This window comes from Hyperoodon ampullatus, assembly GCF_949752795.1.
Source record: "Hyperoodon ampullatus genome assembly, chromosome: 5".
Classification (NCBI taxonomy): domain Eukaryota; kingdom Metazoa; phylum Chordata; class Mammalia; order Artiodactyla; family Ziphiidae; genus Hyperoodon; species Hyperoodon ampullatus.
Window position 1 is genome coordinate 91,647,667 of NC_136918.1, and position 72,089 is coordinate 91,719,755.

Sequence of the window (72,089 nt, forward strand, 5' to 3'; positions counted from 1 at the left end):
CTGAAGCACAGAAGCCTGAAAGTAGAAAAGTCCCAGCATGGAAAAGTCCATTGTTACGAGTGTAAAGCGCCTGTCCAGGGCACAGAAGTTAGCTTGTATCACACTGGCCAGAAGTGTTAAAAATGCAAGAATCTTCATGACAAAAAACAAACCCAAAAGGAAAAAATCATATTCAGAGACGCTAAGAAGAGAGATAATACTCATCATGTACTTCAACAAGCTTGATGATTGATAAACCAAAAAATTGGAACTTAGTGGTGATAAAAATCTCTGGTATACCAGATAAGCACCAGGGTTAGCTCAATAGTTCAGTTCACAGAATTTCAGAATGGAACATCCCCTTATGATGGGTGATTTGCCAGACAATCATAGAAGATGGAGTTCCTGGCCTTGAGAGGTTATTTATAATTCTTTCATTCACCCTTTTAACAACCACTTGTTGATTACTTATGATATGCCAGGCAATGGGACTAGCAATGAATAGGACCCACATGGTCTCTCCCCTCATTGGGCTTACAGTCTAGGAAGGAGTCGCTATTGAACTTGAAGACAGCAACACAAACAGGTACTTTCAATATAATAAAGTAACTCATATGCACCAAACATGACTAAAAATACAGAGTAGGAGGACTTAACTTACACTGGGGTTATCCTGGGCTTTGGTCTACTCTGGGATCCTTTGACGTGGGTCCGCTTATGTAGAAAGGTTCATCTGGCTCTGCACAAAGCACAGGCTTTGCACAGCTAGGCAGGTACAGTCCTGAGCTAGCTCTCAGGAGTATCAGGGACAATGCATGGCACTGCATGGCACACCAACATGGGGCCAAAGAAAAGGTCTAGTTGAATGAAAAATTACAGTAAGGATACAACTGTATCAATATAAATTTTTAGACAATATCATATCAATATGAGCTATGTGGTAGCATGTAGGTTTGGGGAGGAAGATAAAAGTAGACGTATTGTTAAGCTAGAAAGTGAAAGAAAGGGGAGTTGACCATGAATTCAGAAGGGAAGCTTGTGAACATTTTCATTGGCCTTGAAGTCAGACCAACCACCATCCCCTCCCTGAGCTTGTGAGCAAGCTTCACTTTCCTCATCTATAAGGGTGTTGATAATGGTAAAGGGTAGCAATTATTTGGGGGTTGTTAAGTTTATTCATCTACAAAGGGGAAACTATAACATCTTTGACATTACAGAGTGAAAAGAAAAAGTAGGAAAAAGAGGGCAAGGGAGTTAGATGCAAATGAGAGATAAGTATCACACAGAACCATAGGCAATGTGCTCATCATCCCTCTTTCCCTTTGTCATCGCTAAAGTGAAGATCATAATACCCATTCTAAGGCTGTTATGAAGATTAATTTAGGTAATATACCTAATGCGTACTACCTCTGTTCCAAACATTCTATGCACTACTCCCTTGTCTTCCATCCAAGAAAACCCGTCACATAAAGATGAGATCAAAATCCAAATAAAAATGCTTGCAAATGTTACAAGGGAAACACAAATGTGAGGTGGTTAGATACTAGAGAAAGGAGCCCAAGGTTATCCCAGAGAGAAGATCATCAAACCTACGTAGGTTGCTTTGGATTGTCTCTCCTGGAACAGGCCTCCTCCTGCCCCACCATCAAAACCTATCCCAGCTAGATTCCTAAGAGCAGAGGTGGTCACCCAGGTGGCCTCTCCTTTACCTGACTTAAGCCTATTCCATTTTCTGCACAAAGCTACATTAAGCACATAGCCTCAGCAGCTCCCAGGATAAAATAGAGCATCACTGATCTCTACCTCTGAAAGCTGGGGACAGTCCTTCCCAGTCACTCTTCAGCTTTAAGGGGGTTGGTTGATCTCAGGGACAGCAGACAACCTTATTTAGCCAACCAGCTGCTCTGTGATACACAATGTCCCGAAGGCTCAAAGTCTGATGGATGATTCTTTTGTATCCACATAAGCAGCAGTGGGAGGAGAATCCATCAGTCTCTTTGGTAGCCTCAGGGTGTCAAGGCTGCTATTCAAATCATTACTACCATAATTATTAACCATTGTTTTAATAAGATACCTGCCAGGCAATTCTTTTTCTTTCTTTTTCTTTTTCTTTCTTTTTCTTTCTTTCTCTCTCTCTCTCTCTCTTTTTTCTTTAATCATTAAAAACTATCAAATTTCACTGGAGCAACACTTGCCTCAAGTCACATCAAGTTGTTTAAAACCCCTTCTGTCTGCCCAGTTCATCAGGAAGTCATGGAGAAGGGAATACTTAAAATACCTTCTCTGATTTTAAAGAACTGATAACGCTGTGGGGAAGAGGTCTACACAAAAAATAATCATAGGGAAGAGTTACACAGTATATTATACAGTACACTGCTACAGAGGGTCAGAGTGGTAGTTTTGTTTCCTGGGTGTTATTACTACGGGGATGCAATGGAGGAAGTGCCATGGGTAGAGGATTTGGAGGAGTGGAATATTGCGGTGGGAAATTGCTTTGTTTTCCACGGCGTAAGAGAAAAACAACCAAGGGAGCAGACAGGATATGCACGCCATCAGAGTAGTCACCAGAGCATGACTTTTTGACAAGAGTTTTCATCGTTTAGGGTAAATGTTAAAGGTAGTTCTAAAAGGGCTTCTGCTTTAGTAGGAATGATGTGGCCTGTGTGATTCGGTGAGCTATTCAAAGGCCTTGTCCATATTGTGGCTTGGAGCCACACTTTGAACCCGTTTTTCAAGCAAGCTAAACCCAAACTGAGCAGAGGAGTGCACAGGGCGAGATCACTAACCAGGCCCAGTGACTCTGCAGGAAGGGACATCTTGGATACTTCTGCTAACGTTTGTGACCATGCCTGATCGCCCCTAGGGTTCCATAATTATCCACATCTCAAAGTGTTTACCACCGCGAGTGGAACTTGTTTGAGTAATCCCGTTCAAAGGTTGAAAACACTATAGAACAAGGCGAGAAAAAGAGCTGAGAACCCGAGAGCCGCTAGGAAAACAAAAGCAGTTGGGGGCAGGTGAACCGAGGAGGGCGCCGGAGCCCACGACGCGAGCGCGGAAGTTCCCTGCGGACAGGCGCCCGCCACCTGTCTGCCCTCGGCGCGGTGCCCCCGGCTCTCTGCCCGCGGGGGGGAAGCGTAGGGACGCCCCCACGCGGTGTGAGCTCCTGCGGCAGGCGGCGGAGCTTCAGGGGAAACGGGCAGAAGTGAGAGGCGTGGAGGCGTCAAGGTCCAAGCGCGCAGGAGAACGTCGACCCCGGAAGAGGCGAGTGAGCCTGGGCTCGAGAGGGTCCGGGGCTCCGCGGTCCGGCTGAGCAGCGCCTGGGGGCGGTAGTTCCTGAAGCGTGAGGATGGGAGTGAAAGAAGGAGAGGATGAGTGGAGGGAGGACAGTGGGGCCCACGGCGGTGCGGGAGGCAAAAAGGTAACAGCAGACAGGGACAGGGGTAATGAGGTCCCGGTGAGCGTGGGAATACGCGCTCAGCCTCGGGGACACTGACAGGGGGGCGGGGGACTGGGGCGGCAGGGCTTGACGAGGATGCCCGGCGCGCGCCACCGCCGGGGAGCTGGCGGGAGCGGGAACTCGAGGCCGCGAGTCGGAAGGGCGACGCGTCAACAGCAGTCGCGGCGGGGCGGGGGGCGAGGCCGAGCGCGCGTGCGCGGCCCGCACGGGAGGGGGAGCGGGTGTGGGGCGGCGGGAGCGCGCCTGCGCGCGGCCAAGCCGCCTGGGCACCCGGTCCTGACTGTGACGGGAGGCGGCGGTCGGTCCTCTCTAACGGCGGCGGCGCCTGCTCCAGACACCTGCGGCGGCGGCGACCCCGCGGCGGGGGCGGAGATGTGGCCCCTGGTGGTGTTGCTGCTGCTGGGCTCGGCGCGCTGCGGTGAGTGGTCACTCGCTCTTGGCTCTGCGGCTAGTGTCTCGCCGCCCCCGCGGGTGTGTGGGCTGCGCCCCCTCTGGCCCGGCGGCTCCCTGGAGAGGGTGGCCAGGGCGCGGGGCACGCGGGCCCTGCACGCCCGGGGTGCGGACGTGGGAGGGCCCCGCGGGTAATCTGCGCCCCCTTCTTTGCTTCCTTTGCCTCCTCTTCCTCTTCCCCTGGGTGAGAGCGGGGCTCGTCTTACCCTGTTCTCCACCTCCAGATGCACACACTGAGGAAGACTCCAAACCGTGCACCTCGCGCAAAAATTAGCTGTAGAGAGAAAGGGCGCGATCAGAGGAGAGGGGTTGGCAGCTGTTAGGGTCCCCCCTCTTTCGCACCCTCTCTCTCCTCAGTGCTTTAAACGCATTTGGGGTTGAAGGAGGGAGAGTGGGAGGGCCCGAGCCTCATGCGATGCAAGTGCGCATTTTGGCGAAGTCTGAAAGAAGGGGTTTCTCCTGTTTGCCCTCCCACCTGAACATAGGAGTTAAGGGGACGTAAAGGACACAGTTAAGTTTCATTTCCAACCCAGCGTTTAATCAGAAGATTCTTCTGGCTGCTTTTTTTTTTTTTTATTACCCTAGATACAAGCTTCCTGGATGGAAACTCTTTCTCGCTACTCCCACGCCCCACCAACCACTTTAATACAGTCCGAACTGCACGTTCAAGTTTTCCTACTTTTTTTTAGGGGAACCATTTTAAAAGTAATCCAGATTTCGCTTGAAGTATGAAGACAGTAACCTCTAGTCAAAGCATATTTGCGGCAGAGTGAGATTTGGTGTCTTTCGACGCCAAAGGCGTTTTGGCCCCCCCAAGCTTTTGGAATCCATTTCGCTTTTTTAAAACGTGTGCTTCGTCTGTAATAACTGAGGAAGGAATGGGAATTTTCGTGGCTCTACAGTGCCTGTCACACTTCACATCTATAGAGCCTCTTGTGAACTTTTTTGTAAAATTCAGAATTGAGTTGGAGTAACAGTAACAAGCAGTTGTTACATTTTATTCTAGAATGCTAAGTTAATTACATTTTAAACGGGTTATTAGCCTCACTGTGCCATTCATAAAGGCTTGTGACTTCCAAGCTATTTCCAAAATGCCCTTAAGTCCCGGCTTAGCTCTTTCCTCACTCTGAAGCCGCCTGGGATGTTGGAGCTGCTAATAATCAATCTCTGTTATCTGAAGGGTTGATATTAGGTAAGGTAGTGTTTTCTGTTATCATTCTTAACGGCTTATTGCTCATTACTATCATTATAGCTCAAATAATACTGCTTTCAGAAACCTGTTGTATGATCAGAAAGCCTTATATTGAACCCGATTATGAATTTGTAATAAAATATTACCAATTCAGACCGTTGGTCTCAAAGCTAGTTTGAAGCGTAAGAAGTGTAAATAATGTACTGTTTTAAAAACGGGGTCCTATTTTCAAGTAGATTAGAAAGAAGCGCTAGAATGGTACTTTTGGGGATAGAAATGGTTAGGCCTCTTTTAGTAATAGGTATGATCACATATAATTAGCACTCATTTACATACAATAGTAGTGTGCTCAAGTCCCTACAGAGTCTTAGAATTCAGAATTTATGGTATTTCATTGTACTTAGTTAATAATAACCTGAAAAAAAACAAAACAGAGGCATTATGCATTTGAGTTAAGTGTTGAATATAAAACAGGAAGGGATAGTGTTTGTCATAGGATATAATGGATTTTTGTGCAAGTGTGTTTAATATGTAGTTTTAAAAGAACATGTATGAAGAGATGTTAACAGTCTCAGAACACCAGTAGTTATAAACCAAAGTATTTGGGAGACTGAAATTAGATTCTAAAATGAGTAAGGAAGTCATGGGTTTGTACGTTTATTTGTACTCAGGTTTGATTTGCTTGCAGTTTCATTTATAAATGATTGTTAATCAAAGGCTACTTCCAGGTAACCACTGCAGTTTCCATTGATCTTTGTAGTAAAGGAAATTGTCTAAAATGCCCATTCCTTCTAATTACAGGCAAAATACAACATCCTTTATTGGTTTACAAGATGTAGAATGAGTTACTATTCTCCTTTCCTCCCCCCTTCCCCATATGTCCAATTATACATTGCTTAAAAGCACATCAGCAGTTTCAGTGGTATTCACTAACTGGTAAATAAAACACTACTCACATAAGGACAGTGATATGAACTGTCTTATCAGTGGTTGAATGATTTTTCTTTGCTCAAAGTGAGTTTTTAAAATCAAAGGTACACATGGTTAAAAACAACATTTTTATTGTGTAAGTCTAGTAGTCATTTGGCTTGCTTAAACAAAAATGTTTTCTTTTCTCCTAAAGAATATATGACTTTTAACCACAATGTGCCATTTTAAGGAAGTAAATGCCTATTTAAAAGTACTTATTTCCGGGGCTGCCCAGCAGTCTAGAGGCAGTATGCTAAAGCATTACACTAAATGCCTACCATTAGGACATTTGCTCATGCTGTCATCTGTATTTTGGCAGATGTTTTATCTTTGCCACTGAATTGTTAATGGAGATTTGAAAGGCCAGGTTCTAAAGATGAAAAATAGGTGGTTTTCCCAAAATTGATAAACATTCTAAATCCAAAATGCATTATTAAAACTAAGTTTGCATTCCTTGATGTTAATTCAACTCTAGCTGCTATAGGCATTGTTTTCTAATACATTTATGTTCTTTTCGTGATGTAATTTTCATATAACCATTTTACCCATCTTTTAGGTGTTTGCTGTCATACCTTTTTATACAAGAGAAAAATTTCTATATTTTTATATCTTGTGCCTCAGCCTAATATAATGCACTCTTGGGTTGTGATAAAGCAACTTGCACTTTGTGTACTAGTGCTGATATTTCTTCTATGATAAAAGAACAAGAATGATAGTGTAGGATCAATTTTGCTAAACTTATTGTAGTAATAAAGTTAAAAAAAATATAGAGTACCCAGGAAATTTGATTCTGATATACCTAGACTAAGACAATAGAACCTGAATTTTCCCTCTTTGTGGTTACATGGAGTTGCAACAGGAATTAGAAGTTACACCCTGCTCTGAATATTTTATTCCATCTCCATGGAGCAATTGTATAAAGCTCAGAATCTGGTCAATCCCAGGGTTTAATATCTAGATTAGGAGAAAGAGTGCATATTTGAATACATGTCACACTTATAGGTTAAAAAACAAGGCAAGGCATTTGGCAAGTGCAGGGTCTATCAAAATTGCTTTTCCTGTTTCAAGCAAGTATGAGCCCATGTTATGCTCTAAGCATTTTGCAAGGCCCTCTTGGACATACAGACAAATTTCAGACTGTATGCCTCTTAATAACTTAAAGTGTAGTTTATGAAGAGAAGGGATTTTTTGTTTTTATAAGGCAGTAGTACTTAATATATTTTAAGTGCTTGATAAGGCTGTAACTCTGGATGTTACTGACTTTAAACTGCCCCGGGCCTTATAATTCTAGGTTGACCATTTCTGTTCTTATGAGGCCACTTTAAAACCCAGTGGGAGATTAGTTTGAGTCAGAACTAAACAGGTGTGGACACCTCCATTTTACCCCAGACTTTATTTAGTTTCTGTTGAGGAGAGATCTGACTAAATCCTCCTTTTGACCCTCATTCTAACCCAATTCAGTTTGAGACTCCAGTTCTTCATACCAGAGACCAAGCCTGATGGCAAATATTAGTAGGATTCATTTCTCGCAGGTGTCTTTACTCAACGAGCTTTGCTTCATTCACCTTAGTGACTGCTGGGGCTTCTTACGCCAATCCTGAACATCCATTCCAAGCAAATAATTAACTTCCTACTCTACTGCAAAAAATAGTGATGTGTGGTGTGGACTCTCTCAACTTCCCGCCCACCATTACTAAACTTGTCTATAATATCTTAGGCAACGTTCTTCTCATTCTCCTCCTTCACCCAGTGTCACAAGTGTTCCTATTCACTTTCCAAGGAAAGGATCCCCTGTCTACAGCTCTTTCACTTCCACCATCTTGGAGACCTGCCTAATCACCTTAATCCTTAAGCCTTGTACTTTAGATCTTTCCTTCTTCATTGATTCCTTCATCTTAGCTAGCAGACATGCTCAAGTTTCACCCCATATTAAAAACAAACAAGAAGAACAACCCAAAAAACCTTGGCCTTGTCCCGGCCTCCACGCTCTTTCTGTTATTGCCTTCTTTCTCTGCTTTCTTATACTGCCAAGTCCCTAGTCTGCTGACATTGGTAAAGAAGCTAATGGTGAAATTTTAAATCTCTAGAGGCTGTTTTTATTCATCCTGCTTGACATCTGTTTTGTCCATATTAAGACCCTTCCTTGGTGTCTGCAGTGGCATTCTTTGCTGCCTCACCTACTTCTATCACTTCTTTTTCTCACATCCTTGGTTTGTTCCTCTTTAACTATTTGCTCCATAAATATTGGTATTCCCCAACACTTTATTCTCTGGTACCTGCTCTCTTTGCTTTGCAAGGACTCTCTGGGTGATCTTGTTCATGCTCACAGTTTCAATTACTGCCTATATTCTTGTAATTCCCAAGTCTTTGTAGCTCAGACTTTTCTTCTTTAATCCAGATTGATATATCCTGGGATCTACTGGACATCTCCATTTCATTGCATCACAGGTACTTTTAATACTCAGCTTATTAAATATTGAAAGAATATTCACCCCTAAATCTCTTTTCTGTATAGTTAATCCATAATCTAACTAGTTATGCATACTATTGATATTTTAGCCAACAACTTTATTTTTATTTTACTTTATTTTTTAGTTTTTTTAACAACTATATTGGAGTATAATTGCTTTACAATGGTGTGTTAGTTTCTGCTGTATAACACAGTGAATCAGCTGTACATATACATATATCCCCATGTCCCCTCCCTCTTGCGTCTCCCTCTCACCCTCCCTATCACACCCCTCTAGGTGGTCACAAAGCACGGAGCTGATCTCCCAGTGCTATGTGTCTGCTTCCAACCCACTAGCTATCTGTTTTACATTTGGTAGTGTATATATGTCCATGACACTCTCTCACTTCGTCTGAGCTTACCCTTCCCCCTCCCTGTGTCCTCAAGTCCATTCTCTACGTCTGTGTCTTTATTCCTGTCCTGCCCCTAGGTTCTTCAGAACCATTTTTTTTTTTTTAGATTCCATATATATGTGTTAGCATACGGTATTTGTTTTTCCCTTTCTGACTTACTTCACTCTGTATGACAGACTCTAGGTCCATCCACCTCACTACAAATAACTCAATTTCGTTTCTTTTTATGGCTGAGTAATATTCCATTGTATATATGTGCCACATCTTCTTTATCCATTCATCTGTCAGTGGACACTTAGGTTGCTTCCATGTCCTGGCTATTGTAAATAGAGCTGCAATGAACATTGTGGTACATGACTCTTTTTGAATTATGGTTTTCTCAGGGTGTATGCCCAGTAGTGGGATTGCTGGGTCATATGGTAGTTTTTTTAGTTTTTTAAGGAACCTCCATACAGTTCTCCGTAGTGGCTGTATCAATTTACATTCCCACCAACAGTGCAAGAGGGTTCCCTTTTCTCCACACCCTCTCCAGCATTTATTGTTTGTAGATTTTTTGATAAAGGCCATTCTGACTGGTGTGAGGTGATATCTCATTCTAGTTTTGATTTGCATTTCTGTAATGATTAGTGATGTTGAGCATCCATTCATGTGTTTGTTGGCAATCTGTATATCTTCTTTGGAGAAATGTCTATTTAGGTCTTCTGCCCATTTTGGGATTGGGTTGTTTGTTTTTTAGTTAACAACTTTACAATTCTTCTTTCTTCTTCTCCTTTACCTCCCACACCTGACTTATGTCGATTTTCCTTTTTTGTTTTTTTACTGTAATTTTTGGCCTTCTTTTCAGTTGTCATTTGCCTGGATTACTGCAGTGATCTCTTAATGTATCTTCTTTCCCATCTCCTTTCCTGCCGCAATTCGCCCTTCATACTGCTGTATTATTTTTTTTAATGTAAGTAGTCTGAGTGGTTTGCTACTGCTTATGGTTTCAACTCCAAACTCCTCAGAATGACATTCAAGGAAGCCTTTACAATACTTCTTAACCATCTTTTCCAGCCCTTTCCTAGAGCTCACCTGAATAATCATCAGCCTTCGGTTATTCTCTTTCTTCACTCCCCTGTACTCATTATGTACTCTGCCTAGAAAGCTCTTACTTTTCTATGACATTCCTACTATCCTTCCAGACCCAGTTTAAACACCACCTGGTAGGAAAAGCATTCTTAGACATGACAAGTAATTTTAAAGGAACTGTTCCATCCAATCTGCAACTGACTTGATTTAGATTTTTCATTAAAATATGTAGCTTCACGATACTGTAATCAGGTCTATAGAAATAAGAAACAGTGGAGGATTCTTTTGAAATATGGAAGAAGAGTGAATCTTCCCTGATACGATGTTTAGATTTTCCCTTCTTGGAATTCATACTTTAAATTTTTACATTCAGAAGGAATATATTAAGTCCTACTTGCTGGACCCTGGGTTAGATCCATAGGATACCAAATGAAGACATTGTCCTTGCATTACTATCTTTTGATCCTAAAGGAGAGATCAGTAAAGTAAAACAGTAGTTACAAGATTTGATAGTAAGTGCAGTGACAGCACTTGAAGAGGGGGCAGTGGGAGCAATAAGGAGGGATGAATACAGTTGAGTAGTAGCAATGAAGGGGACAGGATTGAACATCTCAACCGTGCTTTCAGGAAGAGCCAAAGTTAGTGAACTGTAGCTGCCATTTATTGAACATTTGCTGTGTATGTGAAAGGCACTGAACTAAGAACTCCATGTTCTTTATCTTATTAAATCTTAACAAAATTTCTATGAGGTGTACACTATCAATATTCACATTTTATAGATGAGGAAACTGAGATACAGAAATTAAGTAACTTGCCCAAGGTTATATATACACTTAGGAAGTGCTAAGTCACCATCCAAGGTCTGACTCCAAAGTTTGTGCTCTTACCTGAACACCCAGTGAAAGGTACAGGCCTCCTTAGGCTGGGGAACAGCTTGTGTGTGGGGGGAAAGGCATGGAGAAGAGAGTGCATTTGCATATCCATGGAATTGCAAGAAGGTCATTATGATTGGAGCTTAGTTTGGAAATGAAGGAGTACAGGAAGTGGAGCTGGACAGGATCTTGAAGGACCTAGTTTGTATTCCATGCTAATACCCTTAGAATTTAGCCTGAAAGTCAGGGGGCGGCAGGTGCTGTTAAAGTATATTAGGCAAAAGAGTGTATATTTGCATTTGGAACAGTTATTTCGGGAACTGTGGAAAATACATGGCTGGGATGGGGAAACATTGAGGCTGAAGGCAAGGAGCTAGTTAAGAGGGTATGGCAATAGTTCAAGGCAGAAATGATGAATGCCTAATTAATTCATACAACAGACATTGGATTTAGGAACTGTTAAATAGGCTGAGCCTAACAAGAACTCTCCATGGCTAAGGAGAGGGCAGAATCCAGCATGATTCGTAGGTTCAGGTCTGGTTGACTGGTAGATAATAGAAAATACTTTAGGGAAGTGAGGATTTGGAATGAAGGTAGGCAGAGGGTAAGTAGATTTTTGGACATGTTGACTCTGAAGTAACTGTAGTGCATCCAAGTGGAAACACATAGCAGCCAGTTGGCTTTCCAAGGTCTGCAGTTAAGGAGAAAGGTGAGGCCTAGTTAAATAAAATGCGTGGGTAGTTAAAACCTGGAGTGAGGGAGAATACTGGGGCGGGGGGTGGGGGTGGGGGGCAGCGTTGGACAGGAAGTCCTTAGGAACCTAATATTTATTGTGAGTCAAGGAGTAGATTTCAATAAAGAAAAATGCTGCAACGAGGTGGAGAAGGCTCTAGGAGGAAATCCAGAGACATAGAAGCCAAGAGACAAGAGCAAGAAAGGAGCTGCCCACTGGCTCAAGAACTGTAGAGAAGTCAAGATAGAGAGTGAACCACGTGCATTCCGTTCTCACAGGGGATGATTGGGGACTTTGGCAAGAGCTGTTGTAGTGAAAAAGGCCAAGATGGAGGCCAGGTGGCAGAGATTTAAGAAGTGAATAAGAGGTGAAGAAATGCATGTAGATTATCTTTCTAGGATGCTAGGAAACAGAGACAAGTACAAGGGACTTATTTTTTTCAGTTGGCTAATATTCAAGCATTTAAAGAAGTTTTTTTAAACCTACTGTAAATGAACTTGAGGGATGTCGGAGGATGATAGACAACGAGGGAAAGTCCTCAAGGAGATTGATGAGTGTGGGGCAGAAATGTAAACTAGCTCTCAGGTGACAGGGTTCATTTCTGAAGAGGAGGAAGTGAGGGGAAGAGAGGTGTGGATAGTTGGGGTAGCAGGAAAATTTATAGGTGGAAGTATTGGAAGCTTCTGGTTTCTTATCTGGAGGACTCAACTTGAAATAGGAAGAGAGGACTCCTTCGGAGAGTATAAGATAAACTCTTGCAAAAGGAGAGTGATTTCAGAGTTGTTACAAAGGAGAGAACTTTTATGTGGAACATGTGAAACGACAAAAGATTGAAGGCCTAAATGGTCAGGGTCTACGGCAATCTTCTGTTGTTCCCTTAGTAGCAACAAACATTTTCTTTTTTAAAAAAAAATAAATTTATTTATTTTATTTTATTTTTGGCTGTGTTGGGTCTTCGCTGCCATGCGCGGGCTTTCTCTAGTTGTGGTGAGCGGGGGCTACTTTTTGTTGCAATGAGCGGGCTTCTCATTGTGGTGGCTTCTCTTGTTGCGGAGCACGGGCTCTAGGCACATAGGCTTCAGTAGTTGTGGCACGCAGGCTCAGTAGTTGTGGCTCAAGGGCCCTAGAGCGCAGGCTCTGTAGTTGTGGCACACGGGCTTAGTTGCTCCGCGGCTTGTGGGATCCTCCCCGACCAGGGCTCAAACCCGTGTCCCCTGCATTGGCAGGCAGATTGTTAACCACTGTGCCACCAGGGAAGACCCAACAAACATTTTCCTTGAAATCCGTAAGACTGATTACTTTCCTGCCCATCCATAGCACTTCATACAGGAAGGACAGCCCTTATGACCTTGGGTTATAAAAAGTATGTATCAGTCCCCCAAGTGAGAATTCTAAGCTTCTTAAAGATAACTCCTACATTTTTTTCCATTAATGTATCCCCACATCCTGTCACAGTATTTCAGATCAGGTAATTTTCAATAAACATTTGCTGAATGTTAGCATTTCTGACCTAGACCTGTGTACTGTGAGTATCATGTATTAAGCCGTTTCTGAAAGTGTATAGCAGCTGTTTTGAGGACTGTGGTATGAGATGGTTTGAGTTGGTGGTCTGTATTCACAGTGGTTGTAAGGTCCAATATTTTTGGCATTTGATATAAGTTAATTTTCTCATTTCATTTGTTAATTTATCTGTAACTCTGGCATGGCTGATGGTTATACTGATCAATTTCTATCTGATTTAGACTGCTGTAGGCATTTCTTGATTATTCAGAACTTACTTATTCATGATAATTATCTATATGATCCTTTATTTGCTCTGTATATTTTAGATCATTTCTTCACTTCGCTGTTTCATCAGAAGGCAGTAGGCAAAATAGAGAAAAACCAAATCAGATAATTTTACTACTTAATAGCTTTTTAACAAATGTTTATAGAGGATGAAGTTGTAGTTAACAGCTGATGGAGCAACATTTTGGACTATATTTATTAATTATTAGTGCAAGGATTATTCAAATTATAGTTTATCCAGGTCAATTTCACTTTGAAGGTTATTGACAGCATTTATTCTACTTAAATTGCTTCAGCTATAAAAATGTTTGCATTAATATTACAACAAATAACAGAGTAATCAGTGCTTTCTGTATTCTTTAGAAAATTCATTTCTAAACATAAGTTATGAAATCGTGGAATGCTTGCTGACTGCTTCTTACTTACATAGAAGCGGTCTTACCACTTCTAAAAAAGATCACTGGGATAATTTAGCTCTTCACTTGTATCTCTTTAATTAAAGGATAATTTTTAGAAGGTAAAATCTTGACTCAAACAAATATAAAATGAACATGTGTCAAAGTTTTTATTTCACATTAATAAGCAAACCAGCAAGACGGTACAACCATCTTGGTTTTAAAAGAGAATTGGAAGAATAGACACATGTACATATGGGAAATCAGGAATGGTGAAATGAATTTGTGAGCAAATGCAAAATTGGTCAATGTCCTCAGCGCAATAAAATGTAATTTTTTTTGGCCATGCTGCAAGGCATGCAGGATCTTAGTTCCCCAACCAGGGACCAAACCCATGCCCCCTGAAGTGGAAGCACTGAGTCTTAAGCACTAGACCTCCAGGGAAGTCCCTAAAATGTAATTGTTTAAATTCCTCTCTTCCACCAGGTGGAAATCAATGGTAGAACAAAGTTTATTTGTATCTCTATGGATATGAATCATTCACATTGCCATCAGTTTTCTACAACTTACAAAATTGTAAAAGCAGCCCAGTCTTAGCAAAAGGCACAGGCCCCTATAGAATCAGATATTCCAAAAGGATCTGTCAGACAGTGCCCAGCACTCTGCTGAAAGGACTCCCAGTAATCTTTTTGTCCATTTCAAAATCGTTGACCATATTTTCTGACACTTTCCTTCCTTTCTAATTCCAACGTCATAGCCACTTTCTTCTCTCCTTGTACACTGTAGTCTCCCCCTAATGCTTATTTCTCAGGGGAAATAATTTACAACTCCAAGGTTTTGAAGAATGCATTTGGAAGTCCAGGTTTTGCCTGGGGCTTCCTGATATTTGGGTGGCTAGAAATATAAAGAACTAGGGAGAGGTGAGCTATGGATGCCCACAGGATTGCTTCAGACTGCAGATTCCCAGAAATGTAACAATTTAGACCTGCCAGTCAGAGAAGGTCTGGAGCATTACATTAAAATGCTGTATAGTGCTTAGTTTTTATAGTATCATCCTACATATTTATAGCACAGTATTGTTTAGAGAGCACTTGCCAATATATTTTCTCCTGTGATACTGACCACAATTCTGTGAAGCAGCCCAGTGTTCGTTTTTTTTTTTTTTTTTTTTTTTCCGGTACGCGGGCCTCTCACTGTTGTGGCCTCTCCCGTTGCGGAGCACAGGCTCCGGACGCGCAGGCTCAGCGGCCATGGCTCACAGGCCCAGCCGCTCCGCGGCATGTGGGATCCTCCCGGACCGGGGCACGAACCTGTGTCCCCTGCATCGGCAGGCGGACTCTCAACCACTGTGCCACCAGGGAAGCCCTTTTTGATCCTCTTACTTACAGAGAGTAAACCAAGGCATAGAGAAGTTAAGTGAATTGCTTAAGGTCGCATACTGAAAAATGACAGAGCTGGGATTTGTTCTCAGGCTTCTTGAACATTGTTCAGTTCATATTCCACTCTGCATCCTAGCATTCAATTCAGTGGGCACTTATTGAATAGTAATTATGTTCCTAGAGTAATAACATCCTATGCCCCAATGAAGGAAAATATCTTAAAGATGAGTGATTAAACTTGAGGTTTTATTTATATTTGTTAGTGCTTTTTTTGAGAGAAACACCAAGGAACTACATAGATGAAAGAGTTGATAAATGGCTGAAGAATGTGGAAGACAACTACAACTTCTCCACATTTTTGCACATTCTAGATGAAAGATGATTCATTTCTCAATCCCTCTTTTATAAGGCAACAACCAGTAGTTTATCCTATTGAAGAGTTGATGGAATATATGCTACTTATTTAGCAGTATCTGCTCTTGGTTTCAACTTACATCTTAGCTTTATTTTGGGTGCTTTATGGTTTCTAGAAGGAAGGGATACCTGTAATATACATTTGGAAGTTGTTCCTTAGTTTCAATGAAATGTGGGAGTGGGAAAATACCATTCAATTGTGTATAATCTTTTATAATACTCGCATACAAAATGTCTGTTGCTGTCTGTATTTTGCAATGGGAAAATAGCCATAGAGAATGTTTTTTTCTCCTTAGCATTCTAAGACTTTCCATCCTAGTGGAAAGATGTGATGTGATTCATGTGATTTACTTTTTATATTTAAGTACAGTAGAGCCTGACACCTTTTTCGGAAATGCAACATAGGGATAGAGATAAACTTCATATCAGTTTAGCAAGTTCTATTTGGAGGAGTATATAGAAGTTAAGGCTGAATATAATATTTGGTTTTATTTTCTGTTTAAAATTTTCTCATAGTAAGGATAGTATTCTTCTACATATATCGGAAGACAGTAATGATTACTTCAAAGCTTCCAAAGCCAGATACTACACCTGCATGTTCTAACACAGTTGCTGAATTTATTCCCAAGATGTGTGAGAATGTATATTTTGTTTTACTGGGAATGAATAAGCAAGAGGTGTACAGTGTTGTCTGTCAGCTGTGTATGTTAATATTAAAATAATTTGTTTCTTTTTTTAACCTTGCCCATCTTCTCTTCTCTATAGCTGCTTGCTTGCTTAAGTGAACAATAGAAGTATTTCTCTTTATCTTAAGGATTTGTAACATACGTAAAATCTCATAGTATAGAATTCTGTAATGAAATGAAACAATTTTATTTCTCTTTTCCAGGTTCAGCTCAGCTAATATTTAATACAACCAAATCTGTAGAATACACCGTTTGCAATCAAACTGTTGTCATCCCATGTTTTGTTAATAACATGGAGGCGAAGAACATTGCTGAATTGTATGTCAAGTGGAAATTTAAAGGAAAAGACATTTTCACCTTTGATGGAGGTCAGCAAAAGTCCAAGCCCAGCAATAACTTTACTAGTACAAAAATCTCACCATCAGAATTACTAAATGGCATTGCCTCTTTGACGATGGATAAATCTGATGCCGTCTTAGGAAACTACACTTGTGAAGTAACAGAATTAAGCAGAGAAGGCGAAACCATCGTAGAACTAAAATACCGTGTTGGTAAGACTTCTATATAAAGTTTCCCTTTTATTTCTCCTGAAGCAACATGATCCTGTTAGAAAGGGGGGTAAAATGGGGCCACCGACTTGTTTGAATCAAAAAGCAGACTATTAATAATAAATGTTGATGGAATGTTTAGCAGCTTTAAGATCATGAGTTTTATCTTATATGCTCTTCTGCTTTTCACAGTAAATCTCCTTTGTTGTTCGTTAGTTTGTACATTGTGTGGTTCTCAAACTTTTTGTCTGAGGGCTGTTATATTGCGGTGAGCAGTCCAGGGGTCATCTACTCTGCATTTCTGTTTGCTGCCCTCAAAAGTACTTTCTTTCATGTGATTAATTTTCAAGGCTTTTTCCAATTATTTTGCCTTTTTTTTAACGTTACACTTTGATCAAGGGTTGACAAGTCCCAGCCATGCTTCCTCTGGAAAGAACAGATTAGGAGGAGAATCAGAATATTAAAAATCAGGTTATCATAGATGATTCCTTGAGGTTTCCTGTGCTTAGCCTTGCTTTGTTATTTTTTTCCTTGGCCAAGATGTGGGAGAGCTAGGGATCCAATTTAATTAATTTATTTATAATTATTTAAATTATAGCACCATTATTCTGCCCTTTCTTCACAAACTTGAGTTGGTGAGTTGCATAAAGCAGTAGTTACCTGAAGTAAATTTAAAGTCTCCTTTCTTTCTATTCTTCGCTGTGCCAGCTGAGTTCTTCAACCACATAGAAGTACATTTCAACCTCCTATTTTGAAAGCTCTATTTAGAATCACTAGACATATTACCGATCTCAGGATTAGATCATACTTTAAGAACCTCTGCTTTTAATGGGATCAGATCAGTTCAATTGGATCCGCTGTTTGCCTCTGTTCTTCTCGCATTTACTGTTACTAAATATCTGTTACCACATTGGGAATGGGGTGCTTAGGTTGATAGAATATTTTGACATTGCTTAGGATTAGGAATCAACAGATCTGAGTTATATCCCCTATTCTGCAACTTAACTGTTCGCCTTTATGGTATGGAGAAGTTACTTTGCCAAGTCAAGTTACCTCATCTCTAAAATGGTGATGAAAATAGATACTTGCTTCTATGTATTCTACAGTCTAATGAGCACCAAATGAGATCCCTTGTGTACAAGTGCTTTGTGAACCAAAGTGCTTTGCAGATGTAAATTGTGTTCTTGGGGTGTTTGTTTTTATGAAGGAAGGTATCAGGTTGCTGAAGCTGGCCTGGGGTGTTGTGAGAGGGAGGGCGGGAGATGGCTTAGAGTAGGCTAGCAGAATCTGGAAGGCTTTTCTGCTCAGAAATCTCTCTTACACTGTAACTTTTATTAATTTGATATTAATTTGGGCTGAAGAGCTTTTTTTCTTTATTTTAGAGTATACCTTTCATCAGGAGTCTAATCTGGAATTGGATAACCTAATATCTAGTTGAAATTTCTGAAGGAATGTACAGCTTCATTGGAATGAAAAAACAAGGCATAGGGACCAGTAATTTTTTAGTGTAGTGTAGGTCACTGAGCAGTCAACTCAAGATATGAGACTTGAAAGGCCAGAAGTTGGAATGAAGATAGATGAGAAAGTAATACCAACATCTGAGATGAAGAGAAAGTTTATAATTTTGTGTGTGATTGTTTCATCTTTCTTTGTTTTCAAAATACCCTATAAAAATATGAACTGTGTTTACTCTGGGACCATTCAAATGAGGAGGTACTGTTTCACTGTAGAGAATGTAGAAAATTCTATCAGAGGTCTCAGACATTTGGCTTTGCATTCATTTTTATTTTTTGAAGTACTTATAGATTCACAGGAAGTTGCAAAGATAGAACAGAGGGGTGCTGGGGGTGCTGGGTACTCTTCACTCAGTTACCCCAATGGTTGGTTACCTCTTATACAGTGATACTAAAATATCAAAACTTGGGGCTTCCCTGGTGGCGCAGTGGTTAAGAGTCCGCCTGCCGATGCAGGGGACACAGGTTCGTGCCCCAGTCCAGCAAGATCCCACATGCCGCGGAGCGGTTAGGCCCATGAGCCATGGCCGCCGAGCCTGCACGTCCAGAGCCTGTGCTCCACAACGGGAGAGGCCACAACAGTGAGAGGCCCGCGTACCGCCAAAAAAAAAAAAAAAAAATTGGAAGTTGACAATGGTACAATGGATGTATATTCTTTGTCATTTTATGATATGTATATTTATGTAACTACCACCACAATCAGCATATAAAACTATTTCATTTGCACAAAGCTCTCCCTCATGCTAACCTGGCAAGCACTAATTTGTTCTCCATGTCTGTACTTTGGTCATGTAATGTAAATGGAATCATATAGTATGTAATCTTTTGAGATTGGCTTTTTACACTCAGCGCAGTACCCTTGAGATCTATCCAAGTTGTGCCTGTATCAATAGTTTGTTCTCTTTCTCTCTCTTTTTTGGCTGAGTAGTATCCCATGGTATGGGTATATCACAGCTTGTTTAACTGTTCACCTATCGTAGGACATTTTGGGTGTTTCCAGTTTTCCAACTCCAGCAAATGGAGTTGCTGTGAACTACCATATAGAGGTTTTTAGGTGCCCATAATCTTCATTCTGCTGAATAAATGCCCAGAAGTACAATTATTCAGCTGTATGCAAGTGTATGCTTAGTTGTTTGTTTGTTTTTTTTAACATCTCTATTGGAGTATAATTGCTTTACAATGGTGTGTTAGTGTCTGCTGTATAACAAAGTGAAGGAAACTGCCAAACTGTTTTGCAGAGTGGTTGTACCATTTTACATTCCCATCAGCAACATATGAGTGATCTAGTTTCTTCACATCCTTGCCAGCATCTACTGTTGTCATGTCATTATTTTGTACCCATTTTTTACTGGAAAAAAAAAACAAACCTCTCTGCACAAAAAGTTAATTGGAGCAGGACTCTTTTTTTTTTTTTTTTTAACATTGAGCCTTCTTTTAATTTATTTATTTTTATTTTTGGCTGTGTTGGGTCTTCGTTTCTGTGGAAGGGCTTTCTCTAGCTGTGGCAAGCGGGGGCCACTCTTCATCGCGGTGCGCGGGCCTCTCAGTGTCGTGGCCTCTCTTGTTGCGGAGCACAGCCTCCAGACACACAGGCTCAGTAGTTGTGGCTCACAGGCCTAGTTGTTCCGCGGCATGGGGGATCTTCCCAGACCAGGGCTCGAACCCGTGTCCCCTGCATTAGCAGGCAGATTCTCAACCACTGCGCCACCAGGGAAGCCCGGAGCAGGGCTCTTATAGTGGAATACAAATGTATTGTGATAATGAGACTTACCCATCATGGGGACTTTGGGATTTAGGCAGTAGAAACCATTTTTACAATGTGGTACTTTTTCACAAATATAGGCATAAGTGAGGAATAGAAATTGCGTAATAGAGAATTCCAGTTAGTAGAATGTGAATTAAGGGTGGCCATTCTTTGTGCCCTTTTTTTGGAGCACAGTATTTTAGAAATACTACCTATGAGATATGTATACCTCTCTATGAGATTTTATATACCTCTGGTGCCTACGTATAGTATAGTAGCATGGATGGAGCACAGGACTTGAATTTAGAAAGCTTTTTCTATACATTACCATTTTCTAGTTTAAGAAAATTTGGATAAAAAACTCAACCGGTCTGGCCCTCTGTTTTTTACCTGTAAGATGGGAATACCATTTCCATCACAGGCTTGTTCAAAATATCTTGCTTACTTAACAAAGATTTATTGAGCACCTACTATGTGTCAGGCACTGTGCTAGGCACTATGGATTCATTGTTGATGAAAACATAATCCCTGCTTTCAAGGAAGTGATAGTACAAAAGAACAGTAAAATAATCTTACATTTATTAGGGCACAGATAGTTTATGTATATGTGCCAGATAGCTTATGTATATTGTGTTCTGAACTCAAGAACTCCAGGAGATAGGTATAGGTCTTACCATTTAAAAGATGAGGAAGCATGAGAGATTTAGGGTAGTTGTTCAAGACCAGAGTCATAGCCAGGATTTTAACCTAGATCTGTCTGTCTTTAAAACCAGTATGTTTATCACCACTGTATATAGTTTCTGTGGAAACACCTTGTAAACAACCAGATTACTAAATGTAAATAATAATAGTTATAAAATGTGTTATTAATATTTATACTTATAGTATTAATGATACAAAAACTTGGAGAGGCTTAAAATTTTACTTTTTTCTGAGTAAGCTATTAGGGTTTTGGTTTTTTTGTTTTTCTGTTTTTTTGTGGTTTTTTTGCGGTACACAGGCCTCTCACTGTTGTGGCCTCTCCCATTGCGGAGCGCAGGCTCCGGACGCGCAGGCTCAGCGGCCATGGCTCACGGGCCCAGCTGCTCTGCGGCATGTGGGATCTTCCCAGACTGGGGCACGAACCCGTGCCCCCTGCATTGGCAGGCGGACTCTCAACCACTGTGCCACCCGGGAAGCCCTAGGGTTTTGTTTTAAAAGGTCTGTTCAAGTTTAGCAAAGTTGCTATTTCCATTACCATCATCATGAGACACGTTATGTTCATAATGTTGACATGAAGGCATTTTGAGATCCTCGTGTTAGTTTTCAAGTGCATGTACAAACAACCACAAATGTAGCAGCTTTAAACAACACCCATTTATTAGCTCACCACTTTGTAGATCACAATTCTGGTCATGGTATGACTGGGTTCTCCAGTCTTACGAGGCTAAAATCAAGGTGTTAGCAGGCTGTGTTCTCATCAGAAGCTCACGGTCTTGTTCCAAGCACACATGGTTTTGGCAGAATTCAATTCCATGTGATTGTAGGACTGAGGTCCCTGTTTCTCTGCTGGATGTCTGATGGTGGCTTCTCTTAGCTCCTAGAGGTTGTTCCCATTCCTTGCCACACAGCCTCTTCCATATTTAAAGCCAGCTAAGGAGAATCCTCCTCTTGTTGAATCCCTCTCAAACATGTCGAATTTCTCTTGCTAAAACGATCCCAAACCCTTTTCAGTTCTTATTTGGTCTGCCCCCTCTCCCTCAAGAATAATCACTCTTTCAAAGTCAACTGATTGGGGGCCTTAATTACATTTAGCAAAATCTCTTTGCCATATGAAACAATATAATCACGGGAATGAAATCCATCATATTCACAGTCCCGTCCCTCCCTCCAGGGGAGGGAATTTAAAAAGGCTGCTTTCAGGGGGCAGGGTGTTTGGGGGCTACCTTAGAATTCTGGCTTTGATTAGATAACTGGGGACTATATCCTAGCCAAGTCAATACATCAAAAAAAAAACTCGTCACAGTCCTGAAGCATCAAGTAAAACTTTGGCTTGAATTTTAGTGTCAGAAATGTTATCGTGATCCTTCTCTGTGGAAACGTGTTCTCTGCGCATGGAGGTGTACCTTGTATATATTTGAAGGAGAGGCGCACTTAATTGATGAGAGTGATTTCTTGGCCCTTTCAGGTCATCCCATGTTGTACACAATGATAAGAGAAATGAGGTCCTGGGTTTTTATAATGTTTAAACTTGGAAGCAAAATTTAAGCACCTATCCACAGACCACATCCTCTTAGTATCATTTCGTTGCCTTTCCACTAGTAGGTTTATTTTCCTGCGAGCCACTCTACCTGACCAGGAATTGGAGAATAATGGGCATAGTTGTCAGATGTAGCTTGGGTGGAATAAGAGTTTGGCTGACTTTGGATCATCTTTCTTAATCCTGGGGTGGAAAAATACCTAATATTGTTCTTAGTCCATTTTAAGCTTAATTTATTTTCTTAGTGCCATAGAAACTCAGAACTGAAAGGGACCTTAGAGAAGTATCTTGTCTCCTTCTCCCCTTGGGAAACAAAGAGTTAGTCATCTGACAGTACTAATTACTCTAACAAATCAGTAGCTTAATGGGCATATACATAGTTTTATATAAAACATTGGGTTTTTCCCTAGCATCTCATTTGATACTCAAAGATCCAATTCAGTGATCCTCAAACGTTTCCCACCTTAACAAATTAGAGAGAGGTAACATGTTCATGTCAGTGAGAGAAGACAAATTACAGCAGGGAGATGCAGCAGTGATTTTAAATTGAGAGACTCGTGGGTCACCCCACCCCTGCCACACACACACACACACACAGTTATCGGGGTAGAAGCTGAAAGGGGAGAGTATGTGGCGTTTGGATAAACTCCAGGTAATTCTGATAAGCTCCAGTTAAGAATCACTTAGACAATAATATTTTTTGTTCTATAATCCCACCCTCTGTCTTTGAAATAGCTCTTATTATTATTTCTGCATAGAGGTATAGAGTCAGCTATTAGTCATCTGGTCTATCTGCCCATGTAATTCCTAAATTACTTCTATCACACCCCAGCTAGTTGGTCATTCAAAAAAAATTTTCTTTCAGGTAAAAATCATGCTTTCCTTTTAATTGACACCGTTTCCTCTCTCGGGTGCTACTTTGGTAATGGTTAGGTCCCCACCTCTCAAGAACATTGCATCTGAACAGGCTGAGACGGAGCCAATGTGAACACAGACCCCAAACCAGGGCTTTTGGAATAACAAGAACAGAAAAAAACAGCCTTTCTCTTCACTTACAAAGGGAGTCACTCAGAGGGTACAAAGCTCTGTTTTCCAAATGTATAAAACCTGGAGCTCAATGCAAACTGGAAACCAAAATATATCAGAAATGAAGCATAGTGCTTCGTCAAATACTCAAGGGCTGATCATCCCGCCTCTTCTACAAGGAATGGCCCCACTCCAGCATTTTTAAAGGAAGATGTTTTGTTTCTATTTCGCTTTCCAACTAGATATAAAATCTACTAAAAGGGGAGGGGTGGGATAGGGAGGGTGGGAGGGAGGGAGACGCAAGAGGGAAGGGATGTGGGAACAGATGTATATGTATGACTGATTCACTTTGTTATAAAGCAGAAACTAATAAAAAAAAATCTACTAAAAGGGATACAAGGAATCACAATAAATCAGCTCGCTCACAGGAGACACTCCCAGATAATGAGTTTTGGTTGCTGAGATTATTCAGCACGTTATTTCAAAGTGGCAAAATTCAGGACAATCTGAGAAGAGAATTCACAAGTGGCAGCTACATTCGCTGATAGGTTATGTGAGACACACATACATACAACCCATTTTTCAGTGTATATGTCAAGGGGCCAAGACCCCTGATCAGCACAGTAAGTTATTTTGTACAGTACAGTGCACAGAACGACAGAGGGAGAGACACTTTCTTGGAGAGGTTCATCCTCTCTGAAGGAGGCTGGAGCGCAGCGCGCCCCGGGCCTTCATGAGCTGGACCCCTCCTCTTTTTTGGTTGTGGTGGCCTCAGAGGCAGCCGTTTCCTCTAACCGATCCGCTGGCTTCTCCTCCTCCTCCTCCTGGGGATGGAGGTCTGGGTACTTCAGCATGCACTCCTGCATGGCCCGGAACTGGTCTACACAGTCCGACCCCTTGACATCCTCTGTGCTGCAGTGGAAGCAGGAAAAGCCCGCCTTGAACTGTTCCCCACACGCCCCGCTGGCCATGCCCCCAAGGCATGGGCAGTTCCAGCTGAGGTCTCCGTGGGGCAGGATCAGTCCGTGCTCCTCGTACGGATCATTGGAGTCGTCGGCCGCCAGCTCCGCGTTGCTTGGAGTTTCATGGTCTTCTTTGTTCACAAATATGATTCGATCCTTCCCTTCCTGCCGGCAGTAGGCCACGGTGCAGCCCGGCGCACCGACCTCCTCCAGCGATTGTGGCATTGGGGGCGGCCTCTCGCTGCGACCTCTCGCTGTGACCTCTCTGCTGCGGGGCGGGCGGCTTGGAGGCCCGCGCGGACCCGCCCCCTCCCGTTCAAATTTTTACGTAAGCGCATGACAGGATGAGACTGTTACTGCCCAGAGGATTTTAGTCTATTATCAGGCAGTTCCAATTCTTCCTGAAGTCAAGCTAAAACTTGCAACCCTGCAATTTCTCACTCACTAGGAGGTATGGTATTTCTCTTCCAAGTTTATTCTCTAAGGTAAAAATACCCAGTTCCTTCAGCCATTGCTCATGGTTTCAGCATCCCTATTCTAGTCACTTTCCTTTGGGACGATTCCCTATTATGCCTTTAAATTTGATGAGTAAAACTGAACTCAGGACTGCATTTGTGGGCTGTGTCCTACCTTCCAGCTACTACCTGCTGGCTGCATTAACTTTCTGGTAGGTCCTGCTTCTCTATAACCCATTCCGTTCAAGGCTGCCAAAGAAGATTTTAAATAAATCAGGTCACTTTTCTTCCGTACTTGAAGGTTTCCAATCACTTTTCATTGCTTATAGAATAAAATCCAAACGTTCTTAACAAGCTGAGAAGATTTTTCGCACCTTAACAAATTAGAGAGAGGTAACAGGTAATTAGAGAGTTCTTAATCCCAGCAATCTCTTTCCATCTTATCTTGTATCATTAAATTCTAGTTACACTGGCCATCATTCAGTTGCTCCAACTTGCTGTTCCTTTGGCATATCTTCTCCCCCGTCCTCACATGGCAGGCCCTTTCCAGTCCAAGGCTCAGAGCCAGTTCCTCTCCCCAAGAGGCCTTACTACCCACAAGAGTATGTTCTTCAGCCCCTCCCCCTCCTCAAGCCGGTAGCCCCACCTGGCTTATTCACTGCTAGATCTCAGGTACCTAGAAGACTACCCTACCCATGGTGGGCTTTTAATAAATGTTTGTGTAATAAGTGAAAAATGAGTGGTCAGACCAGGTCAAACACACTTCTTATTTTCACTGGCAGATTTCTATTAATATATGCTAAGACTGTTGAAGATTGTTCTGTTGTGTAAGGAGGGAGGCCAGTGAAGAAAGAACATTTCGTTGTCAGCCCATCTTTGAACATGAGATCAGATTCTGGCTGTATCTTGAAGGTAGCAACCACAGGATTTAGTGTCAGGCCAGAAGTGAGGTGTGAGAGAAGTCAAGGAGTCAAGGATGACCCCAAGGTTTTTAGCTTGAGCAACTGGAGAAATGGGATCACCACTACTGAAATGGGGAAAACTGAGAGGGTAGGTTTGCTGAAGGAGTAGGGGGAGGAGTTTCAGGAGTCAGTTTGGGACATGAAGATTTAAGATACTTAAGACTCTTAATTCTCTAGGCCTCAGTTTCCTCAATGATAAGGAGGCATGTAATAGTTGTGAGGATTTGAGGAGTTAATGTACACAACTCAAAAAAAATAATAAAGCAAGTAGAGAAAAATAGGTTAAGAATAGTCATTAGGTCATTGAGCTTTTACCAAATCCTCTGGGCATTAGATACAAAAAACTAAAGATGATTCGTGAAGGTTTTTCCTGGTAGGATTTTAGACTGAATTGAAATGGGTTTTCTTTGGTATAGGAAGATGCTCAGTAATTCAGTTGGAAATTAAGATATGAATTCAGAGTATCTGAAAACATCTGTCTCTTGGTAGAGACCTGCAACCATGAGAGCATCCACCCACCACCCCAAAAAGCTGTCTTTCATTCACTCACTATTTTTTGACTGTTGGAACCTTCAGCAACAAACCAGTTGAGTCTCTACTATGTGTAGCACAAGATGCTAGATTATGGAAAGTTAATATCTGTGAGATAGAATTCATAATGTTATATTCTGTGGATTGTTGTGAACATTTACCAGAGCTTAACATTATAAGCTGACACAAGAAATGCATGGCTAGTATTACTGTATGAAAGCCCACAAGTTTTCTTGCATGCTGATACAGAGGCAGAGCAGTGGAAGATTTGAAAATGTGCACAGCACATTCCCTCTTCACAGGCAAACTTTGAAGTGCTTTCAGTGCATTTACTTGGCTTTATTGTTAGAGAAGAAATCTCACAGGTAAAATTATCATCTTAAGAGTTGATAAGATGCAATTAAACTTAATTTTTCAAAAGTTCTCAACAAATCTTTTTGAAGACTTAAAATCACAATTTCCTTTATATAGAACATATCATTTCATATTATTCTCTAGGTAACTTGTAAACCACTTAATACCTAAAGCCCCTCATGTTACTTTATATGTAAACAATCATTTGAAGCCTAATTATTCATAAATACGTCTTCCATTCCAGAGTAAGTCTGAGAAAAGCTAGGGCTTACATCTGTCTCGGTTTTAGTCAGAGTAAGGTGAAGGTACCCAGTTGTACAACTTCCTCACTTTGATACTCTGAGTAAGTCTTTACAGAAAGACTTCATTGTTGGTTTAAGGTAAATTCTTGGCATGTTACACATATAGGTGTTCACTGTAGGAGCACATAATAATAATTGTAGTTAATGTTTGCTGAGCACTTGGTAAGTGCCAAGATTTGTTTTAGGCCCTTTTCATGTATTAACTTCGTTAACAATTACCACAGTCCAGTTATCCCAGTGTAACAATGAGGACACTGAAGAACAGAGAGGTGTTAAGACTTTGTCCAAGATCACAGAGATTGTAAGTTAGGGTTGGGTTTCAAAGCCAGGCGCTGTCGCTACAGAACCTTGTTCTCAGCTCCTGTACCATATTACCTCCTTCCAGAAGTCATAGGTTAGGGAAAATGTGGTGAAAAGCACTTAAAGAACTAGTTTCTTGTTTCATAAGTAAAATTTGCCGTATAAGTTAAATTATATGTATAATTTGTTATTTAATTATTTCAAGACCAAAGTTTTAATTGTTTTTATTTTCCATCTCCACAATAAAATATATTGTTCACTATTCATGGGCAGGAGTTACAGTGATTATAGTAAATGTTAATTGTGATTTTTGTTTTCTCTTTTCCCAGTTTCATGGTTTTCTCCAATTGAAAATATCCTCACTGTTATTTTCCCAATTTTGGCTATACTTCTATTCTGGGGACAGTTTGGTGTTGTGAGTAAGTACTTATTTCTATTTTTCATTTATGTTTTAGTGGTTAAATTGTTATTTCTGGCAGGCAATGCTGGTGAAATATTTTATTTAACCAAATTGTATTAGCAAGCATGATAACATGGTAAATAAGAATATACAGTCAATGTTAATATTCTCCTTGAAGTCTGTATTGTTCCTCATACTTTGCTTCAGTTCGCTTTTAATTCCTAAGAAGGTTTTTTTTTTCCTTAACTTCTTAAGAATGAACATTGGGAATCCTGATAATAACAATACCTTTCACTCAACTGGTTTTAATATTTACAGAGCATTTACACATACATTATTTTCTTTGGTAAAGAGATGGTTACAGCCTACATTGGTGTTGACAAGATAGGATGACGTAGAAGGAGCAATCAAGATGGCGGAGTAGGAAGCCCCTGAGCTTACCTGCTCCCACAGCACACCAAAGTTACAACTAATTACAGAGCAACTGTCTCTGAGAATGACCTAAAGACTAACAGAGAAGGTACTCTACAATTAAAGATATAAAGAAGAAACCACAACAAGATGAGTAGGAGGGGCAGAGGTGTGGTCTTGTCAGGACCCACACTTAAGGGTCCTTAAGTAGGAGGAAATCACAACAATGGAAATCCTCCCTGAGGACTGAGGGGTCAAGCCCCACATTCAGCTCCCCATCCTGGGGGCCCTAAGCCATGAATACAAGTGCCCAAAACATCTGACTTTGAATACCTGTGGGACTTATGTTTGGGAGAGCCAGAGGGCTGTAGGGTACCAAGACTTTGCTCTTAAAGGGTGTGCACAGAAACTTACTTGTTCCAAGTCCCAACACAGAGGCAGCAGTTTGACAGGTGTCTGAGTCAGACCCACTTGCTTATCTTGGAGAGCCTCACTGAGAAACAGGAGGCAGCTGGGATTCCCCCTAGAAGTGAGACGCTGGTGGCAGCCATTTTTTTGATCTCGTTCTACCACTCTGACACCTGCACTGGTGGGCACCATATTGGAATCCTCCCTCTAGCATATTAGCTCTGGGGGCCGGCACAGCCTACCAGCAATCATGCGACTTGTAGCAGTTGCATGCTGACAGGTTGCACAGCCAACAGTGCTGGGGAGCCTATCCTGCCCACCAGTGTGCCCAGAGGAGTTGGCCTCACACACAATAAAAGGGCACAAACAGTCCACATAGGGGATACCCCTGGAGCATCTGGCTCTGGTAGCCATAGGGAAGCTTGCTGCTGGGCCCCATAGGACATCTACATAAGGCCACTTTTCTAAGATTGGGAGATGTAATGGACCTACCTAATACATAGAAATAAACAGAGAATTAGGCAGTATGAGGAGACAGAGGAATATGTTTCAAATGAAAGAACAAGAAAAACTCTGAGAAAAAGAGCTAAATGAAACAGAGACAAACAATCTACCTGATAAAGAGTTTAAGGTAATGATCATAAAGATGCTTACTGAACTCTGGAGAAGAGTGGATGAACACAGAACTTCAACAAAGAGTTAGAAAATAGAAAAAAGAATCCATCAGAACTGAAGAATACAATAACTGAAGTGAAAAATACATTAGAGGGGATCTACAATAGATTAGATGATACAGAAGGACAGATCAGTGATCTAGAATACAGAGTACTAGAAATCACTCAAACTGAACAGAAAAAAAGAAAAAAAGAATTTTTAAAATGAGGATAGTTTGAGGGACTTTTGAGACAACATCAAGCATACAAATGTTCACATTATAGGGGTTCCAGAAGGAGGAGAGAGAGAGAAAGGGGCAGAAAATGTATTTGAAGAAATAACGGCTAAAACTTCCCTAATCTGGGGGATGAAAGAGATATTCAGGTCCAGGAAGCATAGAGAGTCCCAAGAAAGATGAACTCAAAGAGATCCACGCCAAGACATATTATGATTAAAATGACAAAAGTTAAAGATAAGAGAGAGTTTTAAAGGCAGCAAAAGAAAAGCAACACTAGTCACAATCGTGGGAATTCCCATAATGTTATCAGCCAATTTTTCAGCAGGAATTTTACAGGCCAGAAGGGAATGACATGCTGTATTTAAAATGCTGAAAGGAAAAATCACCATCAAAAATTTTCTACCTGGCAAGGTTGTCATTCAGAAAGGAAGGAGAGAGAAAGAATTTCCCAGACAAGCAAAAACTAAGAGTTCATCACCACCTTACAAGCTGGTTCATAAACCAGCCTTACAATAAATGTTAAAGGGTCTCCTTTAAGTGGAGAAGACAAGGTCATAACTGGAGATAAGAAAGTATACGAAAGGAAAACTCTCACTGCTAAGGCAAATATATAATAAAGGCAGTGGATTGTCACTTAAAAAGTGAATGTTAAATGACAAAAGTTGTAAAATCAAGTATAACTACAGTAAGTGTTATTTGTGTATACAAAATAGAAAGATGTAAATATGACATCAAAAACATAAAACATGGTTGGGGGGAGTAAAAACATAGTTTTCAGAATGTGTTTGAACTTAAGTGACTATCAGCTTAAAGCAATCTGCTGTGTATATAGGTTCATGTATATAAACCTCGTGGTAACCACAAACCAAAAACCTATAATAGCTACACAAAAAGTAAAGGGGAAGGAACCAAAACACAAATCTAAAGAAAGTCATCAAACCATGAGGGAAGAAACTAAAAGATGAAAGGAACAGACAAGAACTACAAAAGCAACCAGAAAACAATGAACAAAATGACAATAAAAGTGCATACCTATCAATAACCACTTTCAATGTAAATGGACTAAATGTTCCAATCAAAAGACACAGGATGGCTGAATGGACACAAGAACAAGACCCATCTATATGCTGCCTACAAAAGATTCACTTCAAACCTAAAGATATACATGCACTGAAAGTGAAAGGATGAAAAATATGTTCCTTACAAATGGAAACAAAAAGAAAGCTGAGGTAGCAGTTCTCATATCAAGGAAAATAGACTTTAAAACAAAGACTTTAAGAGAAGACACACACACACACACACACACAAAAAGGTGTTACATAAGGATAAAGGGATCAATCCAAGAAGAGGATATAACATTCATAAGTATTTATGCACTCAACAAAGGAGCACCTAAATATATAAAGCAAGTAGTATAGGAAAATTGACAATAATACAATAGCTGGGGACTTTGATACTCCACTTACATCAGTGGATAGATCATCTACACAGAAAGTTAATAAGAAAATATTGGCCTTAAATGACACATCAGACTTGATGGAATTAATAGACATATATAGAACATTCCATTCAAAACCAACAGAATACACACTCTTTTCAAGTGCATGTGAAATACTCTCCAAGATAGATCACATGCTAAGCCACAAAACCAGTCTCAGTAAATTTAAAAAGATTGAAATCATATCAGGCATATTTTCCTATCACAACAGTATGAAACTAGAAATCAGTTACAAGAAGAAAAATGGAAAAAACACAAACATGTGGAGGCTAAACAACATGCTACTAAACAACCATTGGGTCACTGAAGAAATCAAAGAGGAAATGAAAAAATACCTGGGACAAATGAAAATGGAAACACAATGATCCAAAATCTTTGCATTGCAGCAAAAGCAGTTCTAAGAGGGAAGTTTATGGTGATACAAGCCTACATCAAGAAGTAAGAAAAATCTCAAATAAACAATATAACCTTATACCTAAAGGAACTAGAAAAGAGGAAGCAACAAAGCCCAAAAGTAGTAGAAAGAAGGAAATAGTAAAGAGCAGAGCAAAAATAAATGTAAAAAAAGACTTTAAAAAAACAGTAAAAAAAGATCAGTGAAACTAAGAGCTGGCTTTTTGAAAAGATAAAATTTATGAACCTTTAAGCCAGACTCATCAAGAAAAAAAGAGAAAGGGCCCAAATAAATAGAATAAGAAATGAAAGAGAAGTTACAATTGACACCACAAAAATACAAAGGATCGTAAGAGATTATTACTGACAGTTATACACCAGCAAATTAGACAACCTAGAAGAGATACATAAATTCTTAAAAACACACAATCTTCCAAGACTGAATCAGGAAGAGATAGAAAATCTGAGCAGTCCAATTACTAGAAGTGAAATTGAATTAGTAATCAAAAAACTCTGAACAGACAAAAGTCTGGGAGCAGATAGTTTCACAGGTGAATCTATTAAACATTTAAAGAAGAGTTATTACCTGTCCTTCTCAAGCTATTCCCAAAAAATAGAAGAAGGAATACCCTCAAATTTGTTCTGTGAGGCCAGATTTACCCTGATACTAAAACCAGTCAGACACTAGGAAAAAAAAAAAAATACAGGATAATATCCCTGATGAACATAGATGCAAAAATCCTTGACAAAATACTAGCGAAACGAATTCAGCAGTACATTAAAAGGATCATAGGCCACAATCACGTTGGATTTATCCCAGGAACGCAAGGATGTTTCAATATCCACAAATTAATTTAACATGATATGCCACATCAGCAAGACAAAAGAAAAATATCATTTGATTATCTCAATTGATGCAGAAAGAGCAGTTGACAAAATCCAACATCCATTTATGATAAACACTCAACACAGTGGGTGTACCCAAGATAATAAAGGCCATGTATAACAAACCCACAGCTAACATCATATTCAGTGGAGAAAAACTGAAGGCTTTTCCTCTAAGGTCAGAAACAAGACAGGATGCCCACTCTCACCACTTTTATTCAACATTGTATAGGAAGTCCTAGCCACAGCAGTCAGACAAGAAAAGAGATAAAAGGCATCCAAATTGGAAAGGCAAAAGTAAAACTGTCATATTTACGTATAACATGATGCTACATATAGAAAAGCCTAAAGACTCCATGGAAAAAATGTTAGAATTGGTAAATGAATTCAGTAAGTGGTAACATACAAAATCAATATAAAGAAATCTGTTGTATATCTATGTATTAAGAATGAACTATCAGAAAGAGAAAATAAGAAAGCAATCCCATTTACAATTGCATCAAAAAGAATAAATTTAACCAAGGAGGTGAGAGACCTATACTCTGAAAACTATAAGACACTGATGAAAGAAATTGAAAACAGCACAGACAAATGGAAAGATATTCTGTGCTCATAGATTGAAAGAATTAATATCGTTAAAATGTCCATACTACCCAAAGCAATCTACAGATTTAATGAATCCCTATCAAAATACCAATGGCATTTTTTAAAGAACTGGAACACATAATCTTAAAAATTTCATGGAAACACAGAAGACCCTGTATAAGCAATCTTAAGAAAGAAGAACAAAAAAGAAAGAAAGAAAGAAAGAAGAACAAAGCTGCAGGTTATCACTCTCTTTGATTTCAAACTATACCACAAAGCTTTAGTAATCAAAACTGTATGTTACTGGCACAAAAACAGACACACAGATCAATGGAACAGAATAAAGAGCCCAGAAAGAAACCCACACACTTATGGTCAACTAATTTACAATAAAGGAGCCAAGACTATACAGTGGGGGAAAGACAGTCTCTCTTCAATAAATGGTGTTGGTAAAACTGGACAGGTATGTGGAAAAGAGGGAAACTGGACTACTTTCAGTAGTCTAAACTTTTAAACTTCATTTATTTATTTATTTGGTTGGTCGGTTGGTTGGTCGGTTATTGGCTGTGTTGGGTCTTCGCTGCTGCGTGCGGGCTTTCTCTAGCTGCGGTGAGCAGACGCTACTCTTCGTTGTGGTGTGCAGGCTTCTCATTGCGGTGGCTTCTCTTGTTGTGGAGCATGGGCTCTAGGTGCACAGGCTTCAGTAGTTGTGGCACATGGGCTCAGTAGTTGTGGCTCACGGGCTCTAAAGCGCAGGCTCAGTAGTTGTGGCGCACGGGCTTAGTTGCTCCACAGCATGTGGGATCTTCCCAGACCAGGGCTTAAACCCATGTCCCCTGCATTGGCAGGCAGATTCTTAACCATGGTGCCAGGGAAGTCCCAAAACTTTTAAACTTTTAAAATGTAAGATTTATTTCTCATCTCCCTATAGCACACTGAAATAGTCATTGAAGGCCAGTAAACATTTATATAAGGCAAGGAGTAATTAATGGCTGATTTCATTTATTTATTTTATTCACTAGTGCAACCTTTATAAAATGAAAGCTAGTAAAATATTGTAGTGGATTGACCTATTATATATTTCATGAATTTTACTCAGAAGTTTGTCATATGTATCTAAAGTGATACATAAAAATGGAAGGGAGATGACTGAGTATGTATTCTAAGGATTCTTTTCAATGTATGGCACTCTGGAAATGCTTTGTGATTTCAAATCTGTTCTCAACTTTTGTCTAAAAGGGCAAAAAAGAGGAAGAAAGGGCTAAGGGGGAAAACTGTCAAGATATTTCACAACTCTTACTTTCAAAACAGTGTCTAAAATTCTTGTGGAAATTTTCATAGAATTTCAGTAAGTCTTTTATATCAAGAAAAAGACTGGTATAGCACCAAGACCTCATCCACTGATGTTAGGGAAAGCCTTTAACCCTATTGGTAGACTCAGACCTTAAGGCCTATGTCATATGATTTAAACAGGCAATAGCCTTTTTCTAAGATCATGAAATCATTTCACTGAAGTGTGATTTGTTGCATTTGGATTGATTGAACTGTGCTGATCATGACATTACCATTAGTAACATATTATTTTTAGTGGACTGAACCAGGAGTGTATTCACTATCAGCCATATTCTTACAAAATAAGCTTTACCATTGTTTTTCTGACTTAAAAAAAGTAATACATATCACTTTAGGATACCTTATACAACATAGGAAGTCTAGAGAAAAAAAAATCATCTAGAGTCTCACAGCCTGGAAATAAACTATTGAGGTATTCTAGTGAATTTCTGCTTCCCTTTCTGTCTTTTTTCTTGAAAAAGGAAAAACCATATATGGACTCACATAGCTTACATACTTGTAAATGCAGATTTGCCTCCCGTGTTTTCAGAAATCTTTTTGTAGTTGCCTGTGCTCTACTTTTATGGATGTACTATAATTTACTTAACTCTCATCTCGATGGATATTAAGGATATTTCCAAATTTTCTTGATACTATGAAAGTATCTAGTGTTACATACCTTTAGTACATACTAAAGGTATGTAACACTAGAAATGGCAGAGACGGTATTTTAAGGCTCATGATACATGTTGCCAACATGTTTTCCAGCACCATTGTATCAATTACTACTGCAGGTGAGAATACCTGTCTTTCACCTCACAAGCTTGACATCATTATAATTCTAAAATCTTTGGTAATTCAATGGTTAAAAAAACATCATCTTAATTTTCATTTTTGTGTTAGTAAGGGTAAATGTTCTTTTTTATATTTATTCTATTGGTCATATTTTTTGGGCAGCCATGCCTTGTGGGATCTTAGTTCCCTGACCTGGGATCAAACCCGTGCCCCCTGCAGTGAAAGCACGGAGTCCTAAACACTGGGCCAGCAGGGAACTCCCTTCTATTGATCATATTTTAAGGAATGTGATCATAAACCTAAAAAAATGTTTTAGTGGCAATTTTTTTTGTAAATAATTTTTTAACATCTTTATTGGAGTATTATTGCTTTACAATGGTGTGATACTTTCTACTGTATAACAAACTGAATCAGCTATACCTAAACATATATCCCTTTATCCCCTCCCTCTTGTGTCTCCCTCCCACCCTCCCTATCCCACCCCTCTAGGTGGTCACAAAGCACCCAGCTGATCTCCCTGTGTTATGCGGCTGCTTCCCACTAGCTATCTATTTTACATTTGGTAGTGTATATATGTCCACATAGTGGCAATTTTTTAATTAGGCTCATCTTAGAACAAGTAAATGTAGTGTGTGTGTGTATGTGTGTGTGTGTGTCTGTGTGTGTCTGTGTGTAGGAGGTACCTATATACTTGATTCACCCAGCCTGTGCTCACATTTAAAGGTTGATAATAGTACCTAAATATTTGTAGAGCTCTTGCTTTGTGTGATAGGCACTATGCAAAGTACTCTACATCTGAAATCACATTTACTTCTTTCAGGAACTCTGTGGGGATAGATGCTGTTGTTATCATTCCCACTTTATAGACAAGAGACAGAGGCACAGATTGGCTAGGCAATTTGCCCACCATCACCCAACTGTTTCTTGGTAGTACTGGGATTTGAAACAGTGCTATTTACCAGTACATTATAGTGCCTTCCTGTCTTGAAATTATTTCGAATGTGTTTTTGTTTTCTTTTCCCAAGAAGGGTGAACCTATATCTGGATATACACACTGAGTAAAAGAAACTGTTATTTATAGAGTAGAATGTGGACACACTTTATTTATTCAATAAATGTCTTTTGACAGGGTACCTACTGATTACTAGGCACTGGGTGGTATGCTAGAGATGTAGAAGTGAAACGTAAAGTGCCCCTGGCTTTGTAGCACTGCTCTGTGCCTTCTGTCACATCTTCAGGGTAGACATGAATCTAAATCTACTTCTCCCTTGGTACTCTTTGTAGGAGGCCTCCTGTTTATGGCCTGGGGATTCCACCAACAGGAAAGCCCCCTTTTTCCCCACTTGCTGCTTGGTTTTGCATTTTTTATATCAAGAAAAAGACTTGATATGTCTTTACACGCTCTAAAGTATTAATAGTAACTCAGACCCATGACTTTTTAAATTTCTAGTTCCTTTTAACTTTTTCTGTACTTGACCACAGGGGGTTTCTCTCTGGTTTTTCTAGCTCTGAGTGTCATTCTTTTTGGTGATCCAAGATAAAACCTAAACCTTCTGTCAGCTAAACATCCAGTTATGACAGCAGATTATGCTTTCACTTTGAGGAGAAAGAGTTTCTTTATACCAGAACTGTGTCTCAGGATGTCATCGATCCTACTGAGAAAGAAGCCTTGAGGAGACTTCTAAACTCTGGAAACCAAGCCAAGGGGTCCCAAATGTGGTGAACCTTAGACCACATTTTGAAGACAAAGGTCTCTCACAGGAAAATGTTCCTAAATACCTTTGCCTTTAGCTTTAACTTACAAGCTTTTAAGCAGAATCTTACGCTTAGCAAACAGCTCAGAGAATCCTAGAATCAAACACTGAGCCTTAACCAAAGTAACAATTTTCTTAATAGTATTGCATTTCAGGTATTTTGTTTTTGTTCTGAAAACTGTACCAACTCAGTTTTCCACTATACTGACAATTATGTTCCTGGCTTATTTTCAGGGTTGTCCTTCCTTACTCTTTGACAACATAACAGGTATTTTCTATCACTTAGATGTTTGATGAATGATTTCAATTGCTGCCCATCAAGACCCGTAGTTTTTATAGGATTAAGGTTCAACTTCAAACCAAGAACTGGATAACATCGGGGAAGGGGAAGGGGAAGCTGGGACGAAGTGAGAGAGTGGCATGGACATATATACACTACCAAATATAAGATAGGTAGCTAGTGGGAAGCAGCTGTATAGCACAGGGAGATCAGCTTGGTGCTTTGAGACCACCTAGAGGGGTGGGATAGGGAGGGTGGGAGGGAGACGCAAGAGGGAGGGGATATGGGGATATATGTATACATATAGCTGATTCACTTTGTTATACAGCAGAAACTAACACAACATTGTAAAGCAATTATACTCCAATAAAGATGTTAAAAAGATAACTGGATAACATGTTGAAATTCTTTGAGATAGGAGTATCCTTATTTTTTCTTCTTTAGAACTGTTGTATTATTCAGTGAATCCCTGCTTTACACAGAACTGCGGGGCTATAAACATGACCATATAAGCTGAAACTCTGCAAAACAGTCTAATAATAAATGCCAAAATTTACTATAGTTCCGTGACCTTTAAACTTTTTGTCAAAACATTAAAACCTCTCTTACTGTCAGTGATAAATGTATTAGGAAATGAAAAAAATAGTAAAACTAATGTTTAGTACATGATAAATTAAAACATAAAAAACATCGAGAATTGAAGAATTTTATCAAGAGTAGTTTGAAAAATGCTTGCCTCTTCTTCTCATATAACTGAATACAGAGCAAGCATCTTATCTATGCCTTGGTGAATTGTCATACTCCTTTCTAAGACTGAATCAGCTTCCATCACTTTCAATGTCATGAACTATCCATCGCAAAGAATTCCTTTCATGTGAAGTTTTTCTGCCAGAGTCACGTCCTCTGGGACATCTTCATTCTTTGTTACAGCCGCCTCATTGTCCTCATGTATGCCAATAAGTTCATTTTTACTAAGTTCTTCTGGCTGCATATCTAGACTCTCTTGAATGGCAATAGTGTTGACATTCCACAGTCAGCTATTCTGTAACTCCAGTTACCTTCTATTCGAATTTCGCTTCCAGCATTATCACATCTCGTTTCTTTGCTCCCTCACCTTTATTGCCCAGTTTCCTCTTTTGATTATCCATTGTAAAATGTTGCAGTGGCTTATGACTGGGAGACAGGAGGTAACACAACATATGCTTTGCTGTCTGTGCGTGAATTGAATAACAGATGTGCCGTGACCAGTCACCAGCAGTCTTCGAAAAGGGTAACATGATTGGTCACTGATCATGACGCACATCTGTTATTTATGTAGTGATTTGTGAATTGAAGAGATATCAGAGAAGTTTACACTTTATGCAGTTACTCAGTTAATATATTGTGGTAGCTGAAATTTGAACTCTGTTTTGGGGGGACTTGTGTTATTTAACTAAATGATGGTAACTGAAATCCATGCATGTCAGAACCGGGCAAGGAGAGGACAGCTGTAATTTATTTCAAATTTGTGCATTCTAGGCATCTTTCATTTTGTTTTCTAACTTTCTAGTCCCTGCTCAAGATTATTCCTTCCACAAGGATTTTGGTTACTGCTCAGGGGTCTCTATAGAGATTGGTTAGGGGTCTGTCTCTATAGAAATCATTGTTGGAAAATTCAAGGAAACAAATTCTCCATCACAACAGCCTTGAGATCCCACTAAGTCCTTGAGTGCAATCTTGAGGACTAGCTTAATATTGAACGTGATTAGGCCATGAAAGCACATTTAAAAGAAGTAATGGAACAGAATTTCTTTGTAGATTAGAAAAATCATTCTGACCGAAGTAAAGACATATACTAACTGCACCAGGAAATTTCTATCCACAAAGGTAAAATATCATCATGATAGATATTATTACAAAGAATTCTATTAAATAATCTTGGACTCCCATTGCTTTCCCTTGGTCCTGTCCACATAATTATCAAATTCTGTTATTAAATCGTGTTTTTATACACTGATTTTATTGTGGAAGGAACTGAACAAAACTATAGCTTAGCAGTATACTCTTTTGTAGAAATACAGTTGCTATTCCTTTAACCCTTTCCAAATTCAAATGTTCCAACTTCCTGCATATATTCTGAAGGTGTGGCACCATCCACAAGACCAGGAATGTTTGGAACCAAGGAAAGGAAGTTAGTGTGTTAGAAATCCTCTTCTTTTACCTTTTATATTCAAAGTACTTCAAAGCCCAGGCTTCATAAACTTGGGCTCTTTTATTTCCGGGTCCTGTAGACTGGGAATGTGATTTCTAGTCAGTCTTCATTTTGACAAAATTATTTCATCGAAACAAGTTGGATAGTATATGGAGTCCATTATAAAATTATTTTACTCTCCTTCTGGCAAGTAATCAGTTTATTATTGGCATTAATATTCATTTTTATCCAGCACCAGTTTCACAAAGCCTTCATTGTTTTTTTATGTGTGTTAAATATTTTTAAAATAGTAATTTTAATTTAATTTAATAAAAAATTTGAAATTATAGTTTTATTTTAAAACTTATGAGATGTGCTTTATCCTGCATTGGAGACAATATTGATGTGCAGCTCAACAGAAACCAAAAACATTCCAAAATTACTTTCCGAGAGTTATCAGAAGATAGCACTGTAATAATAAAATCAAATGTGTCTCCCTTTATGATTTTTTCCTTATTTGATGTGCATTTTACCTCACTGTTTAACCTTCCTGTTTGCCACTAACTTACTAATCACTTAGTAAGGGATCATTTAAATGTCATGCATTATAACAGGCATTGAGTTCATGGATTTTAGGGGTTTGTTAGGTGGACTTCAGCCTGTGTGGATCTTTGTGGGCTTATTGAATACCATCTTTGGGGTGTCATGAAAACTAAGATGATAGTTTTATTTGATCTCCAAGTTGAGCCTGGTAATTTCACTAGACTTCTTCTACCACAGCCTGCATTCTGTCTCGTATGTGCTTTATGTCAGTGACAAGGAGACAAGAAAGCCTTAATGGAGTATCTATTCATAGCATTAGCCACGTTTCTTCGGGTGGCTAGAGGGACATGTCATTTCTCTGTTCGCATGAATTTGAAAGATTAAATACATAATAGGGCTTTCTTAGGCTAGGGTAGACCCACACCTTTTATTTAACTGGAGGAGAAGATCTGGGAGTAACACTTCCCATGACACATTCCCCACCAACACACACACTCATTCCCATATTAGAATGTCAGGAGCACTGAGGCAGAAGTACTTGTCTTTGTTCACTGTCAGCACTTAGAATAGTGATTGTCACATAGTAGGTGCTCGATCAACTGTTACCGAATAAAGTAACCTCTACTCCTACCTCAATTTGGTTGATATGACTTGGGCTAATAAAAGGGCCCAGTACATGGTGGGCACACAGTAAATATTTATAGAGCAAGCGAATGAACAACCTATCTCATCTCTGAGAAGAAGCTGGCTAATTTAATTACTTTATAGATGGTATAAAAAGGAAACTTTTAGAATTCCTAATTTGTTGTAAAACCTTGACATTGTCTCCCCATATATTTGGTATTCCCGTGTCAGGCAGCACTAAGTTTATAAGTATCTGTTAAAATTGTAAGTACCAACCACACCCAATATTGGTCAGAATGTGGAGCAACAGGAACTCTCATACATTGCTGGCGGAAGTGCAAAACGGTACAGTCACTTTGGAATACAGTTTGGTGGTTTCATGTAAAACTAAATGTACTCTTTCCATATGATCCAGTAATCGTGCTCCTTGGTATTTACCCAAATGGAGTTGAAAACTTAAGTCCACACAGAAACCTACACATGGATGTTTATAGCTGCTTTCTTCATCATTGCCAAAACTTGGAAGCAACCAAGGTATTCTTCAATAGGATAATGGATACACTGGGTGGTACATCCCGACAATGGAATATTATTCATCACTGAAAAAAAATGAGCTGTCTATCATGAAAAGACATGGAGGAACCTTAAATACATATTCCTAAGTAAAAGAAGCCAATCTGAAAAGGCTACATACTATATGATTCCATCTATAAAGCATTATGGAAAAGGCAAAACTATGCAGACAATTAAAGACACAGACCTACTAGAGAGTGGACTTGAGGATATGGGGAGGGGGAAGGGTAAGCTGTGACAAAGTGAGAGAGTGGCATGGACATATATACACTACCAAATATAAGATAGATAGCTAGTGGGAAGCAGCCGCATAGCACAGGGAGATCAGCTTGGTGCTTCGTGCCCGCCTGGAGGGGTGGGATAGGGAGGGTAGGAGGGTGGGAGGCGCAAGAAGGAAGAGATATGGAAACATATGTATATGTATAACTGATTCACTTTGTTATAAAGCAGAAACTAACACACCATTGTAAAGCCATTATACTCCAATAAAGATGTTAAAAAAAAAAAAAAAAAGGTCAGTGGTTGCTAGGAGTGGGTGGTGGGGAGGAGAGATGCACAGGCAGAGCACAAAGGATTTTTAGGCAGTGAAGATACTCTGTATAATATATAATATTGGATATATGGCATTATAAATTTGTCCAAACCCATAGAATGTATAGCACCAAGAGTGAACCCTAATGTAAACTATGGACTTTGGGTGATTATGATGGGTCAATGCAGGTTCATCCTTAGTAAAAAAAAAAAAAAAAAAAAAAAAGTATCATTCTTGTGAGTGATGTTGATAATTAGGAAGGCTATGCATATGTGGGGGAAGGGAGTATATGGTAATTCTCTGTACCTCCCTCTCAATTTTGTTGTAAACCTGAAACTGCACTTAAAAAAAAAAAGTCTTTAAAAAATGTAAATACTGTAGTTCCCCTATTTTATTTTGTGCATTGATTTCAGTACTTTTAGCTAAGGTCTGTCGTTGAAAGCATGAGGATTTTTGCCAGAAAATCATACCAGGAAGTTTGATAAGAGCCTGCAGTTAAGAACACATTAAATTATCTTAATGCTAAATGTTTGGGGAATTACTTGAATTTATTTTCATTGTTACATTTAAAGTTTTGATAGGTTTGATAAATAAGAACAAATCCACTTATTAAAGGACAAGAACAGATCACACACACACACAAAATCCTTGAGATTAGTGGGTTCTGTGGCATCTATATCAGATTCCTGACCATTTAGCTAGCTGGAAACATTGACATCTGAGCCTAGCAACAAGATACTTTCTCCAAACTTGCTATGGGACCTGCTAAAATGTGGCCATTGTAAGCAAAGCAAATGAGTGAAAAGAAACCCTTTTTAAAGGTTTACTAAAGAAAACATGAAGATAACCTTTCATCGCCTGTGGTTACTTAAGTAGACCCCACTATATATTTGTATATTTGTTAGACATTTGTTAGAAATTGCTGCTTAATTTTGAGGAAGAGGTTAGGTAGCCTTGAAAATTAGTAGTTGAACCAATCAACAGGAATGAAAGCTACCTCCAAAAGGTTTTGAAAAGACCATTCTATGATAACAACCCTGTCAATAATAGCATTTTGTGGCATTTTATTTTTGTTTGTATTGTTGACATTATTTTTCTCCTACAGCTCTTGTAAGCCTGAAGAGATTGGATTTTATATGAGGTTCAAACTCTTACTTTTCTTAAGCGTGGTGTAAGTCAGACTTTTTGTGCGAATTTATACTGGACTCTAAGGTGAATTCTTGTTGCTTGATCTTTGTAGCTCTTTTATGTACTGAATTAAACCTAGAAGAGTCTCTTAATGAATGTTTGATTGATTGTGAAGTACATTTGAAACAGCTTCTATTTTATAACCCTTTTGCAGAACTTTCAAACTCTCTTTAAATAATAGTATACACGGGATTAAAATGGAAACATGGGATTAAAATGGACACATGTCTAGAGAAAGTTTCTTTTTCTGTGTCTGTGCCTTTTGTGACCTATACACTGAATTTCATCCTAGCCAGTGTTTGACCCTAGAAAATAGGCAAGCCCAAAATCTTTGCCCTGTAAGAAGGCCAGGGACATGACTGAGTCATAGTCACATAAATTTCGAGGCTGGTGGATCAAATGAAAGTTTGGGGAGCTTGCTGTATTGTTTCTCACTCTTTTCTGATTAATATGGATTTCACTTACCTTCAGGACTGATTACTGATTGGCCCTCCATCTCCCTCTAAAGAGGAAAAAGTTGAGCTTACAGTCTAAAGTATGAGTAGAGATTTTAAATTCAGGTGCCTGTATTATACCTTAAATACCTTAACCACAGGTTATAATCTAACCCTAGGTTATAATACCTTAAACATAGATTTTGTCATGGTCATTTAGGAGTTTATTTGTTGTTTTTACTATAATTGATCTGTTTGTCATTTTAGTGGATGCAAATTAAATGCTAAACATAAAATTATTTAAAATTTCCCCCTCAGGACCATCGCCCATTGATAAATGGCATGGAGAGTACCGTGTGTGGAGGAAACAGCAGAATTTCATCATGCACTCTATTTCTCTCTGCTACTCAGTCTGCTTTTAGGTTGCTTTTAACAACTTTCTTGGTGAAAAGTTAGTTTTAATATTAACCAAAACAAAACTCAAAAGGTGAATATATGATTTAAAAAATAACATTTTTAAGCTTATGCATTACATTATTCTTTTAGGGAAGCTGGATACTTGACAAAAGCGTAACACATACGTTAAGGCCTATTTGTAGTTTATTTTTATGAAATTATTTTACTTGAACAATTAAAGCATTTCCCCCCACCTCAGGATTTCAAGAGGGTGTGATTTGTCCAATGTTTACTCTACTTTTTCAAAACAAAATGTCTAGATTTCCAGATGCTTTACTAATTTTATGTAAGGTGGAAGAAAGTTCTGTTTTTGTCGCTATTACCAATTAGCCAGTTATTTCTCATCAGCAATGTGTATATTAGTTGTAAACCTGAGGCAGTTCTGCTTCTCAGGGGACATTTGACAATGTCGGGAGATATTTTTGATTGACGCTTCTTGGAGGCTGTTACTGGCATGTAGTGTGCAGAGGCCAGGGATGGTACTAAACATTCTGTAATGCAGAGAGCAGTCCCTAACAACAACTTATCTGACCCAAAATGTTAATAATGCCACGGTTAAGAAAGTCTGATAGGGCTTCCCTGGTGGCGCAGTGGTTGAGAGTCCGCCTGCCGATGCAGGGGACACGGGCTCGTGCCCCGGTCCAGGAAGATCCCACATGCCGTGGAGCGGCTGGGCCCGTGAGCCATGGCCGCTGGGCCTGCGCCTCCGGAGCCTGTGCTCCGCAACGGGAGAGGCCACAACAGTGAGAGGCCCGGGTACCGCAAAAAAAAAAAAAAAAAAAGCCTGATATATATAACTTCATTCTAGGGGAATAAAGTGTCACCTATAAATTCAGCATCCATATTTATACTGCCATGACACCATTTAGCCACTGACATATATGTATTTCATATATTGTGAAAAAGATTTGACATGGCTTGACATGATGTGAAGGACTTGTTCCTCAAAGGTTATTCAGTTGTAGTAAGTTATCAGTTTCATCTTTGCACCTTGTAAGTTACAGAAATGGCTTTACTTCTTGTGATTGAGTTCATGTAATTCTTCGTGTGTTTTTTTTTAAGCGCTTAAATATAAATCCAGTTATACAAAGGAGAAAACCATTTTTCTGTCAGTTACTGGACTAGTGCTCACTATCATTGTCATCGTTGGAGCCATTCTTTTCATCCCAGGTAAGATATAAAGTTATTACGAGGGAAAGAAGGATTGCTAAGGTTGAGGGCATTTCTGGGGAGGTGCATATTAGTTTCCTAGGGCTGCTGTCACAAATTATCACAAACTGGGTATTTTAAAACAATAGAAATTCTCTCACTGTTCTGGAGGCCATAAATCTGAAATAAAGATGTTATCGGGGCCATACACCCTCGGACACTCTAGCGGAGAATCCATTCCTTGCCTCTTCTACCTTCTGGTGTATCTGGCAATCTGTGCAGCTCCTTGGCTTGTGGCAGCATGACTCTGATTTCCTCCGTGGTCACATTGTCTCCTCCTCCCCTCCATGTCTCCACTTAATTTCCCTCTGTCTCTCTGTTACAAAAATACCTGTCATTGGATTCAGGACCCACCTGGATAATCCGGGGTAAGCTCCTTCTTTCAGATCCTTAGCTTAATCATATCTTTTACTATATAAGTTAATAGTCACAGATTCGGGGGATTTGGAGGTGGACATATCTTTAGGGCCACCATTCAACGCACTCCAGAGGCACACTTCATTGGCCAAGACCTGGAAGTGGGAACAAATGTGGGAAGCAAATCTATCTGAAATTGCAGTTGCCTGTGAAGGATGGCAGTGTGAGTGGGAAATAAGGGTCTGCAGCACATGGAAGGAACCGCAGAGACAGGCTGGGACTCACACGTGTAAACTGTAGAAAGCCTTTGTTGTTTTTTGAGCAGAATACAGTATAGGTGTAAAGTTTAGGAACATAAATTTGGCAACTCTGTTTGCAACTGGAGTTAGTAAAGACATGGGGAGGAAGGAGATGAATCAGAAAACAACTTGAAAGAACAACTGCTTTGACTTTGGGAGAGGTTGAATATAACAAATGAAGGGAATGGTAAGAGATTCCAGAGTTTCTCACTGGAATTATGTAAGGTAGGTAAGAAGGGGGAAGAGCCAATTCAAGGTTTGACGTGTTGAGACTTAGATGTTGACATTTAAATGTCTTAAGCTTGGTCTTGAATAATCCAAAAAAAGTCATTTATTTTATGTGAAGTTTTTGGGGAAATATATTTTTTAAACCTTTTGTAGTTTATACGAGTAGTATTGAAATTAATACATTTAATAAATTACATACTTTAACATCCCATAAGAATAGGAAGTATGTAGGAAAATATTAATTAGTATTTTTAATTTTTAACAGGTGAATATTCAACAAAGAACGCTTGTGGACTTGGTTTAATTGTAATTCCTACAGCAATATTAATATTACTTCAGTACTGTGTGTTTATGATAGGTGAGTATTTGTTATAGCATGATTTTGCCCACCTTTTTCATTTAAAAAGCAGCATTTTTGGTTAAAATATTCTTGTATGATTTTTTTTAACAACTCAATAGAAGTTGGTTTATTAAAAGATTTCCCAGGCTATTCTTAGTGATATTTTCCCCATATGGATTAATTTTAAGGTTAACTTTGGTTTTCAAGGCATTCAGTTATCTTGTAAAAAATGATTTTCATATATACTTGATATCAGAGGTTTTTAAAATTATGCTACATAATTCCTTAATGATTATCTTCATATTTTTATTTTAGTTTTTTGAAGCTATAAGTAGATATTAAACATGCCCTTTCTCTTCTTTTGCTAAGCCTCTCTGTTTAAAATTCTACAAAACAGGATTATAAATAACAAATAATAGATTTATTTTTTGTTGTTGTTACTGGAAAATCTTTACATTGTAGTTTTAAAAAATGATGTAGATATCCAACTATAATTGATGTCATTTTCACTGCATTTTGGGAGTAAATCATTAATGTATTTTTTATATCATTAGAGTCTCTTTTTTTCTGTTTACATGTTTAACTCTCAGCCTTAGAGCCTGTCTCTGGCTTGCTGTACACTGGAGGGGTATTGATTTGTTATAAAATCACAGATCTAGGCACACGGATAGAGGTTCAGATGCTTACAGTGGCGTGTTTGTGTAACGGTTCTCTCCACCAGAGCAGTTCTGTGTGCATGTGGCAAAGCCAGGCATAATAGCCATTCACGTGGTAAAATGCACAAGGGTGGTGAAAGCAGCACTGTTTCAAGATTCGGGGTAAAAACTGCCAGTCCACCTCAGCTCACTGTGAAAATTAAAGATTGCTGAATGTGTGTATCTGGAGCTGACCACTTGTATGGAAAGGCAAGGTTTAGATCACTGGAAAAGAATCTACCATCTGACAAGGAACTCCAGAGGCAGTCTTTGGTCATAGGGTATTATTATTGATTGCATAGAACACAAGTAGGAGTGATTGCTTTTTAAACACTCTCAACCCACTTTTCCTCTCTCCAGCTGTGGGGATGTCCTTCTTCACCATTGCCATATTGATCCTTCAAGTACTGGGCCTCGTGCTCTCTGTGGTTGGATTCAGCCTCTGTGTCTCAGGTAAAAGTCTCATCCTTCTCTAGTCTCACTTTGTCTTACCAGGGATTTCTTTTAGAGTTCTTCTTTCTGTTTCTTTCTTCTTCTTTTTTTTAATATATAGACTTTATTTTTTAGAGCAGTTTTAGGCTCACAGCAAAATTGAGTGGAAAATACAGAGACCCCATATACCCCACATAACAGCCTCCTCCGCTATCCCCCAGCAGAGTGGTAAATGTGTTATAGTTGTTGAACCAGCATTGACATATTACCACCCAGAATCCGTAGTTTATATTAGGGTTCATTCTTAGTGTTGTACATGCTATGATTTTGATAAGTGTATAATGACATGGATCATAGTCATAGATACAATATCATACAATAAAGTTTCACTGCCCTAAAAATCCTCTGTGCTCTGCCTAGTCATCCTCCCTCCCCCTAAACCCCTAGCAACCACTGATCTTTTTACTGTCTTCATAGTTTCGCGTTTTCCAGAATGTCTTATAGTTGGAATCATACAGTATTTTGCCTTTTCAGATTGGCTTCTTTTACTTAGTAACCGTGTCTTTTTGTGGCTTGATAGCTCTTTTCTTTTTAGCACTGAATAACATTCCATTGTATGTATGTACCACAGTTTGTTTATCCATTCACCTATTGAGGGACAGCTTGGTTGCTTCTGGTTTGGGGCAATTAAGAATAAGTTGCTCTAGACATCCATGTGCATTTTTTTGTGTGGACATAAGTTTCAACTCCATTTGGGTCAATACCAAGGAGTGCATTTGCTGGGTTGTACGTTAAGAATATATTTAGTTTTTTAACAAATTGCCAAAGTGTCTTCCAAGGTGGCTGTACCATTTTGCATTACCACCAGCAGTGGATGAAAATTCCTGTCACTCCACATCCTTGCCAGCCATTTGGTGCTGTGAGCTTTTCTTTTAGAACTCTCATTTTCACCCCACTGAGAATAGTGCTTTCCACATTGCCATAAGAATATTGGCTGTATATGGCTTGTGGGCTGATTGTTCCAGCAGTCAAACTGCTATGCCTATATTTGTGGGAGAGCTTTTAAAATAACCAGGCTGCATCCAGTTGGTTGGAGCCTTAACTTTACACACTATTTTCCATTAGTCTTGATGTGATAAGGTACATACTATACAGACAAAGGCTTTTTTCTTTTAGTAATTGGGGGTCATTTCACTGACTGACTTAATAGTGATGAACATATGTAGATAATTTTTGTTTCTTGATAATTAGAAAAAGAATTAATCTCCTTAAAACTCAATATTATTACTATAATTGCTAGCTCTTTTTTAAAAGTTCAATTATTTCATATGAATTTCTAATATAGAATTTCATTTGTTTTTACAGAGTGTACCCCAGTACATGGTCCTCTTCTGATTTCAGGTTTGGGTATTATAGCTCTAGCAGAATTACTTGGATTAGTTTATATGAAATGTGTTGGTAAGTCAACCTTACTTTTGTTAGCCTATGCCAGGAAAATGTTTTTGGTTAATTCTTACTGTTTAGGACCAAAGAAATGCATTGGTAACTCCAAAAATGAGAAAATACAGTGAATGCTGCTGTATTTTTTAAATAAATTTGGAATTATTTGGGAGGCAATAAAAGAGGGTAGAAATCATATGAACTAATGAAAAGTTTAGATTATTAACTAGTTAAAAAGAAAACAGCTATATGTTTTAGAATGTATAAACTTTTTTATACTAAATAAAAGGAGAGATTGTTGAGGATTCTTTTTTTTTAATTAATTGATTTATTTGTTTTGTTTTTGGGTTTTTTTTTGGCTGTGTTGGGCCTTCGTTGCTGTGCGCGGGCTTTCTCTAGTTGCAGTGAGCAGGGCCTACTCTTCATTGCGGTGCTCGGGCTTCTCATTGTCGTGGCTTCTCTTGTTGCCGAACACGGGCTTTAGGTGCGCGGGCTTCAATAGTTGTGGCACGCAGGCTCAGTAGTTGTGGCTTGCGGGCTCTAGAGCGCAGGCTCTATAGCTGTAGCGCATGGGCTTAGTTGCTACATGTGGGATCTTCCCGGGCCAGGGCTTGAGCCCGTGTCCCCTGCACTGGCAGGCAGATTCTTAACCACTGCGCCACCAGAGAAGCCCCGAGGGTTCATTTTAATTAATAAAAAAGGATTTTTAATTCGCCCGTTGTTTCTATGATGGAGTCCTTTCACAGAGACCTGTTTGTCAGTTGCTCTTCTTGCAGACTATTTACAGACCTTGACTCCCCTAGTAGACAGAATTGAAATTCAAAATCTGTCACTTTTGTTAATTAAAGAGCAGTGTCCTCTGGCACTTGACTTTTAAAAATATTTTTAGTTAAAACCAGTATAATCAGAACATTGAGTTTTAAATTTTAGGCTTTTACTACTCTTAAAATCAGTTGTGAGTAAGTGTGGACTTAGCTTATTGTTTCTAAACTTTGTATTTAGTCTTCCAATTTTCAAATAACAGATCTCTGTGTAAATTCTTATTTTTAATATGTTTATGGAGATAGATACCTTTAATATTAAGTACCTGAAACTAGTGTGATGTCTTACTTAAGCTAAAGATATTTCCTACAATCTGGTTATATTAATCTCCCTTAAATAAAAGATTTCTATTTTTTATTTATGAAGTAAAGCAAACTCTTAAACATTTGTCAAAATAATCAAAAGTTACAAATTAATGGAGTAAAAAAGTCAGTCTTTCTGCTTTGCTTTAGGTAAACTTTATATGTTTCTAAAAATTAACATAAACTTTGAATTGTTACAGTCAAATAATTCCCCACATGACTTGTATAGTACTTTCAAAGAAGTTTTACCTTTATTTATGAACTTCAGCTCTCGCTGACTAATCATTGAGTTCAATTATTTTATATGTTTTTGCCCCCCTTTAATTAATGCTTATTAGATAGACAAGTAAAATACTTAACTAAAATTTACTTATCTTTAGTTTATGTGTTCATAAGTCAGAGTTGTCTCCTCAATGAAAGTTTCTTAGTTCAAGCCATAAAGCACTATTAAGACTTCTAAAGCAGAATGGCATTCATTTGTAGGCATTGTGAGTATCACATTATGAATGCTGATACAGATTCTATTTTTGTTGAGTCTTCTGATCACCATTTGTCTGGTTCTTGAAGATGACACTGCTGCTGATGTTGCTCCCTATGAATACTTGAGAACAGTATGTGACCTGCAGTATCCATATAGCGTGATGTAGTATTAGGTGTCTTTGACTGATGATCAGCTCTTTGTTCTTTTTTTTCCCCTCATTATCTGGATCACGCTCCCTTTTATTCCCATGCTCCCACATGCCTTCCATGTCTCACGAAGACCAGCAGGTCTGGAGATGCTGACTCAGTGGAAATAGGCAATGTCTAGCTGTTACCCCCTTGACCTTGCTCTCCCCCCTTCTCCACTGCTACATCCCTAAGAAGCCTCTGAAACCAGTATAATTACAACCGTATTATTCTCACATCAAATTCAAAGTGAAACTGAAATCCTGGAAAGTTCCCCAGATTATTTTTTCTTTATGATAGTTTGACATATAAATATACCATATGTAAGTTAAGAATTTAGTCCAGTTTTATTTACATTTTGAGACTATTCTAAATTAACTTTTCAAATCAACTTGTCTGATACCAGAGTTCAGAGAAATACCTTCGGTCAGTTGAAGGGCAAGAAGAGAAAAGGTACAGGAAAGTAGCTCTTTAGATAACCTGGTAGACTAGAAAAGTTGGTGTGTTTTTCATATATAATCTGAATGTGTAAATCTGAGTATATATAACATTAAGGTTGCAAATTTGAGCATTTGTATCAGGAAGTAAAAATTGTAAATGCTTCCAGTGTAACTTTTACTTGTTGCAGAGGCTCTGTTTTGGAAAAGTCTAAAGAATGTATCTTGATTTAAATGCAATAAAATCCTCAGATAGTTTTTTTTTTTAAAAATCCAAGCTATCTTGGAGTAAGTTTATGTCCCTATGAGAGACTTAACTTTTATCATTTTCATTATTTCACAGTTTAAATTTGTAGCCTTAATTATTACTTTAAACAGTAGGATTTTAAGTTTTTCTCTGTTGTTCTTTTTAAACTGTTAGGGTTTTTTGTTTGTTTGTTTACTGAAACATTTAAATTTCATAAAATGAAATCAAGGGCTGAGAACAATAAGAATGTGAGAAAATATAGAAGATTACAACGAACTAACCAAGCTCATTGAAGTTGGGTGTGTTACCTATGTAGGATGCTCATGTCCATTCTTCATAAGGGTCAATACTTTTTAATTTTCCTAAACCATTGCTATTTAGTTCAGTATAAGGGAATATAGTCATGTTTTGATATGAATCAACGTACTAGCAGTCAGAAACCATATTTACCACATCTCAGATATTTTAGAATGACATGAAATAGATATGTAGACCTCAGTGATATTTTCTTCCCCACTGTTGAGGAGAGGTGAATCTGGAATCAACAGAAAAAGTTGTCCCTGAAAATTCAAAACCTGGAAATATATTTATAGCAAGGGTCAAGTGTTTCTGGGAGAGAAGAACAAATCCAGACGAAGCATTGCAAGTGAGCTCATATGGAATGCTTAAGGCTTGTGATTTAAAAATATATATATACATGGCTGTCAATGCCTTAGGCCCATGGTAACAGCAGATAAATCACAATCATTCTTTAGTCACATAGGTCATACGCCTACTGGAGAGGATTAACTCAAGCAAAATTCACTTCTACACTCTTTGGTTTTATAATATTTGAGGGATCACAGCTGCCTGGTGCCCTTTGAATCCCTGTTCTTTATAGATATCTTTGTTTCAGAATGGGCTAGCCAAATGTGATGTTCCTTGGACCTGAGAATCAGAACTCAGAAACTCTTCTTTACACGTTATTAGGGTTATTAAAGGAGTTGCTTGGCAGTTCTTAATACTAATTCTGATAAATAATTTATGAGCTCGAAAATATAGCTCTAAAATCTTACCTCTGACCCTTCACATTGCCAATCAGAAACTTACATAGCTGTTCAGATCTCTTTTCCTTGATAGAACATAGACACAGGACATGGTTTAGTTAAAGTAAGTTGTATATACATGTAACTATCATGATTGTCCCTAATAAAGTTCTGTAATTCTGCTTGGTTTATTTGGGAGGTTGCTAAATGTGATTTACCCATATTCCCAACACGTTTCACTCCATAGTACTTTGAAAAGAGGTTTCCTTCTTGTTTGGTTGCAAGGACCAAACCACTCCCCAGGTGCCTCCAGTAAAGGAGATTTACTTTCAAGCCACACATGACACTAACAGAGATGGGAATCTCATGAGAGCAGATCTATAACTGGGCCTCACAGAGTAAGTACAGTAAGTAGTTTAGGAATTGGAAGAATCCAGTACATCTCTAAAGACTGAGTCATCATTTGCCCTCTCAGTAACAAGAGTTAGCAGATGCCCTCCTGCCAGTGTAGTTACTTAGTTCCTTTCTCTTTGGTTCTTTACCTGCTAGCCAACTAGCTCATCCTCTCCTTAATGTTTTTATTTTTTTATCCTATTCATGTCTTCTCACTGGTATATTTTCTTACCTTTGGCTCTAAGCTTTGAGCTTCTCTTTGCTTACTTTCTGTCTCCTTTTCACCTTTCTTTCCCTTCACCAGCTTTCTAGTCTTCTTTCTGTGTCTCCTCTCCAGGTTCCAATGGGAGAGAGAAACTTTTCAGGCCAGTCAGTTGCCATTTCCCCCGTTGGAGTGAGCCTTACCTGCTCTGACTCCTCTATAGATTGGCTTGGGTCAGGTGTCACCCCCATTTCCCATCAGTTTTAGAAGCTTGGTAGAGTGGACATGGAGGAGTGGTAGGACATAATTAGCACAGAAGACCAGAGCAGTTCTGGGGGCCTGCCTCCATCTGCTCATAAGTAAATTCAGTGCCATCATCCAATCCATAGACCAGTGGAACTGACTATCCAGTAGCATCAGATTCCTACAGAGTCACTTGCAGGATGTTGCCCCTTGATGCTTATATCTGTAGGACTCTGATTCTGTATTTAGGACTGGTTTTAGCTGCTCCGGGACCTTCTCACTTGGTTTTTGTAAGGAAGTTCTCTTTTCTTCCCTATGCAACTAGAGCAGTTCTTTTCCCTTTTGTCACTTTCTTCATGCCCTGTATTCCTTCATCTTCATTAACCAATCCATTGAGCAGCAGTGAAGGGTAACTTGAAAAGCTAAGAAGGGATACAGAGAAGGGCTTGATTGTAGCTAAAACTAGCTGCCTAGAATAATTCTCTACACTCAGAGGGATCTGATATTTTCTTTAGTTTGCTAGCTAGGTGGAGCTTTGAAAACTGGAAAGATGGAAGAAGAAAAAAAGAAGACTGGGCTACAGGGAACAAGAGCAGTGAGCTAAGGGTGGGCGATGGAGTGGTCATTGCCCTATTCTTTCCACATTCCAGCTGGGTCAAGTAGGCAGGCGTGTAGAGCCTACAGAGGGGCTGAGTCGATGCCAAAGTTTTTCCACCACAAAGTGTAACAAGTGGCTGATTTGGGGGGAGATATGGCATGCACAAATGAGAGAGTGTGTGTGTTTATTATTTGATTGGGGTGGATTATTTGCATCATTTTATTCTGTCAATGTACATAATTAAGAGTGTTCTGTATTTTTTAATAGTCTATCAAAGCCAGAAATCTTTCAGTGGAGTTTCTGGCACCTTTAGTTTTAGCCGTGAACATTTTATCTTAAAATTAAACATAATATTGCCTTAATTTCTTTCATTTATTAAATTCATTTTCTTATTTTTTAATTCCATCAGCTTCCAATCACAAGACTATACAACCTCCTAGGGTAAGTTAAAATTTCTTAAATGAATTGGGTATGATCACTTGATGGTTTAGTCTGAGGAATGGTGATTGAGATATTGAACCCCATTGCTCTCTGTTTGTTGTGACATAAAATTAAGAGAACACTGAAGTCATTTCATGACCTTTGCATGGATAGATCCAATCTATTTTAAAACTTCTGTTTGGTCATTTACTAGCAATGGGATAGAATAAATGATTCCTTAAGATTGTGCCGTCTTCTCACACCCAGAACTGAAAAGTTTATGTGTAAGAATAATGGTCGTTATCTGCTGAAGGAAGCCGATTCCAATATATTGCCTCATCTGCTGGATCCATTTGATGTGCATATACAGAATGATATTTCAGGCTTAAAAATGTGGGAGAAAAGTTTATATTAAATTGATTTCATTAAAAATGATAATCTATAAAGTAAATGGAAATATGGCCGAAAAATAGCTGTTCTGAATTGATTCATTTCCCTCCTTCCCCCATTTTATAAGCATTTTTCTTCCTGCAAACTGTACTGTAGTTTTTACTATATGTTGGCTACCTTAATAAGCTACCTGAGAAAATTCCAAGAAAAGGAGCAAATTTAGGAGATAAACTGAGAGGGATTAATGAGGGGGGGTGAAATAAACGTTTGTAGATAGAGACTCATCCTGGTGACAAGCACAAGAGCTACTTTATGGAAATAAGATCTTGAAAGGACTGTATTGTACTCCTCTTCCTATAAAGGATTAATAATAGCTCTGTCTGGAATGCCAAAAGCAAGACTCCTGTCTGTGGCAGGAAGTGGAGATTACATATACCCCTAAAGCTGATAAGCCTCAACAGACGTGCTTGAGAGGCGAGGGAAGTGGGGTTGCATCTTACCCCAGGTGTTCACTCTAAAAACATTGGTGCCATAGCTACACTGGTCACAAACAGCCAGAAGTTTTAAAAGTGCCTCTGTTAGACATAATCCAGCCATTAGACCATTAAATCATAACACTTTTTCTTTCCCTTTTACTGAGTTCAATTTGCGCGACTTGAAAATGATTGTTTTGTTCTCATCTCTGGCTTAACTGTATTATTTATTATGTTGCTATCTGTGTTTGTGCTTCTCAGTTACGATTTCTTGAACGGAGAGAGGCAGGGTGGGGTGGGAAATTCTGCATAAAAAAAGAATATTAAGAGAATAATTCAGTTATTATAAAACTAATAGCTAGACTTGGCAAGCTTTGCTTTTCTAACTAACTTTAATTGCTTTACTTTGGTTTTTGACTATATATATTCACTGTTTATCTATAGTTTAAATGTTAGCATATATAAATTTTAGTAGAAAAGGACATGAAATAAATTCTATTTTATGTAAATATATTTTAAATATTTTCCAGAAAGCTGTAGAGGAACCCCTTAATGGTATGTGGTTATTACAAATTTATAAATTCTTCTTGATCCATTACCAGTTCATAATAATTTGAATTGGCCCCCAAAGTAGTTAGAATGTGGTCTATGCCTTGGGAAGAATCTAGGTTTTTTAATTGCCTTAACCTCTCTTTTCTTGATTATTCATCAAGAATTAAGAGTATTGCCTTTGTAACATTTTCACCTCTGAGAAAAATGCACTGTTCTGTGTCTCTCCAGTAGTTGCTTGTGCTAGCCAGGTGATAGCTGGGTGTGGGGACTGTTGCCTTTTGAATTGGCCAAGATGAAATGAAACACCCCCGGTAGAGAAGAATTTCAGTTAATTTCAATTTCTAATTATAAATTTCAGGAAGACACAGGTTGTCATCTTGGAGTGAGACCAAAACATCTCACTTTCTTTCTCCCTAAATCTAGATCTGTATTCCCAACTTTGTGTCCCTTTGTGGAGCCTGTGGGTATGATCCACAGTAAGGCTTTTGTAATCAAATAATAACCTTAAAATTAATTTGGCTTTATAGCTGTGGAATAGTTGGCATGATATTACTGCATATTTGTCTAGAAATGATTTCTAATTGTGGAATCTTACTAACTGCTTGGCTTGTTACTAATTCTTAGCATTTAAAGAATCAAAAGGAATGATGAATGATGGTAAGTATAAAATGCACCTACAATTATAGGTGGGTTAAAATATGGACATTGAAAAGAAATAAAATTGCTTCTTGAAAGTATGGCTTTTTTTAAATAAAAGGGACACTGTCAAATCATAAAGGCCTACATTTCTTGGTTTCTAAAACTTCAATCTACTCTGTTAAAAGTTGCAAAACTAGTAATATAAAAGCTGTAGGGTGTCACTAATCAGACTCTCCAGTCTCACTGCTCACAACAAAGAGGAATTACTTCTTTTTTAAAAAAGGTATTTTTCAGATGCAATGTCTGGTGACTGTAACTTTAAAATGCTTTTTATACGACACTTAGATAATTTGGCACAAATCTTTATCATCTTGACAGGGTTTCTTTTGTGCTTGTGTTGGTGATTTTGTTGCATTTAACCCATGGAGACTTAATATCTCTGCTTTTCCAAGCAGGAACTGGGTTCTAACCTTTGGGGAAAGGATTTAAAAAGAGAGAAATGTTTAGGCACTTCAGCTCTTGGGAGGGGGGACTCTGGGCTAATAACTTCTAATTTTTATTGACTTTCAAAGACCTATATTTATTAGTTCTTAAAGATAAGTAAGTCTGAGATATTGAGTGCTATAAGCATTCATTTTGATTTTACCTTAACATGTTCTGATACTTTAGTTCTGTTAACATTTTAAAAACTATGTTTTCATTTTATCAAAACTTTCTTCATACCTTTGCTATTTACAGTCATTCCTTGATCATGTGAATAGTCTGCTTCGTATTTTACTGTTTAAAGTCTGTGACCTGCCTGCTCACCTCTACAGCGTAGTGCAGCATTTATCTCAAGAAGCTATATTCCCGAGTGTAATTAATTTTTGCGTAAGATTAAAAACACGCTGACTGTGTCTAGAGGACTAAGTTTAAAACAATGCTTAGACTGTGTTCAGTAAGCAGTCACAGAATGATCCCACTATTGTAATTTTGCGTCACAGCCTTTATGACAAAAAATGCATGCTCTCCTAACCACTGCCCTCCTAAAAAAGCCATGATTAGCAGGAATGCATTAAATGGCATTTTAAAAAGAACTGGCACCTGCAAGTGTGGCATGGATTGTCTGTGTTTGCATTCTGGTGTTTTATTTTTTAATTTCGTTGTTTTTTTTCCTTTTCCTACTGTGGTGTCATTCCTCTGTAGTTGTATGAAAAAACTAAACACTTCTTCATTTTCAGAAAACCAGTAGGAGAACCTTGAGTGCCTCTTCCTTTGTTAATTTCCTTTAAGATGTGACTTTTTTTGCACCATTGTATCAGGAGTTAGACAGCAGTTTTTGTGTGTTCATAGCGCATGAAATCTATACTGACCTTTGAAATTCCCTTAATTTTGCTAATTTTTAGCTGTTCAGAATTTGTGGGTTTTTTCCAAATGTCTGTGGTGGGTTCTTCCTACCGACAGTGCACAATGCCCATAGTGTAACTGCCTTGTTGGTGAGTGAGGTTCCAGGTACCCTCTTGGGACCACAGTCCCATTTCCTCTTTCACTTATACCTAATCACATGTTTAATTCTCTTACCTTAAATGAATGGCGTCGATCTAAAGTGAAAGTGATAGAATATTGTTCTAGGATAAATATCTTTTGCTTTGGAAGAATCAATTCTCTTGGCTTCTCCGCCAACCCAGCAAACGGAGATTATCAGATTTTGTTGATTTTTATTTCCGTTTGGCATTGGCCTTTTACTTACTGCAACTAAAAAGGCTAATGATTTGCCTGGTTTATGTCTGTGACCTTTGCAAATCGAAGATTAAATAATTTTTCTTTATTTTTAGGTACCATATATCTGAAACGATTTTCAAATTTTAAAGTACATCAACTTGTTAAGGCATAGAAAATAGACATCATAGCAATTATATGTTCATTTTTCAATTTTCCAGAGTAACTGAAGTAAAGTGATGGACTCTGATTTGGAGAGTAGTACGACGTGAAAGAAGTACACTTGTGTTTAAGCACCGTGGCCTTGATTCACTGTTTTGGAGAAGAAAACAAGAAAAGTAACTGGTTTCCATCTATGGGAGAAAGTAAATAATTGACCTTTCAATGATGGTTACAGTTAAGTTTTTATTCAAAGCGTTTTTAATTTAGTTAATAAAAGAAGTATGATCTGTGTTGTGTGCCCAATTGATACCCAGTTTTCTGTTGTTATTTTTATTCGATTAGGGGCAGAGTAGAGTGGGCAACTTCCAAGAATGATGCCTTTCAGATCCTGGGGCCTCTTGACTCTAGGTCACCAGTTTAAATTGGTTCAAGGTGAAAATTTCCTGGCACTAACCTGGTTACCCAGAGCTATCTATGAAAACAGTGGCTTCCGTCAAGCCTTAGAAAACTCAGGTTCACAGCCACTGTGGCAACTATGGTGTTAGCTGAATAATGTGTCTGCCACTTCCAGGTCAAGGGAATAACATTAAGCACAGACAGGAATTCAGTTGGGAACATCTTGTAGGCTGCCTACGTGGGATGTGATACTGATGGGGATCATGGTCTTCATTCTTGGGGGTTGCCACTCACACATTGTTCCTTCAACATACAGTGTACCAGACCCTTTCCAGATTGAGGGTAATTTTACTGATGGATGTTTTCTTCTTTTCTTCACACAACCCTTTACATCCTGTCTTGTCCTTCTGTTATTTGCTTCTGCTGCTGTATGAGATGTAGCACTTTTTCTCCTCTTTGAACATGGTCCAGTGACACGGTAGCATCACTGCAGAAAGGAGCCAGACTTATTCTCAGAGAACTATGTTCACACTTTTCAGCAGAAATAGCGATGGTTGTAACATACGTATTCCCTTCCTCGGATTTGAAGGCACAATCTACAGTGTTTCTTCGCTTCTTTTCTGATCTGGGGCATGAAAAACCAAGATTGAGGTTTGAACTATGAGTCTTCTGCATGGCAACATAACGTGTGTCACCGTCAGGCCGATAGGCCAACCCTGAACGGGTGATTTTATTACTGTTGTATCTGTGTTGCATGATAAACACCCCTCATCTTCCTCCTGTAGTCCTGCCTCATATTCACCTTACTCTAAGATTGAAAAGTAAAACAAAACCTACGTTTCCTACCCCCATTAGAAGAAAATTAACATTCTGACAGTTGTGATCGCCTGGAGTACTTTTAGATTATTAGATTTTCTTCCCTTGTGGGTGTGTGTGTGTATGCGCTCATGTATAAGATAGGCACATGTATCTTCTGTATGGACAACAGTGGGGTACCTACAGGAGAGCAAATGTTAATTTCATGCTTTTAGTGAAAACATTTAAAAACAAAGATCTTTATTGGGTGGACTTATATTTGATGTGAATATTTGATCACTTAAAACTTTTAAAAATTCTAGGTAATTTGCCAAGCTTTTTGACTGCTCACCAATGCCCTCTAAAAATACTAGTTATTCTTCCTGTTTGTGTAATAAGACATTCATATTTGTAGTTGCATTATTAATACTTATTTCTTAGTCCACTGAATGTCCCCACGTGCCTCTTTTATGCCAAATTACTTGTCATATTTTACGTTGGGACCAAGTGGTTTGCCCGTGGCAAACCCAAATTTATAACCTGCTGATGCCTCAGAAAAGTGAACACACTATGAAGACATCTCTTCTTAAAGAAAAAAAAAAGTTCTTCCCTAATTGTGTTCCTGTCCAAAATATTCTCATATGTAGAGGGAGCTGTATTCCTTTATACAAATTTGGTGGCTCCCTCTGCTCTTTTTCCTTCAGCAAATATTTATATTTCACTAATATTGTTTGTTCCTTTAGAAATCAGTTTTGATGAAAGGAGAGGAAAAGCAGTTGGACTTGAAAAAGATCCAAATTCCTATTCTCTATTAAGAAAAAGTCAGGTATGAAATCTTTATAGTAAACTTTTTTATGAACCAGAGTTTTACCTTTAATATGTAGTCAGCTCTCATTTATTTGGGGTTCAGTCTTGGGACTTATCCATCCTTTGTGTTCTCTTTAACACTGCCTGTCTTTTGAGGCATTCACTGCCCTAGACAACACACAGAGGTAGCAGGAGAAATACCAGATGAAGTCCACCCTTGCTGTTCCTCATCAGCTTCTCTGGAAAAGGGACCACAGCAGCAGGAGCCCTCTTACTTGGGCATCATTGGGCCAGTTCATTCTCTTTAAATTAGACTTACAATGGCAGGAAGTTTTCTGTCACACCAAATTAAAGTTGCTAACAATGTTTTGAACATCATATATCTGTTTCCCCCATAATCTGCTTTTTCACTTAGTGATCCCAATTTTTGCCATTAACTCTTCCATCTAGTTTTATTTACTGTATGTTCTCAGAGTGACACCATTTGTCATTTTGGCAACAGACCTTTCCAACCTTTTTGGCCAAATCAAATTTCTTTCTCCTTCAAAACATCCTCCCACCCTTCCTCCCTGACTGGCTCTCCTTTGCGATCTGTGCCTATCTGTCCAGCTGCCTCTTTCATCTCTTACTTACCTTTCCTAGTACTTCACGTGTCTCTGCCTAGCTTTGTTGGGTTTTTGTCTTGCCTCTTGTTCAATTAAAAAATTCCTCCATACATAGCAAGAGGCTTTTTTTTTTCTTTCCTTTGTCTTCCTGTGATGTTTTACATACATTAGACGTTCATTCCGTAAGTTTGATGACTGAGAGCAGGCTGTATTTAGACTTCCCCGTGTTTGTAAGAGGGTGAGCTAGAGAGTTTTCTTTTTAGACAAATTTCACATGCTCTGAAAACCTTAAAAGGTGATGATTTTTTTCACCTGGAAACCCCAGGACCAATCTGTTAAAATTTCTGAGAATGTCAGAATGAAAATAATGGGGCTATCCCATAGTTGGGAGTATTGCTCTTTTCGGGATGCTGTAGTCAGTTTAGTAAGTGACCAACCAAATTGTGGTTTGAGTTATAATAAAGCTTAAAAAGTGGAGAGTTTATTCCTCCTTCCCATTAATACGAATTAAGCTCTATATCACCTAGATTTCTCTTGTCCTAACATGGGTATTCAAAAACGACATCTGTGGTGTATGCATGGAATGGCATACCCCTTTATTTACCCGTTGGTGGAAACTAGAGAAATGATTGTTGGGCAACCCTTTATCTTTTTATTGTGTGTCATTTGATGGAGAGTTTGTTTAAAAACATTAGTTTTACATGTGTCATATTTTCAAAATCTCTAACTGCCATCACCCACTGGGGTCCTTTGTTAAGTCATTTTCTGTGGCTAATAAGGATAATCCAGGTAACTTTTAAGAGATGAGCAGTGAACAGGAAGTTTTCCTGCCTTTGGCTTTTGATAGCTCTTAACATTTAAGACCAGCTTTTCCATAAATTTAGCCTTTTGAGAAAAAGAGAGCATTTGTAATAAACTTCTCTGTAAGGCAACATCAGTGGAATCTTAAAAGTGTTGTTGTCAGGGTTGGTGAGAGAGGGAAGCATTTTTGTTTTTATTAAACGGAGCATTATTTACAAAAAGCCATTGCTGAGAATTAGATCCCACACCATATAAATATCCATTAACCATTCTAAAGAAAACTCCAGTGTTGCTATGTGCAAGATCCTCTCTTGGGGGCTTTCTTCCATAGCAATTAAAGGTGTGCTATTTGTCAGCCATTTTTTGCAGTGATTTAAAGACCAAAGTTGTTTTACAGCTGTGTTACCGTTAAAGGTTTTTTTTATATGTATTAAATCAATTTATCACTGTTTGAAGCTTTGAATATCTGCAATCTTTGCCAAGATACTTTTTTATTTAAAAAACATAACTTTGTAAATATTACCCTGTAATATTATATATACTTAATAAAACATTTTAAGCTATTTTTGTTGGGCTTATTTCTATTGCTGCTTCAGCAGACCACAGACGCATTACTGAGAAATTTAGTTTATCAATGTATTTTCGAGTCCATATCCTAGGTAACAATGCAAAGGATGACTTAAAATATTAATTTATAAATTCTTTCTTAAAGTATAACAATATCCAATAAGTAAACTTTTGATCAGAGCAAAGTTTTAATTAAAAGTTCTAAGCAAGTCCAATGCATTAATTTTCCCCCTGGTAGAGTGAAAACATCACTTTTCTAGTCCCGGCTGTACTCCTGACTAGCAGAGGACCTCAGCAAGACACTTACCTGCCTCTCAGTGTGCCTCCTTATCTGTAGAATGAGATAAGCCTCTTCAAGACTGAAATGTAAATTGAAATGGTTCTCCACTTTAATTGGTTGCCAGTTAGGACTATTTTGATTGCCACTGAAAGTAAACCTAAATCGAAGAAAAGTGGGATTTATTGGCTAATATAACTGAAAATTTAGACGTACAGCTGGCTAGTGGGTCTCCAAGCAGTGTCCTCAGGATCAGCGTCTCTCCAGCTTTCAGCTTTAGCCTCTCTCCTTCCTGTTGCCTTCCTTCAGAGATTGTGTGTGATGGCAGAACGACTGACCGCGACCCCAGACCCACCTTCTCCTGAGTTCAGGGAGGGTCGAGGGGAGAAAAAAAGAGTGCCTCCCCCTTTCTGAATAGTCCCACCCACCCCAGATTGCAGCTCGGGTCTCTGCCTGGGCCATGCACCTCTCGCTCAGCCACTGAGGCTAAGTATCTCTGACATCCCGACTGGGCCAGCCTGAGCCACATGTCTGTCTGGCCTGGAATGGAGATGTAGGCTCCATCTGGGGCGGGGTTGGGGTACAGAGTGGGAGTTAGCTGAAGCAAAATCAGGGGATTGTAACCAGATCAAGATGACATTAGATTTTAGGCACCTTCCTTGCAGGTATGTACTCGGATTCTGCATGGTATGTGTGATTGTAATCCATTTGAACAGAAAGTAATATTTGGCAAGAAAGTACCACCTCCTTCCTTACCTCATAGGCAATTCAATTTGTATGCATTTATGCGGACATTTTTTCACTCTCAGCAGGAGTAACTAATGGAGTTCAGAAAGCATTTAATATCCTACCTCCTGCAAGGAAAACTGTTCTGTGTAGCACAGAACTGCACTCAACCTGATTCGAACTCCCACGGAGGTGTAGGCTTCCAGATACAGCTGGATTTCATTTTTGTGCAGCAACCTTTCCAGCTCAAGGGCTCAAGTTTGACAGCTTTAGAAAATAATGGATTATGGTAACACCATCCACGTAGGACACGATTTCACCAGTAGCTCAGAGATTTCAGCACAATTTACAGTGTTTGGTGTTAGAAGCGAGACTGTGCCGGAAGTATACCCCCAGTGTTTAGTTTGAGTATTTAAGCTTCATGCTCAAGTACCCATCCATCAGATCAGAGGGAAATGAAGTGTATTTAACCCTAAGTTATGGATAATTGGATTGATTATTTAATGCCGAAGATAGCACTGCAGACTGCATAGAAGTGATCATGGATTTAATCACTAGAACTCCACTTATTCAGCAGTCATTTATTGATTTAGTCATTTGGCTGTAAGCAGCTTTTCAGCTCTGTTAATAGTCACTTGTGGAAGACCAGGTATCTTTTCCCAATTTGGTTGATGAGGAATGCTTGGTAAAGAGTCCAATTTGGAGAGAAAATGATTTATAGTTCTGAAAACTGCCATCTGATGTCAATCTGGAGGTCAGATAGCAGGTGAGTTTGGCAGATTTACAAACCTGCAGCTGCTGTTCTCTTACAGATGTTGCAGCACCATGGCATAGTAACAGGTGCTGGGAGCCTCCTCTTAAAATACTCTGATTGGGACTTCCCTGGTGGTGCAGTGGTTAAGATTCTTCCTGCCAGTGCAGGGGACAAGGGTTCGAGCCCTGGTCCGGGAAGATCCCACATGCCGCGGAGCAACTAAGCCCGTGCGCCACAACTCCTGAGCCTGCGCTCTAGAGCCCGCGAACCACAACTACTGAGCCCGCGCGCCACCAGTACTGAAGCCCACACCCCCTAGAGCCCATGCTCCGCAACAAGAGAAGCCACCGGAATGAGAAGCCCATGCACTGCAACAAAGCGTAACCCCCCTCACCGCAACTAGAGAAAGCCCGCACGCAGCAACAAAGACCCAACACAGCCAAAAATAAATAAATTTATTTTTAACAAATACTCTTATTTAATCATAGACCTGCCTTCCAAAAAAGACAACTATCATATGCCTCCCGATTTTCTTTGCATTGCCTGCAAAATTCCTCAAGGTTAAACTGACAACATAAAATCTGGTGGACTTCCATTCTAAACAAATGGATTGTTTGCAAAGTTTAAGCATATTTGTTTAAAACATGGATTTTCTCTTCCATGGAAGCGCTCTACTTATTAATTTTTAAAATAAATGGTAATTAACTCTTCAGGTCAGTCCATAAAGACTTTCTGAGTCATTTTTATTAAAAGCATTGTTTGCTGGGGGGAGTACTGTGGTTAGGCTGCATTATGGGTGAAGTGAACTTTTGTGTACATACCAATCATTGTGTAGATTCTGTGGGGAAATTTTTCTCTCATGCTCTCATGTTGAGGGCAAATGGAAAGTATTGGAACCTTTGGTTTCCCCACTGCTACGCCTCCTTCCCAGTAGTTGTAGGAATAGCTGCCGCACCGCCTCAGGCGAGCCCCGAGCTGGAACACCTCCAACTGCACCTCCCAGGTAGCTTATTCTAGGGATGCTGCTCGCCTTCTGGGGAGTTTCCACCCCCAGCTCAACCAGACCTTTCTTTAATGTAATGTTTGTAAGTCTCCTTGTAAGTCAGAGGATGCATATATTTGGTTACCCCAAGAAACCTTTCTTTATTGCAATGTTACCAGTTGTTCAATTTTCAGAGTTGAATTGGTAGGCGTATATGTTGGATTTATAAAACTTTAGCCTGAATTCAACAGGACCCATGTCTCCTCATATCTTTAGCTATATGCCTAGCTATAAACAGGGAGTGATTCATGTAACAACTATTACTAAGTGGAAGAGAAATATTTCCCTGGGTCCTATGCAGGAATATATTTGAAAGCATCAACAAGTATCAGTTCTCACTCCCATTCAAAGAAGGTTGTTAGAAAATTATGAATCTTTCTTTATGCTTTAAGCTTTAAGACGGATGGTGGGGCATTTAGTAATTGCCTTAAAATAATTGTGCTCGAAATTATACAAAACAATTTTTCAATGTTTTCAAAAGCTCAAGTTTAGTAAAATTCAGTGCTCTTGTATTAATTTTATATCTCTGAAAAAGTATTCGATACAGTCTCCCGGAAAATATTTGGCTAAAATGTTTGGCTGGAATAGTTACCAAATATCATTTTGGGGCCTTCTGGCTAGAATCATCTTCTTTACTATGTGAATAGACTAGGCTTAGTAGAGACCAGTCAGCTCTTTGCCTCCCTCCTCAAACGAACTGGGATTCTCCAAAGAGTCATAATATAAAGTGATAGGAAGGTCTCAGAACAGATTTTTCCTGAGCGACTGGGTCCCCTAAGAGGCCACTCAATTTCTTTAACAGACGTTAATGAGACCAGCGATCCCCACCTGAGCCAGTCACTTACTTATGTGACTCCTCTAGCTCCTCAAAGGATTTAAAGTGCCCCATTTGGGTCAGGTATGCTTACACAGAGAAAAGCTGCTTTCCACGATCACAACCACTTGAGCGCCTGTCACAAATAGGCGTGGGAGTGGAGGAAAGCAGGGCAACCGGTGGGTAGACAGCAACACCTTGCCTCTAAACGTCTTGCTCAAAGCGACCTCACACAGAGGCCAAGAGATTAATTTATTCATATAAAGCCCAGTTTTATATTTTTCCCCGAGAAGCAAAGCCACCACCATAATTTTCACTATATGTAGAGAACAAATTTATATTAAAAACAAAAACAAAAATACCCAAGTCAATAACATTCTAAGAACCTAGATGCTGTCCAAGTGAACCTGGCAATGACACAGGTGCGGATGGAAACATTTTACGAGGCTACCTTCTCTGGTCCTCCTGGGGATCTTTAGTCTTCAAATTGGAGATAAAAATAAGGTTTGATCTCTCAAGATGAGGAGAGAGACAGCATCATGTATTCTTCAAAAGACTCAAATAGATAATAGATTTTTTTTAAAGCTGTGGCTGAGTGTAACTTATAGTTTCAAAGGGCTTTTTTTTAAATGAAATCTTTGCAAGCAATAGTAAAGAAATCTAGAACCCCCTGGGGTGACGGTTAGAGTCCTGTCAGGGATTTAGATCTAATTATTAGCCTGAAAGTAAAGAAGAGAAAGAACCGGCCAAGTGTCAGCCTGGAAAATAATAATAGCTGGTGGTGTTCAGCAGCCTAGTCATTAGTGCCTTAAAGGATAGTTCAGCAAATTTGTTCTTACCCTGGGAAGAAGGCCACAGAGGTTTCAGTGTTTTCTGACAATAGTTCCTTTTTCTATGGAGTAGAGATGCTGCCTATGCTTCTAGATTTCATCTCTTCTGAGCACCTGGTAACCCTTGGAGCCAGCTCCCCGTGCAGGAACTTAGAGGAGCGGCAACATGCACAGAGTCAGAGCACCCACGCCCTGCGCTTCACCAGCTGTGTGACCCTGTGCAAGTAACGTAACTTCTCTGGGCCTCTGTGTCTTTGTTTTACAAATGAAGATGAAGAAAGATAATGCATGTGAAGTATTTAGCACAGTACCTGGCCCAAGGTAAGCACTCAGGAACTGTCAACTATTTCTCTTTTTCCTCTTCTTATTAAACTTTTGCCCAGAAGGAAAAAACTTAGCATGATAGTCTAGAGATGAACATAACATATACTGGAATTTGGATATACCTATGTTGGGTTATTACCAAAGAAGCAAATCAAACATAAACTGAATTGGTGTATAAACTCATATGACAATTGCTGCTACACTGCAGACCTGATTCCTCCAAGCACAGTGTTCTGTTAGGACACCTTCTGGTTCCCTCAGTGAAACAAGAGGGCAGGAGGTGACATTAGAGAAAGGCATCGGATGAGTGGATTTGCCCTTTCGTGGAAGGGAAGACAGGAGCTTGTCCTCATAGCACATGGAGGGTCTTTGGAGCCCACTTCTCCTGCCAGCAATACTCAAGTCACCCATTTATTCCTTCATGTCAGGGGCTGAGACTCAAGACTCTAAAAAATGTGTTAAGAGCAGGCCCTCTAATCACTGTAGATAGAATTTGATGGAGAATGTAGAGCTGCCTTTAGGCTAATAACTAGCAGAGACTAAATCCAAGTACACAGGAGTGAAAGTGGATGTTGAAAATACTGAGTCCTGGTAAATATTCTTTCACCAATGCAAGTATTTCAGTCAGGAGTTTTGATAAGGCTTAGGTTATATGTAATCAGCTCACCCTCTTCTCTAAAATGATTAGAGTCTCTGCTCCACCAGTGCTCCTGGGTGTCTATAGAAAGCAAAACAGGCAGCTGGAGACATGCTGTGAATTGGAAGTGGCTTCTATTTATTCCTTCTCCACCTACTCATATGGCCACGGATGATGCCCAGTTCAAAGGGAAATCAAAAGCCAAGTGGGGCTGCTTGGCTGAAGTCCTTTGAGTGGAGTGCAGAACTTGCTTCAGAGAGTGCTTGATTAAAGGCCCCCGATTCACTTGAAGGATTAGTTTTCTATTAAGCCTTGGATGCTTAGACTATTATATACTTTCCACAGAGAGGAAATCTGAACTATCCTCATATGTCATGTTTCAACTCCTGACTCTTAACTTGGCCAGAGGTGTGTAGTGAATCAATATGTCACAGTCCATTAAGGTATTTTGCCGTTTATGTCTGTTGGGGGTTTAGAGATGCAATAACTATGCAGGAGTCTTTTCTTAGTCTGTCATCTGTCTCTAAGGGAACAAAAAGTAATGCAGAAAGCCAATCACAGAACCATAATTATATCAAAAAGGGGGCACTTGTGTCCTTCATTAGGAACATTTCCATTCCATTCTTCCCAGTAAAGAGCCTTTTATAGACACCTTCCTCTCATGTCTTCTTCCAAACCAATTCCTCAATTCCTTCCACCCAAAATTACACTATACTGTGAGTCATGGCATTATTGATGAGTGTTCAGTAGGAAGGATGTTCTGAGCAGTGAAAAATATAAAAATAATTGGTTCTACACTGGCATTAATGGTGAAACCAGGAAGATAAACACAGAACAATTAACTGCATCCAAGCAAGATTAACAAGAGTATTGCTCTATGGAAAGAAAAAAAAATCAAGAGTATTAATGAAAATTAAGCAATATCTTAGTGGAACTAGTAAATAAATAAATATATCTATATGTTCAATTAAAAGCAAGACTCAGTTATGTCTCATTTCTTACTGAGCTGCTTAAATCAAGAAAGCCTAATGTTAAATGAGAAAATCAACTCAGGATACCTTTTCATCTGCATTTAATTAAGACTTCTATGTCTCAGACAAGCTTTTGAGACAGGTAGTAACAAGCGTGTGCTTAGGAGTCTCATGTGAACTCCCCTCAGCTTCCAGTTTACAGGTCTCTCTAGATTTCCAGTTTGGGTACAGAAATCTCCTAAGTATTGTGACTGTAAAGCTACTTCCTCTATAACCTTTGTTCTGTGATTCTGATGAAAAGGTACCATATCAGACTAATATAAGCAAAGCCTGTACTATAGCTAAAATTATTGGTATGTTCTTTTTTCTAGTAACAAAAGCAACACAGAAATGGTCAGCAAAGTATTTACTTGAGGTTTTGCTTCAATTCAACTCAATTTCCTGGAATGTTCTAGGTATCGCAGTAAGCGTTAAAGATCAGATTTGGGGAAGAAGACAGATTTGGGAGGTTGTCCCCATCTGCGTTGTCTAAACACTTCTCCATATTCTTCTAAGTTGTTTTCTCTCCACCTGCTAAGAACCCAAGGTGAATTTGAGTTATTCCTCTTTGCTGAGTTTAGTGACTGTCTGCTCCTAGGCGATGGGGATGGGGTAGGAGCAGAAGGTCCTTTCCCCAGAGGTGCCTGAAGAGGGAGTGCCCTGACGATTCCAGTGGGGCCGGTCGGCGTGCGCGCAGAGGAGCACATAACCAAGTCTGGCCCTTGGGCTGCGTGTGTGACCCTTTCTAAATCATTCAGTGCTTCATGTCCCCTCACTTGACAGGAATATTGCCAGGACTGGTGAAAAGGCAAGTGAGATGACTGTCAAATACCTCCAAATCCTTGTAAGAAAGATGCTATGGTATAAATCAAAGTCATTTCTTATTTCACTATTTATTATGCAAATCTCTTCCTTTTCTTCTTCATCTCACAAGGTCTTTTTTCATCTTTCATGAATGTCATCACTCACTGGCTTCCATCCTGGGAAATAACATTATCGGCAACTATTTATCGAGCACTTGTTCCGTGCCAGGCACTGGGCAAAAGCCTAAGAAAGCAGCCGGGATTAGACAGACAGTCCCTCCAAGGTGGGGTATATATTCAGTAAGTTTCTCTCTTTCTCTGACCCTTGATCCCCTCATTTGTAACATAGGAAAAAAAGTTTTTAAAATAGATATCACACCTTCAAGAAATATTTTGAGAACTACATGAGATGAGGTACGTAAGTGTCTAGTGTCATATAACTAGGAGTTTAATAATGTTACTTCCCCCACCCCCATCACAAGCAGGGAAAGGAAAAAAAACTAAATTCACACATTTCCCCATTTCTTAACAATTTTTTTAATAGGTTGTTGTTGGAAAGAAAGTTGAAGCTCTTGATTTTTTTAAAAGAATGCGTCATTTAGGATGAAATAGCAGATCACAGATTAGAAATCACAGGACCAGCAATCTTCAAGTCACTCATTCCCTCCCAGGATACATTCCATCAGGGGAAGCAAATCCTTCGGCCGAGTGAGAAGTGTGTGGATTTGAATCTCAAGCAAGTGGAGCCCTCTGAGCCGGGGGATGGAGCGAGAGGCCTTGGGATGTGGAACCTGAGTCTCCACAGAGCCCGAGCTCGCCTCTCTTTTGGGCCTGGGGGAGCAGCTCTGTGAACTAGTGAGACCAGTGGGTGAAACACCTCTGCCAGGGCTGCCTACATGTTGAATTTGCCTGGCAGGACCTAACAGGCTCCACGGGCATGGGTGCCCACAGACCCTGGCGACAAAATAAGCAAGAATCCTTTTTTGGATGGATCTCAGGTGAATTCTGCTCACTTTCAGCAGAGAGTATTCCAAATTTTCCCCCTCTTCAGTTTCCCTCTGGCCTTCCCCACTTTTCCCAGCCTCAGCTCTGAAGTTCACCATTTATGCAGTGCCAATGCCCAATAACCTTCAGAGAAGGTCTGGAGGGGTGAGTGTACCCAGTGCGGGCAGGGGCAGTGTGCGACAGTAAACAATGCTGGGCAGTGAGAAAGGAGGCCTAGGATCTCATCCCTTGGCTGTCATCCATGAGATGTGGGCCCCAGGGAGGTGGCGGGAGATTTCTGCATCTCTGCTTCTTTATGTGTAAAGTGAGGGGCTTGATCTTGATGCCCGAAGGGCTCACCCTAGTGCTACTGGTCTGTCATCTCTCCAAGAAAGTCAGTGAGGACAGCTGGACAGTGTTTCTTCTTTAATATCACCCCAGGAGAGGTCAGGAGGTGGCCCACAGAAGGGGCCAGCACCTCGGGATGATAGAAAGACCCCAGGAAAGAAATTCTGCTGGGTAAAGGAGATTGCACCTCTGTCCAGCCTGCACCAGCCTCCTGGCATCCCCTAAGGACACAAGGCCCAAGTCAAGGTCAAAGACATAGCTCCCCTGGTCACTGAGGATTCCAAAGGCTCCCAACCTCCCAGCTTCATGAGGAAGGACATGTGGAATGTTAAATTTGGAATAATTTATCAAGAACACTTCAAGATTCAAGTACTAGGCAGAAGGTGGGATACAAATGGGCCACAGGCAGGTAGGTTTTATTTGGTGTACACAAAGTTTTAAACAACATTTGCCTATTAAAAGAAAAGGAGAAAAAGCAAAAGAGCAAAAACAGGAGGTTCTACATTTTTAAAAAATCTGGATTTCCAGCAGTTGTTAATAAACACAGTAGAAGATCTGGCCATACTGGTCCCCATGCCCACCCCCCAGTGAGGGGCTGGTGTTGCAGTTTCCTGAGTTTCCACAGCTCCTTCCGCAGGTGCAACTTGAGCCTGTAGTTTAGTATTTTGCTTGGAGTTGTGAAATAATTTTTCTGTGATCATGAATCCACGAAAAATGAGAAAACAAAACACATACCCGGAGGACCACTTGTTTTACCAGCAAGTAGAGAAAGCATCATTGTGGAAATGAGGGATGTGGTTAATGTTTACTATGCAAACTCCAGCATGCTCCATCCATTTACGATACCTGCCTGACTCTCAAAGCCATTTGATTTCCTGTCCTCTCCCTGGAAAACTTGGAGGATAGAAATCTGCAGATAGTCTGCAACTTTTGTCCAGCCCTTCCGCCTCCAGAGGTATGCAAGGTCAAGGTGGGGTGGGCTTGGCACCTAACCTTGGCAGGAGTCCTGTTATCTTTAGCCCTTGCTTCGTCATCTGCAGCAAACAACAGATCTCATCCATCAGGCTTTGGGCAGGTAGGAATTTGGGAAATTAACTTTTATTTCGTTTGCTTGGTATTGACAACATGACTTTCTATTAGGATTTTCTCTGTCTTTGACCCAGATGAGGAAATTCAGGTTCAGGTAGGTAAGTTACATACCCCAAGGACAGAATCTCAGTGTCAGCTGGTCTAGAAAGGGGGTTGGGAAGGGAACCTTTCCTTGCTCTTCCCCTGGGGACAGCGAGGTGCCCTTCCAACACAACCCTTCCTTGTTCTCCCAGGTCAAATTCAACATGGGCGCACACATATTGTAAGGTTGTGAGCCGGCCAGCTCCTCCCAGCCTCTCCTGGTGTCACCCTCATCTAGCAGATGGGGCGGTGCCGGGAGAGGAGCCAGCTGGTGTCTGCACGCTGTGGACCTGCTGCCCGTGGGATGGTCCCTGCCAGCCACTGCCACCTGAGGCTGACGGCAAAGAGCCAGGTGCTGGAGCCTTCTGCAGGCATGGACAAGGACGGGCCACAAGCTCTCTCAGTTTTCTACATAGGGCTGCTCAGTGCTGCCTGGATCCCAGCCAGGAGAGCATTGGGAAGGGGGTAAACGCTCTTCCCAGCTCTGAAATGGAACTGAGACCAGAAGCAAGATCAGTACTGACGCATGGAGGGTATATAAACACCCTAGCAAAAGAGGAACCCGGCAGCATTGGTGTTGACAGGGCAAACTTACAGCCCTGGCTGTGGATTCCCGGGTGGCCTCACTTCAGTTACAGTCACCCACTCAATCCCCGTCTGGTGAGCGCCTACTCTGTGCTAGGTCAGTACACAGTTTCTCCAGCAACCCTGGATAAGGCCACACGAGCCAGAGGAGCTTGCTTGCTGACCATGGATCAGATCTGGAGAAAGTTCTGAAGCTTCTGTGTCTGAA

The 72,089-nt window shown here is 39.6% G+C and overlaps 2 protein-coding genes across 4 annotated transcripts; one reads left to right on the top strand and one right to left on the bottom strand.

Annotated features, from left to right (window-relative positions):
• Positions 1–3,811: 3,811 nt before the first annotated feature.
• On the top strand, positions 3,812–57,913 carry CD47 (CD47 molecule; the record flags this gene model as incomplete). 3 transcript variants are annotated; one of them, XM_079705316.1, is made up of 11 exons in its annotated part: positions 3,812–3,857; positions 16,451–16,798; positions 27,514–27,603; positions 44,400–44,507; positions 45,696–45,788; positions 46,826–46,918; positions 48,263–48,355; positions 53,682–53,713; positions 55,086–55,110; positions 55,732–55,764; positions 57,666–57,913. In XM_079705316.1, 11 exons carry the CDS (start codon positions 3,812–3,814, stop codon positions 57,668–57,670), a joined length of 966 nt encoding a protein of 321 aa, XP_079561442.1. In that variant the 3' UTR covers positions 57,671–57,913. The 3 variants fall into 3 exon arrangements, with proteins under 3 accessions (XP_079561442.1, XP_079561443.1, XP_079561444.1); XM_079705317.1 differs by lacking the exon at positions 55,732–55,764; XM_079705318.1 differs by lacking the exons at positions 55,086–55,110; positions 55,732–55,764.
• On the bottom strand, positions 24,050–24,505 carry LOC307053172 (mitochondrial intermembrane space import and assembly protein 40-like; the record flags this gene model as incomplete). The annotated part of the gene is made up of 1 exon (XM_079704478.1): positions 24,050–24,505. The coding sequence occupies one exon, from the start codon at positions 24,503–24,505 to the stop codon at positions 24,050–24,052; it is 456 nt and encodes a 151-aa protein (XP_079560604.1).
• Positions 57,914–72,089: the final 14,176 nt, after the last annotated feature.